Genomic DNA, 72,089 nt, shown 5'->3' on the forward strand with positions numbered 1-72,089 from the left:
TTTTTCAGGTGGTTTTGAGCAGGCGAAGGGTAAGGACAAGATAGAGTGATGTCTTGCTTACCTGATGTGTGGTTGGCTACTCCGTTGTGTATATATTTTTGAGATTATTGTATAATAATCTAGCTCCTAGTTTTTATTTTGGGCACTTTTGTGTACGTTTTGTGCCATGTTTTGTTTCTTTTGGGCATGTAAATATGTACACTGTTGCCGCTAGGCGCTTATGTATTTTAGTACATGTATTACACTGTGTATAATATGTATTCTAGACATGTATTATATATGGGTGTTACAATTGGTATTAGAGCAAGTCGTATCCTCGACCTAGCCATGAGAAATTATAAGTATTTCTTTCCACCTCATATGTGGGTTGTCATCATTTTCCTTGATGTTATATTCATAGGATTGAGATTGATCAACTTAATCCTACTTCTATGACATTCAGGATCATGGCTGACAGACGTAGAGGTCGTGGTATACCCAAAACTCAGAATTCAGACTCCGAACCGCCAAGTGGTAGTGAAGGTTTTCAATGGACTCAGTTCATGCAACGGATCTAATAGCAACAGAATCAATTCATACAACAGATGATGCAACAGTAGAATAGTGGTTTTCATCAACAAGGGGTTCCACAAGAAGCTGTAGGTGGTAGTTTCCGATATTTCTTCTGCGTGAATCCTCCTAAGTTCCATGGTGGGTTAAATCCCGTGAAGGCTCATGAGTGGATAACCAGCATGGAAAGGATTTTTCAGATAATGCATTGTAGTGAAGAGAATAAGGTCATGTTTGCTTCTCACATGCTGAAGGCTCCAGCTGTGAGATGGTGGGAGAGTTCTTCGACTCTTATGACCAATCAGGGAGTACCTAGGGATTGGGAGCATTTTAAGACTACTTTCATGGATAAGTATTTTCCTAGCTCTTTGAGGACTCAGAAAGAATTTTTGTTTCAGAAGCTTAGACAGGGTCCAATGACAGTAGTTGTGTATGCTGAGAAGTTCGAAGATATGGCTGCTTATTCTAGAAAGGGCGCATATGCACCAGATGAGAAATGAAAGATCGATCAATTCCTTTTTGGTCTAAGAGCTGAAATTTCTCACAGTGTTTCTCAAAGGGAATTCACCACTTATGTTGAATTGTTAAGGCAATGCTATGTGGCTGAGAATAGTTTGAAGAAAGTTCAAGAAGAAAGGGATCAGTTTAGGAGTGGATAGAAGGACCAAGGGAGGCCAGGTAACTAGTTTAGACCTAGACCTCAAGCTTTCAAGGGGAAACAAGTGCAGCATGCAAGACCTAACCATCCTCCGCAATATCAAATATGTAAGAGATCTAATTTTGGAAGATATGTTGGAAGTGGAATTAAGTGTTTTACTTGTCAAAGGGAGAGCCACATGGCTAGGGATTGTCCTTAGAATAAGAATCAGATGCAAGGGAGGAGCATTGGTTGAGTTTATACCATGGATGCAAGGAAGGCTAAGAGCAACAATGCCTTAATTGCTGGTACGTGTCTCATCAATAAACATCCTTGTTTGGTATTGTTTGATTGTGGGGTGACACAGTCTTTTGTATCAACTCAGTGCATTAAGCATCTTGGCTTACAAGCAATTCCCTTGTCTTCTCCTATGGCGGTTACTACCGCCATGGATGATGTGGTTGAGACACCGTTGATTTGTGAAAATTGTTCGCTCTCGGTGAATGGTAGAATTTTCCAGATTGACCTTATTTGCTTACCATGTAAGAAGGTTGACGTGGTTTTGGGGATGGATTGGCTTTCTGCCAATTCAGGTTTTATTGGATGTGAAGAGAAGTTGATTACCATCCCATCTAGTGAAGCTAATCCAAAGGATGTATTAACTACTATCTTGGAAGGTACGGTTGGAATGGTTAATTTCTTATTTGAGAAGAAAAAGTCAGTTCTCTTGGTTCTCACCAAGGAATCTAGCGATAATCTGAGTGTTACAAAAATTCCTGTTGTTTGTGAATTTCCAGAAGTTTTCCCTGAGGATGTCACTTCTCTTCCTCCTAAAAGGGAAGTGGAATTCTCTATTGATCTGATACCTGAGACTACTCCAATCTCCGTTTCTCCATATCCTATGGCACCGCTCGAGTTGAAAGAGTTGAAGGATCAATTGGAAGAATTGTTATTCAAGCATTTCATCCAACCTAGTGTCTCACCATGGGGAGCTCCAGTGTTATTAGTAAAGAAAAAGGATGGTAATAAGTGGTTGTGTATTGATTATTGCCAGTTGAATAAAGTCACCATTAAGAACAAGTATCCTCTGCCAAGGATAGACGATTTGTTAGATCAGTTGAAAGGAGCATGTGTGTTCTCGAAGATTGGTTTACGATCGTGCTATCATCAAATAAGAGTTAAGAATTCGGGTGTACCGAAGACCGCATTTAGAACCCGATATGGCCATTATGAGTTTCTTGTGATGCCGTTTGGTGTGACGAATGCCTCTTTTCATGGACTATATGAATCAGATATTCCAACCTTACTTTGACCAGTTCGTGGTGATCTTTATTGATGACATTCTTATTTATTCTCGTACTCCCCAAGAGCACGGAGAACACCTAAGGATTGTCCTATCAGTACTGCAAGAGAAGAAACTTTTTGCCAAGTTAAGTAAGTGTGAGTTTTGGATGAACGAAGTGAAGTTTCTTGGTCATGTCATATCACAAGGAGGAGTATCAGTGGATCCATCTAAAGTTGAAGCAGTTATTAATTGGGAAAGACCGAAGAATGCTTCAGAAGTGAGAACTTTCTTAGGTTTGGTAGGTTACTATCGAAGATTTATAAAGGGGTTTTCGCAGATAGCCTTACCAATGACTAGACTTACCCGAAAGGAAATTTCATTTAAATGGGATTCGAAGTGTGAGCAGAGTTTCATGAGTTTGAAGGAAAAGCTAACAACTGCTCTTGTTCTAGTCATCCCCGACCCTAGTAAGTCTTATGAAGTATTTTGTGATGCCTTTAAGAAAGGATTAGGAGGGGTGTTAATGCAGAGTGGTCAGGTTGTAGCTTATGTCTCTCGTCAATTGAAGCCTCACGAAGAGAACTATCTAACTCATGATCTTGAACTAGATGTTGTTGTTTTTACATTGAATAAGTGGCGACTTTACTTGTATGGAGTGCGCTTTGAGATGTTTAGCGATCACAAGAGTTTGAAATACTTATTTGACCAGAAAGAGTTAAACATGAGACAGAGGAGATGGATGAAGTATTTAAAGGACTTTGATTTTGAGCTTAAGTATCACCCGGGAAAGGTGAATAAGGTTGCATATGCCTTAAGTCGGAAAGAGATGCATAAGGATGAGTTGATGATGTTAGAATACGCATTGTTGGAAAAGTTCCGAGATCTTAATATTTAGTTTAGTTGGACGCAAGATAGTGTGATAATAGGAAATTTGAATGTTACTTCTAACCTAAGGGAAGAAATCCGACAAGGACAAATGATGGATGAAAAGTTGCAAGAGATGTCGACTCAACCAGGTTTTGCTCAACCACCGGATGAAGTTATTCTGTTTAATCAAAGGATTTGTATTCCAAATGATGCTGAGCTAAAAAGAAAAGCTTTAGAGGAAGGCCATAAGGGGGAGTTTACCATACATCCAGGTTCCTCTAAGATGTATCAAGACTTGAAGAAAGACTATTGGTGGCCTGGGATGAAAAGGGATATTGCAGATTATGTGCCGGAATGCATAATGTGCCAGCAAGTAAAGATCGAACATCAGAAGTTAGGTGGTTTATTTCGAACTTTAGAGATTCCAGTTTGGAAATGGGATAGTATTTCAATGGATTTTGTAGTAGGGTTACCTCGTACCCAAGGTGGTTATGATTCAATTTGGGTGATTATGGATCAGTTGACTAAGTCTGCACACTTCTTGGCCGTGAAGACTACTTACAAGGCAAGTCATCTTGCATGGTTATTCATTTCAAAAATCGTAAGACTACATGGTGTTACAACCAGTGTTGTGTCTGACCGAGATCCAAAGTTTACTTCATGGTTTTGGAAGGCATTCCAACAAGCTATGGAATCGTAGTTGTGTTTAAGTACGTCTAATCATCCTCAGACGGATGGTCAGACTGAACGGACGATATAGACCCTGGAAGATATGTTGAGAGCTTGTGTACTTGAAAGTGGAGGGAATTGGAAGGAGATCTTACCATTGATTGAATTTTCTTATAACAATAGTTACCATGCAAGTATCAGGATGGCTCCTTATGAAGCCTTGTATGGACGGAAGTGTAGGACCCCTCTATGTTGGATGGAAGTTGATGAAGAAAGAATTTTGGGACCAGAGATTATTCAAGAGACTACAGAAAATATAAGGATGGTCCGTGATAAGATGAAGAAAGCACAAGATCTCCAAAAGAGCTATGCAGATCACAGAAGAAGACCATTGGAATTTGATGAAGGTGATCACATATTCTTGAAGGTGACTCCGAGGTTGAGACTGAAAGGACCATTTAAGTCACGGAAGCTAAGTCCGAGATACGTAGGGCCATACCAGATTATAGAGAGGATTGGAGAAGTAGCTTACAAATTAGCCTTACTGTTAGACGGTGTGGCTAGTGATCGAGAGGGGGGTGAATAGATCACCTCTTTAAAATTTAACGGATTTAAAGTTTTATCAGAGTTTTCAAAGTTGGCGGAAAAATCAGTCCCGAATCGACTTCCGTCTATTCTGAACCGCTACTAGAAAGCCGGACACACAAGTTTAATTGCTGGATTTTAATGAGAATGACAGAAGCAATTCACACCAGAATTTTAACTAATTGAATGCACTTATCATTAAAGTCTATTTCCAATGAATAAAATCTAGCTAACCGTTTTATCAAACAGTTGGTGTGTATGTGATCGATGATAGACAACAATGGAGTTTGATTAAAGTGTTCTTGCCACTGCTGTCTTGGAAAAGAAGCAATCACCACACACTAACTGAAATTGCGAAAACAGTTTGGAAAACGTAAAGAGGAGTAAGGTAAGAGTAAGATACACAGAGATTTGGTAAGGAAGTTCCCCACGTCGTCCTCGCGTGTGGGTACGTCTCCCTCTCAATTTCAAATGAAATTGAGAACTTTGATTATCAATTATTGCCGAATCCGTTGATACAAGGTTTTGATACAAAGACAGAATTCTAAACTCTAAGAACTTCTTCTTGTATGAACCTTCACTTGATCTGAGCACGATCAAGATTTTCCTGCACAAAGTTGCAAACAATTCACCGGTTCCACGACCTGCTTGCGAAATGCCCCGATCTCCAAACGCAACGCTGCGGCTGAATATGTTCTGCAAATGTGACTCCCAAACCCTCAAGAACACTCCAGTTCTTGAAGGACAAACCAGTAGGTTTTTCCTAGAAACCCCCTTCAATCTTCGACTCAGCTGGATCCTCGATCGTTCCACTGCAACCCACAGCTAGATCCTTGATCGTACCACTGAACGTTATCTCAATGCTTCTTTAATCCAAAGAACAAGAATTGTTATGTGTAAGTGTTCTTGAAGAAGAGTGATTGAGAAGATGAAGAAGATGAAGTCTCTTTCAGGTTTCTAATTGCTCACAAACAATTGCTCCAACACTGCTTTTGATCTGTGTTCAATTGTTTTCCCTCAATGAATTCGTATTTTTGCACTGCTGTTGTAACCTGTCTTTTATATGCTGCAAAACAGTTGCTGTTATAACATAAAACAGTTTTATGTATTGATACATAAGAGTGTGTATCGATACATGCTGTAAGTAATGTGAATTTTGATGAAATTGATTATTCATGTATCGATGCAAAAGTCGTGTGTATCGATGCAAGTGCTTATTACACTAGTATGTATCGATGCCTGGTGCGTATGTATTGATACACAGGCTGTTTCAATTTGTCATGTATCGATGCAGGGATCGTGTGTATCGATGCATAGAGTGTTTTGTCTTCCATGTATTGATGCATGACTCGTATGCATCGATGCATACTGAACAGAAAGGTTTTGTGATTTATCACATGCTGTATGTATCGATGCAGAGGCTTTATGTATCGATGCTTACTGACATAAAATGCATTTTAATTGTTATTTAAAGGGAAGTATCAATGTAGGTTTATATGTACAGTTATGCAACAATATAGTGGGATGAAAAACATAATAAAACACACATGTATCATGTAATGCAATGCACAACCAACATTTGGATGATGATCACACAATTTGCTATCATTAAAAATTAATTCAAGGTAAAGAATTCTCTCACAAACTCCCCCTTTTTGATGATGGCAAATTCTTGTCAAGATGTGTGATACTCCCCCTGAGTTTGTGCACATCTGCATTTTCTCCCCCTTTGTCAACATCAAAAAGAGGAGGAAACAGAATTATCAAGGTAGCAGTGTAACAGGACATGGCAAAAAAATGGATAACAAGCTATCAAAGTAAAGAATCATTCACAAAGAATGACGAATAAGGGTAATAACAATAGAGATAAACATAAAGTGAAAAGCATTTAAGGATTAGAACGAGTTTAAGAATTGCAGAAGCTAAACCATATATTATGCAACAATTCAAATAAAACTTGAGCATCATGAGATGAAATGCATTTAATTCAAATAGCATCAGTATGTGTCGATGCAAATGGTCATGCATCGATGCCTATTATTCACATTTGGCCTGTGTATCGATACGTGCGATGGATGCATCGATACATCCTGAACCAGTTTGACAAAAAATTGAAATTCAGAGTATATGGATCGATGCATACATGTTTTGTGTCGATGCATACTGATGCCAAAGCAGATTCTAATGACTTTTTGATGCAGTATGGATATGCATTTTGCACTAAGTCATGATGGTTATGCCCAAGAAGGATTCATAAGTCAGATTATTGTAATGTTCAAACAATATAGGCAAACAATAAATGCAACCAAATTGGTATCAACGAGAGTAAGAACATTTGTTCTAACATATACAACCACTTAGCAGTAGGAGAATTGTAGAAAGGATTGATATTACCTCTGTTGATGTAATCTTGCGAGGCATAAATGAAATCTAAAACAAATCTCATCAACCAAGGTGAGGCATAATATAGATAAGAAGAAACATGCTTATCCTTATCCAGATTCCTGTTGGTAGGCATAGGGGTGTCAATTGATTTTGAGTCATTTATTCCAAAGCGCTTGAGTGGTTTTCTGCAGTATTTTGTTTGACACACTGCTGTACCCTCAACAAGTCGCTTTATCTGCAGTCCTAGGAAATAGTTCAGCTCCCCCATTAGACTCATCTCAAATTCACCCTGCATAACCTTAGAAAATTCCTCGACCAAGTGTATGTTAGTTGAACCAAATATTATATCGTCGACATAAACTTGAGCTAAAAGACTGTGCTTTCTTTTGTGCTTATAAACGTGTCTTGTTCCTAGTTATCACTCCGTTTTCATCAAGCTTATTTCTAAAAACCCATTTAGTACCTATGATATGATGATCTCGCGGACGAGGGACAAGTTCCCAAACGTCATTTCTTTTAAAATCGATTAAGCTCTTCTTGCATGGCCATTAGCCAAAATTCATCAATCAATGCCTCTTTGGCATTTTTAGGTTCTACTTGTGAAACAAACGCGAAGTGAGAACAAAAACTTATCTTAGAACGAATCATTACTCCCTTTGAAATGTCTCCCAAGATGTTGTCAATAGGATGGTCTTTTGAGGATTTTCAAGCTGTTGGAAGGTCCTTCACTTCAGCTGTCTTTTCTTCCTCATTTTCTTCATGACTAGTATCTTCCTCCTTCTCATGGGCAGCTGTTTTGGACTGATCGGTTTCCTCAACAGCTTCCTTGAGTATGTCTTCTGTAGATACACCTGCGTCATCAAAAGAAATACCTTTTCCGACATTTTTCGGATAAGACTCATCAAAAGAAACATAGACAGATTCTTCAATAGTAAGTAAATGCTTATTATACACTCTATATGCTTTTACTCCTTTAAACACAATGTTTTGTTCAGCATGTTCAATTATGCAGCAAGTTTTTGTGAAAGAAAAACTTTATAACCCTTGTCACGCAATTGACTTATGCTTAACACGTTGTGTTTAAGCCCCTCTACAAAATGGACATCAGAAACAGTAGTGGTAGAGGGATTACCTACACTACCTTTGCCGAGTATAGCTCCTTTGTTATTGTCTCCATGAGTAACATATCCCTTCTTCTTTGCTTTGAAGTCTATGAAAAGCGATATGTCACCGGTCATGTGCCTTGAGCAGCCGCTGTCAAGAAACCATCTTCTATCTACGGAAGCAAGGCACTCATCCTACAATATCAAAAGAGAGAATTTGGTACCCAATTTTCATTGGGTCCGAGTGGGTAAGTGCTAACATGGTTGCCTTTTGGCTTCCATTGATAAATACCTTTAGGGACAAGAAATCTCCTAAACTTGCATTTCTCAATGGTATGGCCAGCATGACAACAATAATGACATAGACCATGATGATGTGTTTGTTGCTTCTTGTTCATTGAATCCTTTAGAATAAAAGAGTATTTTGCATATGGAGGATTCAATGACTTCTTAAACAACTTGGGGTCAACGGCATAAGTAACTTTAGGTTGTAGAGCTTTCTCTAATTTGACCTTAAGAGTGTTTACCTCTTTTTGCCAAATATAACAAGCGTCACAATACCTAACTCTACTACATCCGTCAATGTGAATAGTTTTTGAATTTTCTGCAATACTAGTTTTCAATGCTTCTAAATCAATTTCAGCTTTGTTTACTTTACCTTCCAAAAAAGAGAAGATATGTTTGTCGGAAGCTATTCTTTTAAAAGCATCTACAGCTTCGTTATGCAATTTTTCAAAAGCTATTTTTAGTTCCGAAAAAGACATAGAGGAGAAATTATTGTAGTAGGCTTGTTTTACCTTTTTGTCATTGTTTTTCTTCTTGTGGTAGAGCAGATTTTTTTGTATGAGCCATAAGGCACAGGTTTGCAGCTTCATCACCATCACTTGAGCTTTGTGTGCTTGATGAATCACTATCACTTTCCCATGCAATATACGTTCTTCTTTGTTTGCTGTACGCTTTTGGCGAATCTTTTCTTTGATCCTTATATTTCATAGGGCAGTCCGTTTTATAGTGTCCGGATTTACCACAATTAAAACAGGATCCTCTTCCTCTACTCTTCTTGTTTTCTTCTTGTTTCGAATTTGTAGATTGTTTTCGAAACCTCATGAGATTTTTGTCGGAATGCTTGACTCCATTCTTTCGAATGAATCTATTGTATCTCCTTACAAACAGTCCCATTTCTTCATCATCCGAGTCTTTGTCACTACTTGAATCATTGTCGCTTTGCTCTTTTCGTGAGGACTTAGAGCTAGAGGCCACAAGAGCTATTGGCTTCTTCTCTCCCTCTTTGTCTCTTTTCTTCTCCTTTTCCTTCTTACTTTTATTCTCATATTTTTCAAGACTTTCCAAAGCTTGCTGATGTTCTTCCAGCTTTCCAAATAGAGTTGTAATCGTAAGTCTTGTAAGATCGTTGGCTTCCTTGATTGTAGTAACTTTGGGTTGCCACTCCCTGCTAAGACACCTGAGAATTTTATTAGTAGCAGTTTCATTGGAAATAGGTTTTCCAAGAGCATTCAATCGGTTAGTTAGATGGGTGAATCTCTTTTGCATGTCGGAGATGGATTCTCCTTGTTTCATGCGAAAGAGCTCAAACTCTTGATTGAGTGTGTTAATGCGGGACTGTTTTACTTCAGTAGTACCCTCATGGGCAACTTCTAAAGCGTCCCACATTTCCTTAGCTGTCGTGCAATGAGATACTCGATAATACTCATCAACACCGAGTGCTGAAATTAGTATGTTTCGAGCTTTCCAATCGCACGACCACTTTTTCTCATCTTTCTCATTCCAATCATCTTCTGGTTTAGGTACTATGGCGCCAGCCGCATTTGTCATAGTGATTTGAAACGGACCGTTTTCAATGGCAGCCCATACTAACCTATCCACAGAATTTATATGAACTCGCATGCAGTCTTTCCAGTAGCCATAATTTTCACCGTTGAAAATAGGCGCTCTATTATACGCCCCCTTTGGTTCAGAATCCATACTGTTACAGGCAGCCACAGAGCACCAGCGAACCGGCGCTCTGATACCACTTGTTAGACGGTGTGGCTAGTGATCGAGAGGGGGGTGAATAGATCACCTCTTTAAAATTTAACGGATTTAAAGTTTTATCAGAGTTTTCAAAGTTGGCAGAAAAATCAGTCCCGAATCGACTTCCGTCTATTCTGAACCGCTACTAGAAAGCCGGACACACAAGTTTAATTGCTGGATTTTAATGAGAATGACAGAAGCAATTCACACCAGAATTTTAACTAATTGAATGCACTTATCATTAAAGTCTATTTCCAATGAATAAAATCTAGCTAACCGTTTTATCAAACAGTTGGTGTGTATGTGATCGATGATAGACAGCAATGGAGTTTGATTAAAGTGTTCTTGCCACTGCTGTCTTGGAAAAGAAGCAATCACCACACACTAACTGAAATTGCGAAAACAGTTTGGAAAACGTAAAGAGGAGTAAGGTAAGAGTAAGATACACAGAGATTTGGTAAGGAAGTTCCCCACGTCGTCCTCGCGTGTGGGTACGTCTCCCTCTCAATTTCAAATGAAATTGAGAACTTTGATTATCAATTATTGCCGAATCCGTTGATACAAGGTTTTGATACAAAGACAGAATTCTAAACTCTAAGAACTTCTTCTTGTATGAACCTTCACTTGATCTGAGCACGATCAAGATTTTCCTGCACAAAGTTGCAAACAATTCACCGGTTCCACGACCTGCTTGCGAAATCCCCCGATCTCCAAACGCAACGCTGCGGCTGAATATGTTCTGCAAATGTGACTCCCAAACCCTCAAGAACACTCCAGTTCTTGAAGGACAAACCAGTAGGTTTTTCCTAGAAACCCCCTTCAATCTTCGACTCAGCTGGATCCTCGATCGTTCCACTGCAACCCACAGCTAGATCCTTGATCGTACCACTGAACGTTATCTCAATGCTTCTTTAATCCAAAGAACAAGAATTGTTATGTGTAAGTGTTCTTGAAGAAGAGTGATTGAGAAGATGAAGAAGATGAAGTCTCTTTCAGGTTTCTAATTGCTCACAAACAATTGCTCCAACACTGCTTTTGATCTGTGTTCAATTGTTTTCCCTCAATGAATTCGTATTTTTGCACTGCTGTTGTAACCTGTCTTTTATATGCTGCAAAACAGTTGCTGTTATAACATAAAACAGTTTTATGTATTGATACATAAGAGTGTGTATCGATACATGCTGTAAGTAATGTGAATTTTGATGAAATTGATTATTCATGTATCGATGCAAAAGTCGTGTGTATCGATGCAAGTGCTTATTACACTAGTATGTATCGATGCCTGGTGCGTATGTATTGATACACAGGCTGTTTCAATTTGTCATGTATCGATGCAGGGATCGTGTGTATCGATGCATAGAGTGTTTTGTCTTCCATGTATTGATGCATGACTCGTATGCATCGATGCATACTGAACAGAAAGGTTTTGTGATTTATCACATGCTGTATGTATCGATGCAGAGGCTTTATGTATCGATGCTTACTGACATAAAATGCATTTTAATTGTTATTTAAAGGGAAGTATCAATGTAGGTTTATATGTACAGTTATGCAACAATATAGTGGGATGAAAAACATAATAAAACACACATGTATCATGTAATGCAATGCACAACCAACATTTGGATGATGATCACACAATTTGCTATCATTAAAAATTAATTCAAGGTAAAGAATTCTCTCACACTTACCACCTTCTCTATCAGAAATGCATGACGTTTTTCACGTATCTCAACTTTGAAAGTTCATTCCAGATTCTATTCATCCTATTCTTCCAGATTCAGTAGAAGTAGAAGCAAACCTAACTTTCGAACCTCTACCAAGTCGCATTGCAGGACAAGAAGTTAAGGTATTGAGGAGTGAGGAGATCCCTCTTATTAAGGTTCAGTGGGATGAATCGCATTCGGGCGATGCTACTTGGGAGCTGGAGTAAAAAATGTGAGAAGCTTACCCTTATCTCTTCTAGGTAATATTTAAATTCGAGGATGGATTTTTATTTAAGAGGGGGAGGATGCAATACCCCGTATTTCCTTACTCAAACTCCTATTAATTGAGATCAATTGAGTTCCTATGTGCTCTAAAAGTTATCAATTGGGATAAATAGAATAAATAGTGAGTTCAGGTTAACTTAATTAATACTAATTGGACAGACCTTTTATTAATTGGGAGATTTTGGTAACACTAATAATGGATCAATAGCTCTGGTAGAACAAATATTACAAGTAAGTGCCACTTGAGATATTTGTTACTACCTATAATCTTTTCTAACCACATGTTTCTTGTGGCAAATAGTGGCCACATGTTTATACCTCTTACCACCTACCCGCATGTGCCATTTCTTTTGCTCTATGTATCAGACAACTAGAGAGATAGAAGAATAGGAAGCAAGCTAGTGAAGAAGAAGAAGAAGAAAGCTTGGAGAAATCAAGGGCTTGGAATCATCACCATCATCTTCATATCATCATCTCATCCTCAACAATTTCTCCTCTTCCATTTCTTGAGGTGGGCTCTAGTTAGAAACCCTAAGATTCCTAGAGATTAGAGTTATAGAATCATAGGTGAATCATAAGAATCCATGATATATGATGAATGTTTTCTCTTGATTTTGTTTATTTCCATGAACAAGTGCTTGATATGTCCTTCATGATTGTGGTGACTACATGATTTGTTATGGTTGTGGTTATGAACTTGAAACCTTTTATATATATGTGTATATGAGCATTTGGTATAATGGGTTTTGTTGGAAGAAAAAGTGTATGATTTGTTAGGAAGGTAACAAGTTATGCATGTGGAAATCAAAGTGATACAAAAAGTATTTCTGTGAAAATGGTAAAGACCAATCAATTGGTCTTGGGCATTTTCTCCAAGTCAATCGATTGGTCACACAATCAAGTTGGAAAATGTGTGATTTTACTGAGAACCAATCGATTGACACACTCCTCAAATCGATTGGCCAAACCTTCTATTTTGCAGAAAAGGAAATTTTAGCAGGACCAATCGATTGACAGGGGATTACAATCGATTGCATAAACTTTTTATTTTAGAAAATTGGAAAATTTTCATCGGCCATTTGATTGACATTGAGGATTAATCGAGTGATCCTTTGTAAACTTTGAAAAACAAAAATGTGAGAGGAACCGATCGATTGGGCTTCCCCAACCAATCGATTGTCTTATGCCAAACACTTCAAAAACCCATTTCCTTGATGTTCTAAATGCTTTTTATCAACCATTAATCAATTGTGATGCTATGCTTGTATTGAATCCATGTTAATTGTGAAAATTACATAAGGAGACTAGTGAGTTAACCTAGGACTGGTATTAGGCCATAAGTTAGGTGTATAACTTAGATAACATTAGAATACGGTATTCATTCGTACGATGCTTATGTTTAGGTCGTGGATGAATGGTTGCCATAGTTGAGAATGAAACACTTTGTATGGAACATGCCATGTTGTTGGTTGTGTATTTTGGTGAATGAGGTCACCTTTGATTGATGAATCTTATATGATTTGAGGAACCGATCATGTTTTTAGAATGTTTTTCCCTTGGTGGTGCACATCTCTATTTGATATGCTTAGCTGAGTAAGAAATAGGATGTGAGACCGATGATTCGTGCCTCAATTGGGTTTGAGCCCCAACCACGGCGGACGTGGGGGAAAGGTGGACAACTAAGTGGGTTAGAGTCACATACGGTGAAAGATACCCTAAATGGGTTAGAGTCTCATACGAGTGACGATCGTTTGAAATGAGTTTGAAACTCATAGAGGACCCGATATCCACCGTGAAAGTCGAATCATACGAGCATGCATGAACCGGGCTTGCCCTAGACGTAGGTCAGCCCGGGGATTGATGTTTTGTGAGTCTAAATAATGATCGTGTTTGACTTGCGAGAACTCAGGTGCATGTTGCCATACATTGCGAGTTAGTTCCCCATCGCTTAAGTCTTCTTTGCCTTGTTGACTTGAGTTTGATTTTGATTAGAAATCTCTCTAGAGCCGAGTGGACCCATAAGATAGGGATTCCACTGAGATTATTATCTCACTCCATGTTGTTTATTATTTTTCAGGTGGTTCTGAGCAGACGAATGGTAAGGACAAGATAGAGTGATGTCTTGCTTACCTGATGTGTGGTTGGCTACTCCGCTGTGTATATATTTTTGAGATCATTGTATAATAATCTAGCTCCTAGTTTTTATTTTGGGCACTTTTGTGTACGTTTTGTGCCATGTTTTATTTCTTTTGGGCATGTAAATATGTACACTGTTGCCGCTAGGCGCTTATGTATTTCAGTACCATTATTACACTATGTATAATATGTATTCTAGACATGTATTATATATGGGTGTTGCAAAATATATTTGGAATGATTTCATTTTACCTAATTTTATCCATTTCTTAAAGACTAAGCCAATGAATCTAGATGTGTTCATGGCTTTGTGAATAAATTGAATAAAAATAAATTTTGATAATAAAAAATAACGTGTTAAATATAATAATAAAAAAGATTTTAATTTTTTTATACTAAGTATTTTATTTTTTTAGATTAAAATATAAAAAATGAATATTATAATAATTATTAAAAATAAAATAATAAAATAATAAAAAAAATCAAAAATATACAAATAAAAAAAATAAAGTGCAATTTTAATTATAAAATAAAACTTTAAAATGAGAAAAACTCTACAAGTGAAAGAAAAAAAAAGAGAAAAACCTCTAAAAATTGGGGAGTGAGATTCAAATTGAAGACCTCTCCCTTGAAGCTCCTTTCACATGCTCTTTTATCAATTGTGTCATTTCATTTATTCGAAATAAAGTGACACTAAAAAAAATATGAAGGGTGGCAAAATTTGGGGTACGACAGTTTTCGTTGGACCTTTGTCGGCTCTTAGTACTATTCCAGATTTTGCTGTGATATTTTACACCGGGCGGTTCAGAATACTTTGCTAAGTCTTATAATTTTTTTTAAGTGAATTACTATGCTATGTTTTGGATTTAAGTTCCATTATTGGAATAAAAGTTGAATGTTTTGTCAATGTGAAACTTTTATTTCATCTTAATGTTTTCCGCAATATTTTATAAATTATTATTGAGGATTAGGGTGTTACAACCACCACTCTTCCAACGTTCACACTTTTAAAACACTAAGCTCGTGTAACCGTTTACGAAAAATAGAATAATTACGACGGTTATAAAATTGTTATTATAATAGCTTCAGTTGTCAAAATTTATAAAAAACTGAATACCAGATAATCGGTTACCATATTCATGTAACCAAAAGTGAAAAATGTAATTTTTTTAAAGGTTTTACATTCATGGTTTTTAAGCATAATCATTTAAGAAACTTGTAGAAGAAATATGAGGTGAACTTATAAGCATATAAAGTACTATATCATGAATTTTAATGAGCCTTAATCATAATCCATTTGCTTGATTTGTATCTTGATTAGCTTCATAATTCCATGCATTTATCATTTGCATCTAAACTATTGGGTCATTCTTTAATACCGAACCTATATAAATCTTCGACGTTATCTCTCTTCCCTAAACTCTTTTATTTTCTGCCTGATTTCTATTGCATTTTCAAATGTTTTTATTAAAATGTTTTCGAACTCTTTTTTAGAAGATGAATTTTTTTAAACAATCGCTTTTGAAACCTCCAAAAATCTCTCTGCTCCATCTTGTGTATGGAGTTACATGTTAACAAGTCACATAATAGCTTAACTCCTATGTAAAGAAAAATCGTCTCATAAGGAAGATGACCTCCAAAACTATTTACATAACAGAACTTTCCTAAACATGCCTCAACCTTTGATGAAAATCAATTCTTTTATGTTCATAATTATTAATCCTCCAAGGATAAACGGGACACTCTAGAAATGATATATGCTTCAAAATATACGAGGCAAAGAAACGAATTCCTCATTCGTAAATTCCTCTCAAAATTTAGAAATGTTGAAAATATTGTTAGAACCTTTATCACTAACAAATATCTCAGAATTAAGAATCAGATTAGAAACTTGATTCTATCCTTAAACTGAGAGATGAAAAGATTTATGATTTTAATGAAAAATCCAAAAAGGAAGAAATCGCCAAGAAGTTGAATTAATTAATTCAAATGTTAAAGGATGAATTCATGAGCTCAATTCTAGAAGAATCTCTAGCAAGTACATCAAAGAACACTAGGGAAGATGGATAAACCCCTGTAATCTCCTTCGAAATAACAATTTTGTTGGTTGAACAATCATCGTAATATTTAGCATCAAATGAAGAAACTTCAACAAGAAGATAATGTGAAGAAGTCCCATATAGTTAAATATTCGAGAGAAGAAAGGAGAACAAAGTCTCAAACACACAATACATTTGTAGAGTCAACCTCAAGAAGAAACCTCAAAGATCAATCTCTGGTAGAACCTTGAAAGAATATTCTTAGAATAAGGAAGATGAAGTTTATTTGAAATCATATCATGAAGATGAATATGAGGTAACAAGGTTATCATACAAGCAGCTGTTTAAGTTAAGCGCAAAATTAAGAGAAGAAAATGATAAGATTAAGAAGAAGAATTTATATCTAAATGATTATCTTGAATTCCTTAAAAATGATAAGTTACATGGGAATTTCTATTGTTAATCATATCAATCAATTTGTTTCTTTACTAGCGGTTGCAAGAGAAACCATTTCTAATTTTATAGAGGATAAAGCAAGAATCATTTGTTTCTTACACATCCAAGAAATGTCTCCTTAACTATGCTAAATATGTAAGTTATAGAATATTTGGAGTCACATGACTAGGTGTTCAAATTAACATCACAGAAACAATTAAGAATAATTAAGAATATAATATGAGGTTCATGTTACATTTTAATTATCTCATGGCTCATTCAATGACATGTTAATGCTTTATACTATGTTTATTAGTAAACTTGCACAACAATTATATGATATAGACAATGTAATTTTAGTACTACCATTGCCATACTTGAGGGGGGCAATAATGCTAACATATTCAAATTGTCTTACGTTCTTCAAGAGTTTAACACTTGATTCAGCATGCTCACACATCTCAAAGATATTTTCGACGTATGATTCTTCAAAAAAGGATTGTCAAGATCTTTCATATTTAAGTTATTTCACTATTATATATGACATGAATGTATGAACTAAATATCTTAAACTACCACCACAGTCTGGCTCGGATCGGGAACAAGGCCATCCAAAACAACTATATGCTTCTACCTTCTTCATGGGAAACATCAACAACACTACAATGGTGATGGCAAACTTAATTTTAAAATATAATTAATATATACACATGGCAATGCATTACTTTAATTATAAACGTTAAAAACATTCTTTGTTCTCTTATTTATTTACTTGAGACTTATAGTAAAGATTGAAGACATACATAATGTGGCAAGCAAGAAGAGAGGCAAAAGAGAGAGCTTAGCATAAACCATAATGCTTGAATGAATTGAAAGAACTATGTTATGTTATGTTGTGTTGCATTAGTTCATTCTTACATGTTGTAATTTATAGGTAAATCTTGTGTTTCCTGCCACATTTTTTGGGATTGGATAGATATTTCTAACATTTGTAAAGTTCAACCTCACCTGCTAATGCGTTTTCATTGTTTTTACAGGGAATCTTTTAATAAGTAATTTGATAGTAATATAACATTCACTTGCCAGCAATTAGTCCATTATTTTCTTCCTTAGATGTACGGATGATAATGTTGGTCCCTTTTTTGAACGGGTAGATAATGTTTGCGTATAGTTATAGTTATTGAAGCAAGAAACACGAGCTTATTAAAATATGATATTAGTCGACGAAAAGTTTGGATGACACTCACATGAGGTGTAAATTGTTAGTGATGTATCTTGTCGCGCTGTAAAAAACAAAGAGTCGCCATCAGATTTTATTTATTTCAAAAGAAAGAGAAAATAATGATAAAACCCTAAGAGAATGGTCTTCCCAACCAAGAGCGGATTCGGAAATCGGTTATGCAAGGAGGATGTATTAGCACCTCTCACATTTGTTGTACTCAACCGATATGCTTGTTCTTCATGCGTATGGATGTTGTTAGCTGAGTGTTACATGCTATCGGTTAATGGAGAGAATAAGTGTGAAAACAAAAATAATTATGAATGTGTTCGCCAAGGTTTCGAACTTTTGTGCCTACGTATCCTCATCGTGCAATAAGGAAGTCAGAGCTCCCTAGTTCCGGTCACAAAACGAAATATTTGTTGTTTGTTTTTAGTGGACAATGTTAACGTCCGCGTTCTAGCGGTTAACTTTGCTTGTATGCTCACGTCATGGGAGGCTTAAATGTTAGTTTGTTTGCGGTAGAATTGATGCGCTTGGATCACATTCTAGCAGTTAAACATTACTTGTATGGTCACACATTTGAGGCTTAAGCTTCGTTCACGGTAGAACGGGAGTAACACGCCCTTTGAGAAAAGGTTTTGAAAGCCCTATGGCAGAAATTGGATCTGATGAGTTGTGGTTGATTTTAGTACGGAGACAAGTATCAGACCACAGGCTAGATACGGCCGACAATCTAAATACTTGGAAGTTGAGAGGATAATTGCATCCTAACCCCTCTTTTTCATCCAAAAGAGTTTTGATTATGAAATTTGTTTGGCGAGTTTAATCATTGGTACTTAGATGGAGACAAGTATCTAACTCTTGTCTAAGTACGACCAACAATCAGAATACTCGGAAGTTAAGAGGACAGTGGCATCCTAACCACTCTTTTTCTCTCTCGGAGCACCGGATTGAACTTGTTTTATTGTTAAGTGTTTTGAATAGGAAGTCAAGCAATCAGAACATAAGCTAAGTACGGCTGACAACCCAAGTACTTGAGTGTTGTGCACAAGTACGTACACTCCGCTTTTGCATTCCAACTTATTGAGAAAAGGTTTTGAAAAAGGTACTTGACGTTGGATCAAGCATTTGAGATTTATTGTGAAAATGTGTGTGAAGAAAGAGATAGAGATAAAGATAGGTATAGAATTGGGAATGAGATAATGGAATGGATAATGATGATGAGATACTTGGTGTTGGATCAAGTACTTGCGTTGCTTTGAATTGAATTTGATTTGGAAAACAATTGACGTTGGATCAAGTGTGCTTTTTGTCTTTTGAAAAAGATCTTTTTATCATTTGATTTTATCTCTTTAGTTAGCATTCAATGGAAATCATTAAAGGAAATTAAACCTAAGCTATTACATGATGGAAATGGGAGACATATGACCCAAAATGGGGGGATGATGCCAAACAACACAAGGAATTAAAATGGAATCATATAAGTTGCAAACTAAATACCATGCCTAAAACAAACAAGTGGTCATGACATCTTTGAATGTAAACACAATACAAGACAAATTAAAAAATGCAACACATGATAATAATGAAAACACATTACGGATTAACTTGAAGTCAAATGATCAAAGTAAACGCACAAGAAAAATGGAATTAACATGGTTCAAAGTTGATAAAAAACATGCATCAAAAGTAAACACATGGAATGACATTATTCAATCAAAAGGAAATGGATTCAAAATGGATGAAAATTAACCACATATATAAGATGATAAATGACATACACAAGGCATACATCAAGATAAATTAAAATGACATTTTCAACTTAACAAGAATCACAATCTAATGCACATTAATGAAAGTTAAACAAATGATCAAATGGGAAACTATCTTGCATAGTATACAAATACGAATCAAATTAACAGGTGAATTAACATGAATCATCAAACAATACTACATTTTAAACTTAATCTATGCCTAGGCTAAACATTATCATAGTAATTAAAAGGCAATTCAAGGTCAACATGGTAATGGAGATGGCAATTAAGAGTGAAAAAAAAATCAACAATTAAAAGTAATTAAAACAATTAAAACCTAATGAAAGTAAAACTAAACAAGGCCAAATTTAATCAATTTTTATATCACAAAATATGTCAAAATGTGATAGAAAATACTGAAAAATATTGAAAAGCAATATCATAAAAAAAGATATAAGAAACAAGCAAGAAAGAGGGGGTTCAATGTGAAAATAGGGTGCAAAAGCGATGGTCACGGAAAAAATGATCCGAACAGAGTCGCTACCGAACTTTATTTTATTCCAAAAAAGGAAAGGAAAAATATTGATAAAACCCTTACAGAAAAACAAAAAATGGTCGTCGCAACCAATTTCAGGTTCGGGAGTCGATTACGTAAGGGGAAGGTATAAGCACTCTTCACGTCCATATTGTACTCAACCGGAACCTTTAAGTTAAAACTAGCGATTGAATGTTGGCTTGTGATAATTGTTTTCTTCGAATTATTGATAAATGTAAAAGAAACTAAAGGGGTCGCAAAAAGGTTTTCATTAGGGTGCTTGACAAGATTGCGAGTCTTGCTCCTACGTATCCTCAAGTACAATGAGGAATTCAAAGCTGCGTAGTTCTGGGCAAGACAAAATATAGTTTTGGTGTTTTTGTTATAGTGCTTGACAAAATGATGAATGTCTCTCCTACATATCTTCAGGTCCGATGGATAACTCAAAGCTACGTAGTTCTTGGTAGCCAAGAGTTTTGGTTGATTGACTTTAATGGAAGAATGTTTAGGTCGTATTCTAAAGGTTAAACATTGGCTTAATTCCTCGCGGATTGGAGACTTAGCATTTGTTTGTTTTGCGGTAGAAGGGATCCTAGTTGATCGCATAGTAGCAGTTTAAATATTTAGATGTATGCTCACACACATGTTTAGATCGCATTCTAACGGTAAAACAAGACTTGCTTACTCGCGGCATAGACTTAAGCATTTGTTTGTACGCGTTAGAAGGGATTAGACAAATATTATCTTGTGAAAGGTTTTCAATCCCACAGGGGAAAGAGGATAAGGTTTTGATGTGATGTGTGTTTTTTAAGGTGAATGACGAATGTTTGATGAGAACGAGACGTGAGCCTCGGGACCAATTATTCGGGGAATTACCGAAATGTTGGACTCCAATAATACCTTTTTCATTCAATGTATTTATGAAATTGTTTGATGGACAATGAACATTCAAAAGATTATTCAAAGGCTCCACCTGAATGCTCTACTACAATGACTCATCCTTTCGTCAAAGTTTAGATGTTAAGTATTTTAGAAACGAAAAAAGTGAATGAAAATCTAACATAAGACATATGCCTCGGGAGCAATCATTCAAGGATTCAAGTAACGCGAGACTCCAAGGACCCACTTTTTCTTATTTGATTAAGAAAAGAATTTTAATGTTATGCTTGAACGGGAAAAATTAATTCGCATCAATACAAAATTAATCGAGGGAAAAGAGTTTGAAAAATTCACTTGCCGTTGGATCAAAGATTTTTAAATTAGAAAATATATTTATCATCATTATAAACATTCATTCAATTTAATTATTTAATTAAACAAATTAACAAATAATAATAATAAAAGTATAATTCTAAGTGAGGCAAAAAAAGATATGTGAAAGTGCATAAGGGATAAGAGATATGATGAAGCAAATGATATATTAAATAAGTAATTAAATTAATTAACTAAACTTGATTTGAAGTAATTACTTAGGTTAATTATAATTAAATATTTTAATTAATCAATTGAAAAAGATCTAATTATTAATTATAATGATTAAGGCTAATTAACCTATTTAATTAGTTAAAATAAATTTTAATTAATTAATTATTCATAATAATAATAATAAAAAGAAAATAAATATTATAAAAATGAAGAAAAAACAATGAACAAAATAAACAAAGTGCAAGAGAAATAAATGAGAGATAAGACAAATGTAAACAAAAAGGTAGTGGCCCAAGACTCAATTAAACTAAACACAAAGAAATAAAAAAGATGATAAAAGGAAGAAAAAAAAGGGTTGGGAAAACCTCTATTTTGTCCATACTTTCAGCGCCACATGACCGTGTAGGATGAAAGGGAAAAAACAGGATGTGTTGTCTAGATTAAATCTGGATTTATTCAAGAACAACAACAACATTCATCCCTCTTTTGGCCATAACTTACTCAATGTTTCATGAAATTAAGCAAATTAATAATGAAAGTCCATATACTAAAGTGAAAAAATGCTCAGAATTAAAAAATATGTCATGAAAAAAAACTAAAACGAAATCTCATTTAATCACTTTTGTTCTTGGAGGTTCAAGAACACTTTAAACTCTTGATTTTGAATCAATAAAGTTTCTATGTAAAATGGTATTGATTAGATACTAATTAAGTGTAACAAGAATAATAATGCAAGAAAAATTAAATAAACAAAAATTAATTCGCATTTAATCGTTTTTGTTCATGGAGGTTCAGGAATACTTTAAACTCTTGATTTTGAATCAATGGAGTTTCCATGCAAAATTGTGATGATTAATGTACTAAATAAATGAAGAAAGAATAAAAATGCAATAGAATAAAAAAATTGACAAGCATAAGAGCCTACTTAAAAAATCAATAAAGAAATAAAGAAATAACTTGAAGAAAAATGAAGAGAGTTTTGGCTTAGTTATTGTGAATGATTGGTGGTGTCATTTGGGAATGAAATGAGGTTTATTTATAGGTTTTAGAAATGATAGTTTATGAATTATGCAAAGGGTGTGAGTGCCTTCTAGAAACATTGATTTTTGTTTTATGATGCATGAAAATGATTAATAAAATTGAAATGGATATTTTGATAATAATTCAAATGATCATGAATTTATTTTTTAAAATGCATAATAAAAAAATACAATTTTAGTCAATTTCTTCAACATGTAAAATATTAACTTTATGCTGACTTTTTTACTATAATGCATATATGTATGATTATGGTGACTTTATTTGATGATAAAAATGCATATGGATAAAAATAAAAAACTTGATAAATGGACATGTATCAGATGAATTTAAAATACTCAGACAAAATTAGGGTATGATAAGGGTGTTTCGCTACTGACATGTCTCGCCCCTAGCTCGCCGGGCGAGCATGACAGCACAAAGTTTTTGTTTGCGACTCAAATCTCCGTAACTTGAGTTCTGGGACTCGAATTGACACGCGGTTCGAAGCGTTGGAAAGCTAACGAAATTTACCATTAAATGGAAAAGATTTTGTGGCTAATTGTGTTGTGATAACATGAATAATGGATGATATTTGTGCATAGTTATTGATGTTATCTTGTGATGATGTTATGATGCTGAGAATATTAATTACAATTGGTTAACAATGTAAGTGTTTAATATTGATGATGTTGTTACAGTGGTGTTGTTATAATAGCATTGTATGGAACATGCTTATATGTGTCTATAAGGAATTGTTGAGCATGAATAATTGTGGTGATTACTAAAGATGTTGTATATTTAATTATAAATATGTTATGTTTATGTTGATTATGTTGTTGGTGGCATACATGGTCAGAAGAGGGGCCAATGTGTATGTGTTATTGTTGCATGCTAAGAGTCCATGCATTCATGTTGTCGGAACTTTGGTTCTTTTTGGTGAGCCTCGATCTTATGGTGATAGATCGGGTGCGAGTAGCTAATTCCTATTATGGAGGATTAGTGAAGTGTTACCTAAGTTGATGGTAGATATTTGGTGTGCTCTGGTTATAAGAGGGAATCTGATTCTATGGTGGGGATCGGGGAGCAAAATGAACCCGAATGTTCATATTTGGTACCACATGCATGACAAGTCAGTTTGAGTACATTACATAAGTATTGCATTTGTATTGATTGTTGATGTGTTGTTGGATGAGAATACTTAAATTGTTGGTGTTGATTGAGTAATGTGTACGTTGTTGTTATGTGATAATCTACTCCTGCTTGTTTTCACCATTAATTATTAAAGTGTATTTTCACTCCTTTTGTTTGAATGTTGTCTTTACATGGACACGGTGTAGATATTCAAGAGTAGCATTGTTGAAAAGGTAAGTGCAAGATAACTCTTGGAGTGGCTTCTATTAGTTTGTCATTTTATTCGTAGGTTTTGGCTCTGATCATGTAACACTGGGCTGTAAATATTTGCTTTCACTTGTTTTATCTTGTTAAAGTTATTATTTATATTTTGTTGAGATCTCAAAGTTGTTGTGAGTTGAATAATATAACTTTTTTGGTTGGTTATGAAGGCTGAGGTTTATGAGACTAAATGTCATGAGTTGCAATATTGTGTTTATTTGATTTAATAATGATTCCGCTGCAATGATACCCTAAGTGAAGGTGAGCTAGCGATGACAGGTTCTAAATTGTTATGTTATAACCCATGTTACGAAGCAACCTATGTTTGATTGTGTGTGACACTATGAATGGTTGCATTTTGTTTAATTAAATTCCATATTAAATTGTATGCGGAGTTTAGGGTGTTACAAACACTATCTTCACCAGGTTGATCTCTTTACCTCTCAAGTATTTCACTTTTCAATCATCAATTCTCAACGGTGATGCCTCTACAATCAAGTTATCTCTCACTTGCATATCATCCATTTGAATCGTATGAGACAGACCAGGAACATTCTTCCAAAGTTGAGACACGTGAAACACATTATGAAGATTCGAAAGAGACGGAAGCAAGGTAACTCTATAGACCACTTCTCATACCTTCTTTAAAATATGATAAGTACTAATGAAACGAGGCGAGATCTTTCAAGAATTCAACACACGACCAACTCAAGTCACCAGAGTCACTCACAAGAACACATGATCTCCCTCTCGGATTTCAAGTGTTTTCCTACGCTTATCATGATAAATCTTATGTCTTATTTGCGGTACTTTCATCTTCTCAATTGTCTCTCGAACGATTCCTAACCCAAACACATCACTATCATAGGAATCATACAATTACAGAGGTTTCCAATACTAGAATGGAAATTATTGTTATAAGTAATCTTGATCAATGGCAAGTAATTGTCTCAGTTACATCCCTATTCCAAACACAAGCTCTCAACAATTCCTCTAAAGATTGGATAGTCCTTTATATCTGACCGTCTGTTTGCGGATGATAAGTAGAACTCAACCTCAATATGATTTCCAAGACTTCGTGTATATATATATATATATATATATATATATATATATATATATATATATATATATATATATATATATATATATATATATATATATATATATATATATATATATATATATGAAATAGTATGAACAAAATAAAGCCATTTTTAATACACCAAGAAGAAGGAAACCTTTTCAAACTAGCAAGGACTCCGATTCCAGTGCAAAACGCGACACTAACGACGAGAACGAGTTGGTTTAAAGATGGTTGGTTCCGGTTCCGGTGGCAAACGCGGCAGTAATGGCGAGAACAAGCATTTTACGTAGGGATGAAATTGATGGTTTCAATTCCGGTGGCAAACGCGACATCAACGGGGAGAACAAGCTTTTACATTCTTTGTATTTCAGAAGATGGATGGTTTCTCTTTTCGAAGACACTACACTGAAGTTAAAACATATATAGATTCCATAACTTGCAAAGTAAAAACATATATAACAAAGTACATAGTCCACACACATGCATACATTATTTATGAATCGAAGTGTCTAAGAAATCCAAACTTAGTTGGAAATAAAGACATGCATAGCAATTTTATTTAACTAGAGAGATCATGCATGCATGGTTTTTCTTGTACATATTAAGCAGAAACTTCTAAAGGCATTTTCAAGTTAGAGATTCAGAGTAAAAGCATCCTTGAATGAGACTTCTGCATCAGAGTTAGAGTCAAAACACCAGCCATATTTAAGCTCCGAATTCGGATAACGAGCGCAGAAGCTCCCACTTCCCTTTCTTGTGCAGTCTGCATGAGACTCACATAGGTCAGGATGTTCTTCCACCTTCTTTACAACATGTTTGTTTCCTACGCAAACACCACCCTCCGCACCCTTAGAAAGTATACAATGACAACCATCATTACACACTGGGTCAGATCTGGAACAAGCAAATTTCTCACAAAGATCTGCTTCTACCTTCTTCATGGGAAAGCATTAGTTCATTCTTACATGTTGTAATTTATAGACAAATCGTGTGTGTCCTGCCACATTTTCCACCACACATTTTTTGGGATTGGATAGATATTTTTAACAGTGTAAAGTTCAATCTCACCTGCTAATGTGTTTTCATTGTTTTATGGGGAATCTTTTAATAAGTAATTAGTACATTATTTTCTTGTACGAAAAGTTCGGCATTCACATGAGGTGTAAATTGTTAGTGATGGGTTCCACATTTCAATGTAGTACTAATAGCTGTTGAAAATAGTATTCATTCCATGATAAAAATAATACTCCCTCCGTTTCTTTTTAAGTGTCGTTTTAGAAGATTTTTTTTGTTCCTATTTAAGTGTCGTTTTGATGTTTTAATGTTACAATTTGTCAATTATACCCTTACTATTTAAATAACTCAACTTTATATTTTCCATAAATTTTTCTTTCTTAATATATGTAATAACTCACTCCACATTTTCCATAAAATTCTCTTTCTTAATACGTACTCTCATTCCCATACAATTCTCTTTCTTAATATACGTACTCTCTTTCTAAATCCATATTTTATGAGTTGTAAATATTTTGAACTTATAATATGAAACCATACTATATGTACTACTGGTTTTAATTTTTCGGTGGGAAACTTAAGTTTTTATTAAAATAATTGGAGGGAATATTTTTTCCTTTAGCCATTCATTGAAACAATAAGCAATAAGTTTTCCTTTAGCCATTAATGAAAATGCAAGCAGTACGTATTCCTATAGCAAGCAATATTAATTCCAAAAATTTAGGAGTAGTTGAAAAATGCAACGGAAGAGAGAGAGAGAGTTATGTGGAGAAAATTATGGAATTAGTTATTTGAAGTAAATAATTTAATGAGTACTTATATTATGTGGAGAAAATTATGGAATTAGTTATTTGAAGTAAATAATTTAATGAGTACTTATATTAATGAATTTTATTTAGAAAGAGAAAGTATATGGTGGATTAAAATGAGGGTACAATGGGAAAAAAATTATAACAATTCATTTATCTTGGTTGGAGAGCTTTATGCTAAAACGACACTTAAAAAGAAACGGAGGGAGTATTAATTAAAGGGTATAATTAAAAAAATATATTGAAAATTAAAATGAGTTATTTATTTTAAACACATTTTTATTCTAAATGAATTACTCATTGTGAAATAGAGCGAATAAAATAAAACATTCTTTTTGGATTTTCAAACAAAATTTTCTTTGGGCATTACTCATTAAACTTCATAGTTTAATTATAGGGGAGTGTTCATTAGATCCTTATATAATATTCTTGAAAATTTAAATTTGATTTGTATAGGTCTGAAGATGTATCTTCAGACGCATTCAAATCACAATCAAAATGCATTATTTAGAGATCCTCCTCATTTTGAATAAAAATATGATCCGGAGGTGCATCTTGTCACGCCGCAAAAAATAAAGAGTCGCCATCAGATTTTATTTATTTTAAAGGAAATGAAAAATAACGATAAAACCCCAAGATAATGGTTTTCGCAACCAATAGCGAATTCGAAAGTCGGTTATGTAAAGGGGATGTATTAGCACCTCTTACATTCGTTGTACTCAACGGAAACCGTTATGCTTGTTCTTCATGCGTATGGATGTTGTTATTTGAGGGTTACTTGCTATCGGTTAATGAAGAGAATAAGTGTGAAAAAGAAAATAATTATTAATGTGCTCGCCAAGGTTTTGAACTATTGTGCCTATCTATCCTCATCATGCAATAAGGAAGTCAGAGCTCCCTAGTTCCGATCACAAAACAGAATATTTGTTGTTTGTTTTTAGTGGACAATGTTAACGTCCGCGTTCTAGCGGTTAACTTTGCTTGTATGCTCATGTCATGGGAGACTTAAATGTTAGTTTGTTTGCGGTAGAATGGATGCGCTTGGATCACATTCTAGCAGTTAAACATTACTTGTGTGGTCACACATGGGAGGCTTAAGCTTCGGTCACGGTAGAACGGAAGTAACACGCCCTTTGAGAAAAGGTTTTGAAAGCCTATGGCAGAAATTGGATCTGATGAGATGTGGTTGATTTTAGTACGGAGACAAGTATCATACCACAAGCTAGATACGACCGACAATCTGAATACTTGGGAGTTGAGAGGACAATTGCATCATAACCCCTCTTTTTCATCCAAAACAGTTTTGATTATGAAATTTGTTTGGCGAGTTTAATCATTGGTACTTAAAGGGAGACAAGTATTAAACCCTTGGCTAAGTACGACCAACAATCAGAATACTCGGGAGTTGAGAGGACAGTGGCATACTTACCACTATTTCTCTCTCTCAGAGCACATGATTAAACTTGTTTTATTGTTAAGTATTTTGAATAGCAAGTCAAGCAATCAGGCCACAAGGTATGTACGGTCGACAACCTAAGTACTTGAGTGTTGTGCTCAAGTACGTACGCTCCGCTTTTGCATTCCAGCTTATTGATAAAAGGTTTTGAAAAAGGCACTTGATGTTGGATCAAGCGTTTGGGATTTATTGTGAAAATGTATGTGAAGAAAGAGATAGAGATAGAGATAGGTATATAAGTTGGAATGAGATTATGGAATGGATAATTATGATGAGATACTTGACGTTGGATCAAGTACTCACGTTGCTTTGAAGTGAATTTGATTTGGAAAACACTTGACATTGGATCAAGTGTGCTTTTTATCTTTTGAAAAATATATTTCTATCGTTTGATTTTATCTCTTTAGTTAGCATGCAATGGAAAACATTAAAGGAAATTAAACCTAAGATATTACATGTTCATGGGAATGACGGACATATGACCCACAATGGGGGGATGATACCAAATAACACAAGGAATGGAAATGGAATCATACATGTTGCAAACTAAATACCATGCCTAAAACAAACAAGTGGTCATGGCATCTTCGAGTGTAGACACACAATACAAGACAAATAAAAAAATGAAACACATGATAGTAATGAAAACACATTAGGGATTAACCTGAAGTCAAATGATCAAAGTAAACACACAAGGAAAATGGAATTAACATGGTTCAAAGTTGACAGAAACATGCATCAGAAGTAAATACATGGAATGACATTATTCAATCAAAAGGAAATGGATGCAAAATGGATGAATATTAACCACAGAACAAAATGAGAAATGACATATACAAGGCATACATCAAGGTAAATTGAAATGGGATTTTGAATTTAACAAAAATCACAATCTAATGAACATTAATGAAAGTTAAACAAATCGTCAAATGGGAAACTATCTTGCATAGTATACAAATATGAATCAAATTGACAAGGTGAATTAACATGAATCATCGAGAAATACTACATTTTAAACCTAATCTATACCTAGGGTAAACATTATCATGGTAATTACAAGGAAATTCAAGATCAACATGGTAATGGAGATGACAATTAATAGTGAAGAAAAATCAATAACTAAAAGTAATTAAAACAATTCAAACCTAATGAAATTAACACTAAACATGGCCAAATTTAATCAATTTTTTTATCACAAAATATGTCAAAATATGATAGAAAATACTATGGAAAATATTGGAAAAAAATCATAAAAAAAAGATATAAAAAACAAGCAAGAAACAGGGGGTTTAGAATGTAAAAATAGGGTGCAAAAGCGATGGTCACGGAAAAAATGATTCAAACAAAGTCGCTACCGAACTTTATTTTATTCTAAAGAAGGAAAGAGAAAATATTTATAAAACCCTTAAAGAAAATAAAGGGTTCGGGAGTCGATTACGCAAGGGGAAGGTATAAGTACTCCTCATGTCCGTTGTACTCAACGAGAACCTTTTAGTTATAACTAGCGGTTGAATGTTGGCTTTTGTTAATTTTTTTCCTTAGAATTATTGATAAATGTAAAATAAAATAAAGGGGTCGCAAAAAGATTTTTACTAGGGTGCTTGACAAGATTGCGAGTATTGCTCTTACGTATCCTCAAGTACAATGAGGAATTCAAAGCTACCTAGTTCTGGACAAGACAAAATATATTTTTAGTGTTTTTGTTATAGTGCTTGACAAGATGATGAATCTCTCTCCTACGTATCTCCAAGTCCTATGGAGAACTCAAAGCTAAGTAGTTCTTGGTAGCCAAGAGTGTTGGTTGGTTGATTTTAATGGGAAAATGTTTAGGTCGCATTCTAACGGTTAAACATTGACTTATTTGCTCGCGGATGGGAGACATAACATTTTTTTATTTTGCGGTAGAAGGGGTCTTGTTTGATCGCATACTAGTATTTTAAACTTTGAGTTGTATGCTCATGCACGTGTTTAGATCGTATTCTAATGGTAAAACATGGCTTGCTTACTCGCGGAGGAGGCTTAAGCGTTTGTTTATACGCGTTAGAAGGGATAAGACACATATTATCTTGTGAAATATTTTCAATCGCACGGGGACAAGAGGATATGGTTTTGATGTGATGCATGTTTTTTAAGGTGAATGACAAATATTTGATGAGAACGAGACGTGAGCCTCAGGACCAATTATTCGGGGTATTATCGGAATGCTAGACTCCAACAATACATTTTTCATTCAATGTATTTATGAAAATGTTTGATGGACAATGACCATTCAAAAGATTATTCAAAGGCTCCATCTGAACAATGACTCATCCTTTCGTCCAAGTTTAAATGTTAAGTATTTTAGAAACAAAAAGAGTGAATGAAAATCTAACACAAGACGTGTGCCTCGAGAGAAATCATTCAAGGATTCAAGGAATGTGAGACTCTAACGACCCACTTTTTCGTATTTGATTAAGAAAAGAATTTTAATGTTATGCTTGAATGGGAAAGATTTAATTTGAATCAATACAAAATTAATTGAGGGAAAAGAGTTTGAAAAATTCATTTGGCATTGGACCAAAGATTTTTAAATTAGAAAATATATTTATCATCATTATAAACATTCATTCAATTTAATTATTTAATTAAACGAATTAACAAATAATAATAATAAAAGTATAATTCTAAGTGAGGTAAAAATGATATGTGAAAGTGCATAAGACATGAGAGATATGATGGAGCAAATGATATATTAAACAAGTAATTAAATTAATTAACTAAACTTGATTTGAACTAATTATTTAGGTTAATTATAATTAAATATTTAAATTAATCAAATGAAAAAGATCTAATTATTAATTATAATGATTAAGGCTAATTAACCTATTCAATTAATTAAAATAAATTGTAATTAATTAATTAATTAATTATAATAATAATAAAAAGAAAATAAATAATTAATAAATGAAGGAAAAAACATTGAACAAAATAAATAAAGTGCAATAGAAATAAAGGAGAGATGAGAGAAAGTAAATAAAAAGGTATTGGCCCAAGACTCAATTTAACTAAACACGTAAAAATAAAAAAAAGATGATAAAAGGCACACAAAAAAGGGTTGAGAAAACCTCTATTTTATCCATATTTTCAGAGCCACACGACCGCGCAGGATGAAAGGGAAAAAACAGGATTTGTTGTCTAGATTAAATATGAGCTTATTTAAGAACAACAACATTCATCCCTATTTTGGCCATAACTTACTCAAATTTTCAAGAAATTAAGAGAATTAATAATGAAAGTTCATCTACTCGATCATACGAATACAAAGGAATGCTCAAAATTAAAAAAAAATATATATGCCACGAAAAAAAACTAAAACGAAATCTCATTTAATCATTTTTGCTCTTGAAAGTTCAAGAACACTTTAAACTCTTGATTTTGAATCAATGGAGTTTCCATGCAAAATGGTATTGATTAGATAATAATTAAGTGTAACAAGAATAATAATGCAAATAAAATTAAATAAACGAAAATTAATTCACATTTTATCGCTTTTGCTCATGGAGGTTCAAAAACACTTTAAACTCTTGATTTTGAATCAATGAAGTTTCCGTGCAAAATTGTGATGATTAAGGTAGTAAATAAATGAAGAAAGAATAAAAATACAATAAAATTAAATAAATGAAAAGTATAAGAACCTACTTAAAAAATTTCAATAAAGAAAGAAAGAAATTACTTGAAGAAAAATGAAGAGAATTTGTCTTAGCTTTTGTGAATGATGATGTGGTGTCATTTATGAATGAAATGAGGTTTATTTATAGATTTTAGAAATGATAGTTTATGAATTATGTAAAGGGTGTGAGTGTCTTCTAGAAACATTTATTTTTATTTTATGATGCATGCAAATGATTAATAAAATTCAAATTAATATTTTGATAATAAATCAAGTGATCATGAATTTATTTTTCAAAATGCATAATAAAAAAAATACAATTTTAATCAATTTCTTCAACATGTAAAATGTTCACTTTATGCTGACTTTTTTACTATAATGCATATATGTATGATTATGGTGACTTTATTTGATGATAAAAATGCATATGGTTAAAAATACAAAACTTGACAAATGGACATGTATCATATGAATTTAAAATACTCAGACAAAATTGAGATATGATAAGGGTGTTTCGCTACTGCCTTGCATCGCCCCTAGCTCGTCGGGCGAGCATGACAACACGAAGTTGTTGTTTGCGACTCAAATCTCCATAACTTGAGTTCCGGGACTCGAATTGAGACGCGATTCAAAGTGTTGAAAAGCTAACGCAATCTACCATTAAATGGAATTAGGTTCAATGGCTAATTGTATTGTGATAACATGAATAATGGATGATATTTGTGCATAATTATTGATGTTATCTTGTGATGATGTTATGATGCTGAGAATGTTAATTACAATTGGTTAACAATGTAATTGTTGAATATTGATGATGTTGTTATAGTGGTGTTGTTATAATAGAACTGTATGGAACATGCTTATATGTGTCTATAAGGAATTGTTGAGCATGCATAATTATAATGATTGTTAAAGATATTGCATATTTAATTATAAATATGTTATGCTTATGTTAATTATGTTGTTGGTGGCATACGTGGTCATAAGAGGGACCAATGTGTATATGTTGTTGTTGCATGTTGAGAGTCCATGTATTCATGTTGTCGGAACTTTAGTTCTTTTTGGTGAGCCTCGATCTTATGGTGACGAATCAGGTGAGAGTAGCTAATTCCTATTATGGGGGATTAGTGAAGCGTTACCTATGGTGATGGTAGAGATTTGGTGTGCTCTGATTACAAGAGGGAATTTGATCCTATGGTAGGGATCGGGGAGGAAAATGAACTTGGGTATTCATATTTGGTACCACATGCATGACAACTCAGTGTTGAGTACATTGCATAAGTGTTGCATTTGTATTGATTGTTGATGTGTTGTTGGATGAGAATACTTAATATGTTGGTGTTGATCGAGTAATGTGTACGTTGTTGTTATGTGATAATCTACTTCCGCTTATTTTCACCGTTAATTATTGAAGTGTATTATAACCCCTTCTGTTTGAATGTTGCATTTACATGGGCATCGTGCAGATACTCAAGAATAATATTGTTGAAAAATTAAATGCAAGATAACTCTTGGAGTGGCTTCTAGTAGTTTGTCATTTTATTAGTATGGTTTTGCTCTGATCAGGTAACATCGGGCTGAGAACATTTTCTTTCACTTGTTTTATCTTGTTGAAGTTACTATTTATGTTTGGTTGAGATCTCAAAGTTGTTGTAAGTTGAATAATATAACTCCTTTTGTTGCGTTACGAAGGTTGAGGTTTATGAGACTAAATGTCATGAGTTACAATATTGTGTTTGTTTGATTTAATAATGATTCCGCTGGAATGATACCCTAAGTGAAGGTGAACATGGGATGATAGGTTCTAAATTGTTATGTTATAACCCATGTTACGAAGCAGGTTATGTTTGATTGTGCGTGACACCCTGAATGGTTGCATTTTGTTTAATTAAATTCAATATTAAATTGTATACGGAGTTTAGGGTGTTACACACATTATCTTCACCAGGTCGATCGCATTACCTCTCAAGTATTTCCCTTTTCGATCATCAATTCTCAACGGTGATGCCTCCATAATCAAGTTATCCCTCACTTGCACATCATCCATTTGAATCGTATGAGACAGACCAGGAACATTCTTCCAAAGTTGAGACACGTGAAACACACTATAAAGATTACAAAGAGACGGAAGTAAGGCAACTATATAAACCATTTCTCCTAGCTTCTTGAAACACGAGAGCTTTCAAGAATTCAACGCACGACCAACTCCAATCACCAGAGTCACTCGCAAGAATACATGATCTGCCTCTCGGATTTCAAGTGCTTTCCTCCGCTTATCATGATAACTTTTGTGTCTTCTCTGCGGTACTTTCATCTTCTCTTGAATCATCTTGATCTTGTTAGCCGTCTGCCAAAAGATTTCTGGCCCAAACACATCACTCTCAGAGGAATCATACAAACACAGAGGTTTCCAATACTAGAATGGAAACTGTTGTTATAAATAAACTTGATCAATGGCAAGTAATTGTCCCAGTTACCTCCCTATTCCAAAACACAAGCTCTCAACTATTCATTTAAAGATTGGATATTCCTCTATATCTGACTGTCTGTCTGTAGATGATAAGCAGAACTCAACCTCAATATAATTCTCAAGGCTTCGTGTGTGTGTGTGTATATATATATATATATATATATATATATATATATATTATATATATATATAATATATATATATATATATATATATATATATATATATATATATATATATATATATATATATATTATGAACAAAATAAAGCCATTTTTAATACACCAAGAAGAAGGAAACCTTTTCAAACTAGCAAGGACTCCGATTGCAGTGCAAAACGCGACAGTAACGGCGAGAACAAGTTGATATGAAGATGGTTGGTTCCGGTTCCGGTGGCAAATGCGACAGTAACGGCAAGAACAAGCTTTTACATTCTTTGTATTTTAGAAGGACATGAAGATAGATGGTTTCTCTTTTGGAAGACACTACGCTGAAGTAAAATCATATATAGAGTCAACAGACTCCATAACTTGCAAAGTAAAAACATATGTAACAAGGACATTGGAAAACATACATAGAGTCATTAGATTCCATAACTTCCAAAGTAAAATCATATATTACAACAGTACATAGTCCACACACATGCATACATTATTTATGAAATCTAAGTGTCTAACAAATCCAAACTTAGTTGGAAATAAAGACATCCATAGCAATTTTATTTAACTAGAGAGATCATGCATGCATGGTTTTTCTTGTACATACTAAGCGGAAACTTCTAAAGGCATTTCAAGTTAGAGAATTCAGAGTAAAAGCATTCTTGAATGAGACTTCTGCATCAGAGTTAGTGTCAAAACACCAGCCATATTTAAGCTCCGAATTTGGATAACGAGCGCAGAAGCTCCCACTTCCCTTTCTTGTGCAGTCTGCATGAGACTCACATAGGTCAGGATGTTCTTCCACCTTCTTTGCAACATGTTTGTTTCTTACGCAAACACCACCCTCCGCACCCTTAGAAAGTATACAATGACAACCATCATTACACACTGGGTCAGATCTGGAACAAGCAAATTTCTCACAAAGATTTGCTTCTACCTTCTTCATGGGAAACATCATCACTACAAATGATGATGACAATTGACAAAGTTAACTTCAAAATATAATCAATATATACATAATAGAGACACATGGAAATGCATTATTTTAATTATAAACCTTAAAAACATTCTTTTTAACATTAGTTCTCTTGTATGGATCTTAAACTTTAAAAGTAACCTTCATTAAGTAGTAAAGATAGAAGACATACATAACGTGGCAACCAAGAAAAAAGGCAAAAGAGAGAGCTTAGCATAAGCCATGCTTGAATGGATTGAAAGAAGTATCTATTGGTTTGGTGTTAGGTTGTGTTGTGTGTTGCATTAATTCATTCGTATATGTTGTAATTTATAGACAAATCTTGTGTGTCCTGCCACATTTTCCACACATGTTTTTTCTAACAGTGTAAAGTTAAGCCTGCCGACATAGTTTATTAATTTGATAATTCGGTCAGTAGCTTCCACGTCACCTGCTAATGTGTTTTGATTATCTTCTTCTGCCATAGATATACAATGATAATAAAGTACTAATAGGTATTGAAGCAAGAAACACGAGCTTATTAAAATATGATATTAAAATGTGATATTAAAGTACTAATAGCCGTTGATAATACTAAAATAAAACACTCCTTGGGTGTATTTTCAAACAAATTCTCTTTGGCATTATTCATTACACCTCGTAGCTTAATTATATACTCCCACAAAATTTTAAAAATATCTTTAGATTCTAGATTTTAAAATCTATACGCTGCCATGAGACCTCAAATTCTCTTTGAAACACGACAATTTAAATATAAATAACGTGTCTAAATTTTGAAATCTAAATTAAAATTAGGGATGTGCAAAAATATGGTTAACCAAACTATATTATTTAAAGTGAATTGCATTGCACCATAAAATAATTGAACCACTTGAATATTAATGAACTAAATCCTTTAAATTAAACAATTATAATTCAGTTTAAAATCGATTCATAATCAGTTTTCTTTTATAAATTGTTTTAATTATAAAATATATTTTTTGTATAAAAAAAGAAGAAGAATTATTGAGAGTGAAAAAAATTGAAATTAAAAATATTTATAATTATGAAAAATAAAAAATATTTTATTGAAAATTAAAAATAAAATTATAAAAAATATATATAGTTTTTTAGAAAAAAAATAAATTTGTATTCGACAAAATAAAAAATAATTTTTTTCTAAAAAGAAATATTTTTATTCATTAAAAAAATATAATTTAATTTGAAATAAAAAAAAATACTTTTTTAGAAAAATAAAAAATTATTGTTTTTTTAAATGAAAATATTCTGAAAAAATATTATTTTTTTTGAAAAATAAAAATTTCAGAATAAAAAATATTTTGTAGTGAAATTTTTTCACAAATATTTAAAACTTATTATTCTGAAACTTTTTATATAGAAAAAAAATATAAATTTTTATTTTTCCGAAAAAAAAATCCGAAAAAAATTTATTATGAATTTTTTTTCTCAAAAAGTTAAACTTAAAATGAATTTTTTTTTAAATTATTTTTTGCATGAAATTTTAAAAAAAAATTATTCCAATTTTTTTTTTTCTTTCTGAAAAATAAAAAATTTAATTTAATTTTTATAAATAAAAGATTTTTTTTAACAATAAATATTTTCAAATATTATATATATTTTTTATGAAATTAAAAAACTTGATTTTAAAAGAGTTCAAATTATAAAATTGGTTTATAATTACAAACTGATTATAAACTAGTTTATAAATACAAACTGGTTATAAACTAATTTTAAACCATTTTAACAATTAATTGCATTTTTTAAATGGTTATTATAAACAGAACTGAACTATATAAATGTGGTTTGATTCAGTGCAGTTTATGAACCATAAATATCCCTGATTGAAATCTTATCGAAATTAAAATTCACACTTAATCCGACAGGCCACACCAAACCTAATCTAGGATACTTGTAAAATCTAAGTTAAAATCTATTTGAGTTTTAAAATCCTTATGTTCTTTTCTCATTTTAGAAGGGTTTTTAACCTTCTCAAATTTTAAAATATATAAAATAAAAAATTAAAATTTGTGGATGTTAAAAACTCCCACTTATTAGAAAAAAATAACCCACGTGAATCTAGCTATGAGCATACCCTCTAGTGTCAGTTAGGTGAATCACCATATGTTAGTTAACTGAGTAAAAAAATCAATTAGCTGGAGAAAATCAAATGCCAGTCAACCGAAGGAAATCAAACGTAAGTTAGTCTATAGCTAAGGGTATACCCCCAAATGTTAATTAGGTGAATCATCATATATCAATCAGCTGAGGAAAATAAAAAATCAATCAATGGAAGGAAATCAAATATCAATTAAAAAAAATGTGTATTGCGTTAAATGTGTTCAATGATGATTTTTTTCGAAAAACCTATTTTGACCTTCTTCCGTGTGTCATTTACGCTTGAAAATTTTCAATTTCCTTGTAATTGTTGAGATTCCTCTCTAAAGAAGTGATTTTGTTAAAAAAATATGTGCGTCCGGATTTCAATCACTTAATTGCTCAATGGGTATTTTCAGATTTATTTGTATCATCACCATAACATAATATTATGTATTGATAGAGGCACTTTAAGGGCCCTGCAAGTCCTTTGATAAATTTGCTTGGCACTTGCATTTTATTACTTTGAATTTCTCATTCTTGTTATATTCTCTGTTGTTTTAGAGATGTATGTTTTGTTTAATAGATGATATATTCTTTCCAAACTTAGTTATTTCTTGAAATAATGAGGGATTCCTGCTATATATTGAAACTTAGTCTATTTCATATCTTACATAAGTATTTTAAATTAAGGTTAGTGGTACTGTAAATCACATAATCATCGCTCCTAAATAAACATGGTTTGATATCTAGAAAATTAAAGAATTAACATAGTTCTTTCATAGCTGTCAATTTCTCATTGAGAAATTTTCTTGACATTTGCCTTATAATAGGATGATGTCATTTTTAGTCCTTTAGTTTTTCATATATACTTTGGACCTTGACTTTTAAGTCCTCTTATATTGAATTTTGCATAAAAATGTGAGTGATTTTTTATCTTCAATTCTAAGGGTTTTATCTTCAATTTTCAAGGAAGTGAGGAGTTGTTTCAACAAGTCTCAGATAGCTTTAAACTTTGTTTTTTTATGTACTCTTTGTTTTGGAAATGAAATTGCATGACTGTCGTACCCCAAAAATTACCCATCATTTTTCCTAAAAAAAAAAAAAAAAAAAAAAAAAAAAAAAAAAAAACACGAAAAAAAAAAATGAAAAAAAAAAAAATTTAATTAATTAATTAAATAATTAAAATAAATATATAAATAAAATATAACAAATTATTTTGGACTTGGGTCTCCCTCATTTCAAGCCCATTACCCACGAAATTAGTCTATAAATACTGAAGTTTCAGTAGGGGAGTTAGACTTGGAGTTTACACAGGGAGTGAGACTTGGAGTTTACACTGGGAGATTCACTGGAGAAAGAAGGAAGAGAAGCAAAACACTCTGAGGTTTCCCTGGAACAAAACCTTGAGGAAAAAGAAAGAGAGAGAACAGAGAAGGACGGATAGAAACTTTGGCATAGGAACCCTGCCTACCCGGAGAATTCAGAGTAAAGAAACCCTGAAGGCAGCCCATCTGCACCGAAGCCATCGCCGTCCAATTCCCGCTGCCTAACTTATTCCGATACTACAAGTGGTCAATCCCTTCAACCTTGAATTGGCAAACAGGTTTGCGTATCTCTATTGTTTATACTTTCAATTGGCCATATCTACATATATAATGCATCATGATTAAATGTTGATATATAATTTGCTTTCGTATGGGAATTTAAATATGCCTGAATACCCTGAATGTTTGACCATGTTATTCCTGTGATAAAATGCCATAAAATTCAAAGTTCCTAACATGGGGCTGTTTTCAAATTCAAAATCCGTGGCCTTCGCTAGGCGAGGCAGAGGCGAACGAGACAGTACCTGATTCTTCTAGTCTGTTTTTTTTTATGTTTTTATCATAGCCATGCATTATTCATCCTATCCTATTTATTGTTGTGATATTTCTCCGGTGTAATCTTCGATTGCACCCTGATTTGGTGTTCTGACATGTTTCTTTTTTTGAGTTTCGTAAAGGTTCACATATCCCAGGAAAAGGTTATTGGCTAGGTATTCCACTTTATTTGTGGGATACCCTTGTGGAGTTTCACCCTAAATAATTTTTAATGTATTAATTTCTAATGTATTAATTTTTTTAATATATTATTTTTAATAATTTTAATGTGGAGTTTCATCCTAATTATATAATTAATTGTAAAACTTTGCCTTTGAATAAGTGATCTTGGACCTCTCTTTGTTGCCTTACGATTACGATATTACGGTCATGTCCCGCGAACGTGGGGATACCCTTAGCAAAGACCCTTCGGTTAAATCATCATAAAATAAATTATAGTCCCTCGGATGTTGCCTTCGAATATACAACTTTGTCCCTCGATGACCCTCCGATGTTGCCTACGGTTAAATGATGATAGTCCCTTCGAATGCTAAGGTATCCTCATAACTGTTGCCTTCAATGACCAATCGATGACCCTACGATGACCCTTTTACATCCAAAGGATAAAACTACTTATTTCTCAATAATAAGGACAGTTTTACCCTCATAAGGATAGGAAATGCCCGTAAAGACCTTGGGTCGGTATAACTCTTAATTGCTGGCTCACAACTTAAAACATTTTTTTTGCACCTCACACCTTTCAAAATGCCTTTAGAAAAGCACCACTTGGTATACATTCATACTAGAATCATTACTGAGTTATATTTTTCTAAACAATTTTCAAAACTAAAACGGGATAACCACTTTGTATACATTCATACAAGAATCATTACAAAGTTAAATTCTCTTTCCAAAAACAATTTTCCAAACAATTCACAAACACTTTTTTTCAGACAAAATAATATAAGTGATCGAGCAATTAAGAGCCCATGGATAACCATGGATACAAAGGGTGCTAACACCTTCCCTTTGTATAATGTACCTCCCGAACCCAAAATCTAAATTAAGGTCTTTCCTGTTCTTTTCCACCTTTCCTTATTGGATAAAAGAAAAGTCGGTGGCGACTCTTGCTAACCGCGACATTGCGATAAAAAACACAAAAAGTCCAGTTCACCGTATGACAGAACTGGCGACTCTGCTGGGGAAAATATTAAAAAGAGAGGTTACCTTAAAAACAAGATCACTTATTCAATTTGTCTGATTTATTTTTAAGGGATTGCTTGGGTATGTTATGCTTGAGTGAAAGATCCTACACCCGGATCTAGTGTACCTTAGGTAAGTAGCAAGAGATCATCGCGACTGTCCGGCGTATACTGGAATGGTCAAAATGATGGCTACGGTTAATGTGGCACTTTGGATGTCCTGATGTTCCTCATGTTAGTTGAGGAAATATTTGGCATTCGCGTGGTGTCATAAAAGCATTAACCAGACCTTTAGAACCCTAATTGACTCATCCTGGCCATTAGAAAGTAGTGAGATAACTGGCTTCGGTTCCGACTGGAGTTGGTTGAGACTCGATACTACACTCTTTGAGATTGGACTTTAGGGAAGCTTCGGTCAACCACTTGGTGTTGCACTGAAGTGGACTTAAGGAAAGGTCAATGATTTGAGATCCTTCTAGAACCCGGTTACTATTCTAAGACAGGTTGAACCAACCAAACTTCAGTGGGGAAGGTATTTACCTATGGAACTCACGCAAGCCTTAAAACCTAGGAATGATTGTTGTGTGACTTGCTTGTACTTGTTATTTATCTAACAACATGACATCATAACAACATAACATCATAACATCATGGCATTGTACTAACCATTTCAAGGATTTAGGGATTTAACTCTGCTAAAAAAAAAAAACAGAAAAAACAAAAAACAAAAGCAAAAACAAAAGAGAAAAGAAAAAGAAAAAGCTCTTTTTGTTAGTTTATGCAAAGTTAAATCCCGAAAGTCCTTGAAAACATTTCATACATTGCATTGCATCGCATAACAGGTATTCTAAAGGATCAGTGTTCTCACGATTTTCATATCAAACAGATTCCAGCAGATTCAAACAGATTGAACAATGGCTCTCGAACAAACTGTCAAAGATCTCCAGGCCCAGAATGCTCAATTCCAGGAAATGATGCTGAGCTTATCTAAGGGGCAGGAAGAACTGAAAGCTCTTTTGATGGAGAAGAAGAAGGACCAGAAACCTGTGGGTTACATCAACCCGGGGAGAAGGCTTAAGGGACAGGTTACAGGAGTCAAGATTAGAATTCCGAAGGATTCAGAAGAAGAAACCGAGAATGATTCGGAAGATGAGAATCCTAATCTCGTCAATTCTGAGGACGACGATGAAGATTATGAACATGAACAGTACTCTCCGAAGGATGATAAGTACAAGTTGCTGGAAGAACGTATGCTAGCTATGGAGGGGCAGAAAGTGCCCGGTCTGGATTTCGAAAACTTGGGTCTGGTCTCTGATGTGGTCATTCCCCGCAAATTCAAGGTTCCCATTTTCACTAAGTATGATGGTGCCTCTTGTCCTCAGATGCATCTAAGGGCTTATGTGAGAAAGATTCAGCCGCACACTACTGATAAGAAACTGTGGATCCATTTCTTCCAAGAGAGTCTGTCTGGCACACAGTTAGAGTGGTATTATCAGCTTGAGAGCTCTAACATCCGCACATGGACTGATTTAGCAACAGCTTTCTACAAGCACTACCAGTATAATTCTGAGTTAGCGCCTACTCGGCTACAGCTACAAAATATGACTATGGGCTCTAAAGAAAGTTTCAAAGAATATGCTCAAAAGTGGAGAGATTTGGCTGGCAGAGTCAAACCCACTATGACTGATCGAGAGTTAGTGGACATGTTCATGGGTACACTGACTGGCCCATTCTACAGCCATCTACTGGGAAGTTCCTCGTCAGGTTTCACTGAACTTATCTTGACAGGTGAACGGGTTGAAAGCGGCATTCGAAGTGGAAAGATACAGGCAGCTACTTCTGCAAGCACCAAAAAGTCCTATCAGGGAAAGAATGAATCAAATGCTGTGTACAGTGAGAGGAAGCATAACAAGAAGAATCGTGACCATACTGTTGGGGCAGTTACAATTGCCGCACCGTCATCTCAGAACTTCCAACACAGACAAGACAGGTCGAGAAGACAGTTTACCAAGATCAATATGACTTTAACCCAAGCACTGCAGAGTATGTTAAAGGCCAATTTGATTACCCTCAGAGGCCCTCCTGCAAATCCCAACACTACTTCTCCTCGTTATAATCCCAACGCCAGGTGTGCCTATCACTCCGATAACCCCGGGCATGATACGAATGATTGCTGGTTGTTGAAGAACAAGATTCAGGATATGATCGACGCTGGAGAAATTGAATTTGATCCTCCGGCGACCCCCAATGTCATCACAGCACCTATGCCTAATCATGACCAGAATGTTAATGTTGTGGACGACAATTCTCACGTTACTGACGTTGCTGATTTAGCATCTCCTCTCCTGATCGTTAAGAAGAATTTATTGCAAGCTGGTTTATTTCCAGGTTGTGCTGAAGATTGCAATCTCTGTGTACTCCGACCCAATGATTGTTTGAAGTTGAAGAACGGCATTCAACGGCTGATGGATGATCGTACAATTCTATTTGAAAGGGTTCCTAAGGTGGATAACTCTATTGAAGAGGTATCTGTGATTGCTAGGTCCAAAGCTCCAGTGAAGATTACCGCTACTAGAGTGCCTGTGAAGATTACCGCTGAGCCCAAAGTGGCTCCCCTGATTATTACCGCACCTGGCCCCGTGCCATATTCCTCCAGCAAAGCTATTCCGTGGAACTATGGAGGCGACGTTTACATCCATGGCATAAAGCAAGTTGGTAGTTCTGCTAATCCTAATGATATTGTGGGGACTAGTAAAGTTACTCGAAGTGGAAGGATCTACTCCCCAGAAATCTCACCTCCCGCTCCCGAAATTCGAGGAAAAAGACCAGTCAATCCTCCTCAGTCAGAGACATCGGTCGAAGTTACTTCTGAAGATGTTGCCAAACAGGAAATGGAAGAGATGCTGAAAATCATCCGTAAGAGCGATTTTGATGTAGTGGAACAATTGGGGCATACTCCGTCCAAAATCTCAATGTTGTCCTTGTTGTTATCCTCTGAATCCCATGCCAATGCATTGATGAAATTCTTGAAGACCGCTCATGTGCCTCAAGAAACATCCGTCGATCAATTCGAACATTATGTTGCTAATTTGACTGTTGACAATGGCCTAGGCTTTTCCGATGCTGACCTGACGCCAGCAGGAAAGAATCACAATAAAGCTCTGCATATCTCCATCGAGTGTGAGGGGATCACCCTGGCTCACGTGTTGATCGACAACGGCTCTTCCTTGAATGTGCTCCCGAAAGCTGTACTCGATAAATTTGACTACAAAGGCATTGAACTGAAACCTAGTGATGTTGTAGTGCGTGCTTACGATGGTGCGAAGAGTGTTGTCTATGGTGAAGTGGTTCTCCCTATCAAGATAGGACCTCAAGTCTTCAACACTACCTTTCACGTGATGGACATTCGTCCCGCCTACTCCTGCTTGTTGGGGCGCCCTTGGATCCATGGGGCAGGTGCGGTAGCTTCGTCGCTTCATCAAAAGCTGAAGTATCCAATAGCAGGCATGGTTGTCACTGTATGTGGAGAAGAAGAGTATATTGTCAGTAGTGTGCAAGCCTTCAAATACGTCGAGATGGATGGTGAATTCTTTGAGACTCCTTCTCAGTCATTTGAAGTGGTTCCTCCACCCAGTCCTGTCCTTAAGCCAACTCCCCTTGTGCCCAAGGTTGTTCGTGCTCCCCCTGTCATGATCTCTCTGAAAGATGCTCAAGCCACGATTGAAAATGGTGATCGTGCTGGTTGGGGTCAACTGATCAATGTACCGTACAAGTCTGATAAAGCTGGCCTGGGGTTTAACTCTGGAAAGATAGTCAAAAATCAGATTAATGTTGTAGAAGATGCTGATAGCGATTGCGACTTGGATAGCTGGATTTTCCCAACAATTGGTGACGGACTCAACAATTGGAAGGCTGAAGACATTATCCCGATTTCCTTTAGTCAGGAGTAATTGTTATTGTTTATTCTAGAATTGCAAATTTTAATTTTCTTTTACAATCAAACTTCTTAAAGCATTGTGTCTATGCCCGAGGCACAATGGCTAATTTGTTAGGGGTTTTGTCATTTTCATAAGCATATTTATATTCAATAAATCAATGGACGTTTTGCATTCAAATATTGCGCTCTTTGTCTTTCCTATCATCTTTCAAACGAGCTATGTTTTCTTACACACACGCACGTAACGAATTGCAGATCCCTATCCACTCTGGATCCTGTTGATAATAGTTCTACTACTGTTCATTATGACTTTGAAAATCCGATCTACCGAGCCGAAGATGGAAGTGAGGAAGATTGTGAAGTACCTGAAGAACTTGCCAGACTGTTACTGCAAGAAGAAAGGACTATACAGCCGCATGAGGAGTCAGTTGAGACTGTAAATCTGGGTACCGAGATGGACAAGAAAGAAGTCAAAATAGGAGCAGGCTTGGAAATCAGTGTCAAAAGAAGATTGATTCAAATGCTACATGACTATGTGGAGATTTTTGCTTGGTCTTACGAAGACATGCCAGGGCTGGATACCGATATAGTAGTGCATCGTTTGCCGACGAAGGAAGATTGTCGTCCTGTTAAGCAAAAGGTTCGTCGCATGCGTCCTGAAATGTCCGAGAAAATCAAGGCCGAAGTCATGAAACAATTCGATGCTGGTTTTCTGGCGGTTACTTCTTATCCTCAATGGGTTGCTAATGTGGTACCAGTGCCAAAGAAGGATGGTAAGGTGCGAATGTGTGTGGATTACAGAGATTTGAATAGAGCGAGTCCCAAGGATGATTTCCCACTGCCACACATTGATGTTCTGGTAGACAACACCGCTCAACACAAGGTATTCTCCTTCATGGATGGATTCTCGGGTTATAACCAGATCAAAATGGCACCTGAGGACATGGAGAAGACTACGTTTGTGACGCAATGGGGCACCTTCTGTTATAAAGTAATGCCGTTTGGTTTAAAGAACGCAGGAGCAACGTACCAGCGTGCTATGGTGGTTTTGTTCCATGACATGATCCATCATGAAATAGAAGTATATGTGGACGATATGATAGCCAGGTCTCATACTGAAGAAGAACATCTCGATCATTTATACAAACTGTTTGAGAGGCTGAAGAAATACAAGTTGAGATTGAACCCGAACAAATGCACCTTTGGAGTAAGATCTGGTAAACTCTTGGGCTTTATTGTCAGTGGTAAAGGTATTGAGGTCGACCCAGCCAAGGTGAGAGCTATTCAAGAGATGCCAGTTCCCCGTACGGATAAAGAAGTCAGAGGTTTCTTGGGACGTTTGAATTACATTGCCCGATTTATTTCCCATTTGACCGCTACTTGCAAACCCATCTTCAAGTTACTGAGAAAAAATCAAGAGATGATATGGAATGATGAATGTCAAGAAGCTTTCGACAAAATCAAGAAGTACCTCCAAGAACCTCCAATTCTGGTGCCACCAGTTGAGGGAAGACCTCTAATCATGTATTTAACCGTTTTAGAAAACTCAATGGGGTGCGTGCTGGGGCAACATGACGAGTCTGGTCGAAAAGAGCATACCATACACTGCCCTAGCAAAAGGTACCGACTGTGAAACAAGATACTCACAGCTCGAGAAAGCTTACTGTGCTTTGGCTTAGGCTGCTCGCCGACTAAGACAGTATATGTTGAATCATACCACTTTATTGATTTCTAAGATGGATTCTATCAAATATCTACTTGAGAAACCTGCTGTCTCCTGAGAGAGTTATCACTGATAATGGTACTAAACTGAACTCTACACGCAGTTCAAAATAAAGCACCATAACTCTTCTCTGTACCGGCCAAAGACGAACGGCGCCGTGGAGGCTGCTAACAATATCAAGAATATAACAGTAACATACAAAGACTAGTATGAGATGTTACCTTTTGCTCTTCATGGTTACCGCACTTCGACAGGGGCAACCCCTTTCTCTTTAGTCCACGGAATGGAAGCCGTTTTACCAGTGGAAGTTCAGATTCCCTCTCTAAGGATCATGAAAGAGGCGGGCTTAGACGAGGACGAATGGATTCAGACTCGACTCGATCAGATAAATTTGATGGATGAGAAGAGACTTGCGGCTGTATGTCACGGGCAGATATATCAGAAGCGCATGACCAGAGCATTCAACAAAAAGGTCAAGAGACAAGTGTATCAAATTGGCGACTTGGTAATCAAACGCATCATCCTACCACAAACTGACCCCAGAGGCAAATGGACTCCCACATACGAAGGGCCATTTGTAGTTAAGAAGGTATTCTCAGGTGGAGCCATGATACTCGCTACAATGGATGGTGAAGACTTCCCACATCCCGTGAACGCGGACATAGTTAAAAAATACTACGCATAAAAGAGACCCGCTAGATCGACGTATCTAGGCAAAAGTAAGGGCATCCCGGCGAACCAAAAGGGTTCGGGCAAAAATTAGGGATATATAAAATAAATGTACACCCGGCAAGTCGAAAACCTGAAAAGGCGGCTTGGGCAAAAAAGGGTATCCTGGTGGACTGAAAACCTGAAAAGGTGGTCCAGGCAAAAATTAGGGATTAAAGCGTATGACTATGTCCCGTTCTCAGTCAACTTTCATCCAAGTTCGAGGGACTGACCAAGCCAATCACTTCTATCCGACAACAAGGGATGAGATGCTCGAAGACATAATGACAGTAGTAGGCTTAAAATCAATAGGACTTCTTCCACATAGCTTTCTCTTTGTTTTCGACAATTTCCTCTTACTAGGATTTCTGTCTCCTTGTACACAAATTGCCTGTTTATAGGCCTCCTTTCAAAATCAATACAACCCTCTTTCAAAAAAAAGATGCTTTTGTTTTTACTTTTCTGTTTTGGTTGCGTAAATGTCCATTGATTTAATTTGAATTAATATGTGCATTTGAATATGACTAATGTTTACCAAAAATACATGCATAGAATAGCAATAGCAATTACTACCCGACTTCAGGATCAAGGAAAAGGTCTAATCATGCTTCCAATGAATCCGCTACCAATTCTCTTCCCCAGCAAGCCTGTTTTTTTTTCCTCAGAAAATGGCAGTATCCCCAGGCACAGCCAGTTACTCCCCAACAGAGGTCGGCGTCACCAGACAGATTGATCATCTCATCCATCCCCAGCCAGGCTCTGTTGAATATTTCCACCATCAGACAGAAATCAAGCATCCCCAGCCGAGAAAGGGTCATCGACACAAATGTCTCAAATCAGTAGATGGGGATTTATTTTCCCCAGTAGAGTCCCCAAGCAGAACTTCTCATACGCATAACTCATTCATTACATCCTTTCACAGCATACGCATGCATACAACATTCACATTTATTTTAGCATAACACGAAACATCTCATGCATCATGACATAGCATGAAGCTAACTTTTTCTTTGCAGGTTAATTATCCTCCTGATACAGTCAAAGTAGAAGGTTCATTCAGACAGACACCTTTATCAATCACATTCAAGATTCAGATACATATTTCAAATACAGTTCATGGGAACATTCATTCTGACAACACTTCGATATCCTCCTAACGATGGCATCTCTAAGCCCATCCCAGACATTTATTGCAAGTACAACATATACAGGTTATCAGATACAGCCTAACGTACGGTTCATTCTGATTCAGCCCAACATATGACTTCTTCAGCAACTCCAATGCGGTCTAACGTACGACCCATTTGGACCTTCAAATCCTCAGATGCTGCCTAGCGTACGGTACATTCAGGGGTGTAGTCTAGCGTACGACTACTTTCTTTTTCAGATGCAGCCTAACGGACGACTCATTCTACAACTCGGATACGATCTAACGTACGATCCATTCTGAACTTCAACAACCCCAACGCGGTCTAACGTACGACCCGTTTGGATCTTACAACCCTCAGATGCTACCTAACGTACGGTACATTTCTGAAGTGTAGTCTGGCGTACGACTACCGCTTTCATCATCAGATGCGGCCTAACAGACGACTCGTTCTGCGACGGTCTAACGTACGACCCGTTCGGATGTCCATCCCCTCAGATGCTACCTAACATACGGTACATTTCTGAAGTGTAGTCTAACGTACGACTACCCCTTTCATCATCAGATCCTACCTAACATACGGTACATTTCTGAAGTGTAGTCTAACGTACGACTACCCCTTTCGTCATCAGATTCAGCCTAACGTACGGCTCATTCTGCAACTCAGATACGATCTAGCGTATGGTCCATTCTGATCCTTTATCCCCAACAGCATATGACACACTCCGACTCCCTAGCGAAGTCGGCAGCCTAATGGATGACTCATTATTCGGTCTAATGTACGACCCAGTGTGGCACCCATGTCTTCAAATTGGCCTAATGTACGGCTCGATCTGAAGCTTTCGTCATCAAACCTCCCGGATGACATCTTTAAGCCCATCTCCATCAAGACCAACTGTCGATTCTCAAGTGCAAATTTTTGGGGCATTCTAGTGTTCAATAATCTTCCACCTCCAGACCACGAATGGCATACACGCCATCCTAACTCTCTCGGTTCAAGAATATTGAACAGGGGCAGCTGTCATACCCCAAAAATTATCCATCATTTTTCCTAAAAAAAAAACACGAAAAAAAAACGAAAAAAAAAAAAAAAGAAAAAAAAATTTAATTAATTAATTAATTAATTAATTAATTAATTAATTAATTAAATAAATAATTAAAATAAATATATAAATAAAATATAACAAATTATTTTGGACTTGGGTCTCCCTCATTCCAAGCCCATTACCTACGAAATTAGTCTATAAATACTGAAGTTTCAGTAGGGGAGTTAGACTTGGAGTTTACACAGGGAGTGAGACTTGGAGTTTACACTGGGAGATTCACTGGAGAAAGAAGGAAGAGAAGCAAAACACTCTGAGGTTTCCCTGGAACAAAACCTTGAGGAAAAAGAAAGAGAGAGAACAGAGAAGGACGGATAGAAACTTTGGCATAGGAACCCTGCCTACCCGGAGAATTCAGAGTAAAGAAACCCTGAAGGCAGCCCATCTGCACCGAAGCCATCGCCGTCCAATTCCCGCTGCCTAACTTATTCCGATACTACAAGTGGTCAATCCCTTCAACCTTGAATTGGCAAACAGGTTTGCGTATCTCTATTGTTTATACTTTCAATTGGCCATATCTACATATATAATGCATCATGATTAAATGTTGATATATAATTTGCTTTCGTATGGGAATTTAAATATGCCTGAATACCCTGAATGTTTGACCATGTGATTCCTGTGATAAAATGCCATAAAATTCAAAGTTCCTAACATGGGGCTGTTTTCAAATTCAAAATCCGTGGCCTTCGCTAGGCGAGGCAGAGGCGAACGAGACAGTACCTGATTCTTCTAGTCTGTTTTTTTTATGTTTTTATCATAGCCATGCATTATTCATCCTATCCTATTTATTATTGTGATATTTCTCCGGTGTAATCTTCGATTGCACCCTGATTTGGTGTTCTGACATGTTTCTTTTTTTGAGTTTCGTAAAGGTTCACATATCCCAGGAAAAGGTTATTGGCTAGGTATTCCACTTTATTTGTGGGATACCCTTGTGGAGTTTCACCCTAAATTAATTTTTTAATGTATTAATTTCTAATGTATTAATTTTTTAATATATTATTTTTAATAATTTTAATGTGGAGTTTCATCCTAATTATATAATTAATTGTAAAACTTTGCCTTTGAATAAGTGATCTTGGACCTCTCTTTGTTGCCTTACGATTACGATATTACGGTCATGTCCCGCGAACGTGGGGATACCCTTAGCAAAGACCCTTCGGTTAAATCATCATAAAATAAATTATAGTCCCTCGGATGTTGCCTTCGAATATACAACTTTGTCCCTCGATGACCCTCCGATGTTGCCTACGGTTAAATGATGATAGTCCCTTCGAATGCTAAGGTATCCTCATAACTGTTGCCTTCAATGACCAATCGATGACCCTACGATGACCCTTTTACATCCAAAGGATAAAACTACTTATTTCTCAATAATAAGGACAGTTTTACCCTCATAAGGATAGGAAATGCCCGTAAAGACCTTGGGTCGGTATAACTCTTAATTGCTGGCTCACAACTTAAAACATTTTTTTTGCACCTCACACCTTTCAAAATGCCTTTAGAAAAGCACCACTTGGTATACATTCATACTAGAATCATTACTGAGTTATATTTTTGAATATTGTGTCTCGAGTCCATTTGTCATTGATTATTTTAATCAAAACGCAAATCTCTTTTCACTAAAAATACTTAATCGTTTCAACTTTCACACACTTCTCACATTTCACAACCCACACCTTCGTTCTAAAGCTTTTCTCTAAACAAACAACCTAGTTTTCATAAAACCCTTTAAAACCCTAAAAACTCCACTGCATTGGAATCTACATCTACTTCCCAACAAGCTCCATTGATTGTCGAAACATGAAAGGGATTCCATTCCAATCCTATAAAGTTGATTATGGAACAGATAATTGATTTCAAATCTTTTGAGGTAAATGGGTATCCCTTTAAAGAACACTTTGAAGTTCAATGATGGATGCACTTCTTCGATATAATTGATGGTCCAACCTATCCTTAATTGGTTAAAGATTTATCGGTTAGGGCTGAGATGTATGATGAAGTCGATGTGCTTTTGAAGAAATAGGGAAGATTGCTGAAGATGAAGCTAATAGAGGAAAGTCAAGAACTGAGATGGATCTGAAAGAGTTTAAAGAAGTAGATATCAGTTCATTTGTAATTGCCACACCCCAATTTTGACCCTGAATCGCCGAATCAATAAGTTTGTCATAGCTTTTTCATCTTTGTACATCAAAGCATGCATTTCATGACGTGTAATGCCTAAAATGTTAGTCGAAATAAATTTTTGAATCTACAGACAGATCGGTCGAACCAATTTACAAATGTGTATCAAATTAGCGGGCGAAAAATTTCAAAACCGAACTTGCAAACATCAGTGTTATTAAAGATGGAAGCGGAACATGGTGGATACCACAAGCTCTTGAGACTAAGATTCGAGATGTATATCTTTCCAATCCTAGTTCTCGCCATTCAAAACTTTAAACGCGACTTCTTCAAACCTTTTGTCAATCAAATATCAAACCCTTTTGCAAACAAGATAGAAACATAACATGGTGGATACCAAGAGCTCCTGAGGCTAGGATTTGAGATGAATATCTCACCCATCCAAGTTCTCGCCATTATTCAAAACACATTCAAACCAATCAAACTCTTTTCTCATTGTCGCGTAATTGATCATCAAACCCTTTTTGTAATCAAAAGGTACTTTGTCTTGAGATGACGTAAAAACAATGTTTCGTCCACTTGAACATGTGAGTAAGCTTGCGACGTTTCTCACAAATGTTGATTTGTAAATCCATTCGGCCGTGATGCAAACTTTTCCTTCTCCATTGGTTTTGGGTAGCCAGCAATGTGTCCGTTGATTGACACAAAGTAGATCTCGATAAAATAGACCAACAAATAAACATTCTCTATCCAGAACTACGTAAGCCTTGAGTTTTCTATTGCACCCAGAGATACGTTGGAGCATATTTGTAAATCTTGTCAGGCACATTAATAAAAAATCCAAAAACTTTTTCCCTTTTCTTTTGTTTGTATTCTTCTTCCCCTTTTAATAACCTGAGAAGCTTAACATTTCTAAGCTAACACTAACACGCACAACTAACCCGATGGTTCATGTTGAGTATAACGGACATGAGGGGTGCTAATATCTTCCCCTTGCATAATCGACTCCTAGATCCTAAATTGGTTGCGACGATCAATATCATTGTCAACCAATACAAGAACTAATGAAAACCAACTACCAAAAATATAGCCCAAAACTAGCTAACAAGGAAACAGGAAATATCATAAATAAAGTCCATTTTATGGCACCCTGATAAACATAAAATCGAATTAAAACTAAAAGTGTTAGTCCTACCATCAACAGACCAAAGGATCCCAAGCAACACCAGGACCACATTGTTCAACTAGATTAAATCACTACTCTTAATCTACTAAAGGTTTATACATACAGTAGGATTCTGAAGGAAGACAGAGAGGGGGGATGAGTTCATGTGTGATAAACTAATAAACAAGTCAAAATAAAACTCTTATCTTCAACATCTTTCAAGTTTATTGACGAATCGGAAAAAACTTATCATTACAAACAGACCAAATGATCCACACTATTAAATGTCAATCATAGAAAAACCTCCCTTTAACTGAGCCATATAATATAAAGAAATAAAAAACTCAAAAATACACTTAGGTTTCCTACGGATAACTTATTAGACCTCTAACCACTTAAAAATCTTATATATGATACTAGAATCTAGATTAGAAGTAACAAAAAGATGAGAGGCTGACTCAAGTCACCTATCGCTCTCCTCATTGTTCCATGTGGACGAAAAAAAGGTCTCCTCCATATAATATCCCAAGAAATCTTTATTGGGTTTGGGCTCCCTTCCTATATGGAGAAAGACCCAAATATGATTATCTCATTTGTCTCACTTATTTAAGTGGAGAGATCTATTTAGGGTTAAGAGAGATAGAGAGAAAAAATGGATTCAAAAGAGAGAAAATAGGAGAGAACCCTATTCCCATTTTTCAGCAACCAGTCTCCCTAAATCGATGATCCCAGATTCTTTAACCGTCAAATAAAGCTTAGAGTTGAATGGCTGGTTCGCAACACTTGTATCTAACTTTTGACTGTTCAGAATTTCAAAACAAGGTTTGAGCTGAGAGATATTTGTTTCGCACTGAAGCTACAAATTTTGGTAATCTTTTCAACTTTTTTTATTCTTATTTGTAAGCTAGTTTGCCCAGTGATTTGCGGTTGTTATCACTAGTTTGTAAATTACTTTAAGACTCTCTTATATCCTTAATTACTTACAATGAAGCTATTTCTTTGGTATGGACGACCCGTGATTTTTACTCTCGTATTAAGGGGTTTTCCAAGTTAAAATATGGGTGTTCTTTTGTGCCTTTAGTTTAAAGAGATCTTTGTCACAAGTGGTTCCTACTAAGAAGAATAAGTTAATCTCTTATATCAAGCTCCAATGTTTATTAAATACTCACTAAATGATTCAAGAAAACATACATATAATAATTAGATTGCATTACTTGCAAACTAAAACCGTAGATAACAATGTTCATACCCATACACATGCATATATTATTTTTGAAATCAAAGTGTCCAAGAAATCCAAACTTAGTTGGAAATAAAGACATATGAAGCAATTTTATTGAAGTAAAGAGATCATGCATGAATGGCTTTTCCTGTACATATTAAGTAGAAACTGCTGACGGCATCTTCAACAAGTTTGAGAACTCTGAGCTAAGAGCATTCTTGAACGAGGCTTGTGCATGAGGGTTAGAATCAAAACACCAACCATATTCAATCTCCGGATTTCGAAAACGAGCGCAAAAACTCCCACTTCCCTTTTTTGTGCAGTCGGCATGAGACTCACATAACTTAGGATGTTTCTCTACCATCCTAGTAACATCTTCAAATGATGCTTTTTTGCAGACACCAGCCGTTAATGAAACGGGGATACACTTACAACCTTCACCACATCCTTTTGGCTTATGTATAACACAAGCAAGTGGACAAACTGCTTCTACCTCCTTCATGGACATTAAAACTGCATATGGCGATGCCAAAGTTAAACTTAAATTTAAGATATAAGAGTATATATATATATATATATATATATATATATATATTATATATATATATATATATATATATATATATATATGCATAGTAAGAAGTAAAGATAGAAGACATACAAAATGTGGCAAGCAAGAGGAGAGGCAAAAGAGATAGCTTAACGTAAGCCATAATGCTTGAATGAATAGAAAAACCAGCTACAATTTAGTTGGTGTTGTATTGCATTAGTTTATTGTTGCATGTAGTAATTTATAGACTCAAAAAGGAAAGGATTTTTTATATCTAATGTGTCGTGCAACATTTTCCACCACACATTCACTTGCCAATAATTATTAAATTATCTTCTTTAGTCATCTCTTATAATGCACAGTACAATAATATTCCTCCCTTTTTTCCATAAGTAGTGTAATTATTGAAGCACGAAACACGAGCTCATTAAAATATGATAGTACATGGATGGCCTAGTGGCTTCGTAGCTCTGCCAATGAGTTGGCCTTATGGGCCGTCATGCATAAATGGTTTGATTTGGACGGTTTGTTATACCAGTAGTTAAAACTGAATCCACACTAAATAATGAAGAGGTTGAAAAGAGAAAAATGTGAGAAAGAGTGTAAAGAGGGAGAGAGAAAGAAGAAAAATTAAAATATATTTAATGTATTTTAATTGGAGCTTTGTAAAAAGACAATGTATAAATGAGAATAGAGTTTAGCACTGCATTGATCATAGCAACTCTTACTAGTTAACTTTTGTTTCAGCATATCCACAACTTTCCTCCATGAGTTAGATCTTCTGGGACTAGATCCAATCTGCATCCCCAAGAATTTTAATGGTAACTTGTTAATACAGTAGAAAAGAAAGGAGGAAGTAGTCTAAATACTCACTATTTTCATCAAATAAACTAACCCAAATTAATCCTTCAAGCACCAGTTTGTTCAGGTTCAGCTCTTTGAACTTGATCTCATAGTGACTTCTGACAACTTATTTGACCTCTCCAACCTTGTCCTTTATACCTTCCTCCGTAACAACACAAGAAATAGCATGCCTCCTATATTTTTCTTTCATCACATTATGAAAGAACCGAGTATTGAACTCTCTCTCTTTAAGCTAATTGAATCTTTATTTTTGTCTTAAGAGACTTTCTTTAAGATTTGAGTTCTTCCACATATCCTTTGACATTATAATCTTTTTCATAATGATTTCCACATTAAGATTATCATTATCACTGTAACAACCCGTATACTATATATCTAGAATAATATCATACAAGCGTTATTAATCGGTACTGACACAACATAAGTGCTTAATGACATAATTAGATACACGTGTCCAACTAAAACATCAATGAGACATGCTATACAATAAATTCTAAAAATAAAAATCTAAGAACGATGTACAATATCTTCGTTGTACACAACTCCGCAGCGGAAGATCACGATAATCAGCATCCTTTGCAACATAAGTAGACAACCCCTTTCTTGAATTCAACCTACAAGGAATACCTGAAAAATAACAACAATAATGAGATGAGATGATAATCTTAGTGAGTTCTCCTATCCTATGGGTCCACTCGGCTCTACATGGTTTTCTAATAAAATCCTAACTCAAGTCTTCATCTCTCGTTACGTATGCATCATGCACACAAGATAACTAAGACTCAAGTATCTAAGGGATATTCGCAATGTATGGAAACATGTCACTTGAGTGCATCCACTCAACAAATCACTATTCGGATTCACGAAACATCACTCCCCAAACGGACTTACGTCTAAGCCAGACCCGGTTCATGCATGCTCGTATGATTCGACCTTTGCGGTGGATATCGGGTCCTCTATGAGTTCCAAACCCATTTCAAGCGACTGTCACCCGTATGGGACTCTAACCCACTTAGGGTATCTTTCACCGTATGGGACTCTAACTCACTTAGGTGTCCACCTTTCCCCCATGTCCGCCATGGTTGGGGCTCAAACCCAATTGAGGCACGAATCATTGGTGCCACATCTCCACTTACCGCTTTACCTAAGCCTTTGAAGTGGTATGTGCACCATCAAAACTAATTCCGAATACGTGATTAATTCACAATAACAAATACGACATTTGGAGCAATGCTCTTCACCAAAATAGGGCTTTGGGAACAAAAGCTCCTCACCAAAAATATCAAACAAATTCTCATGGCATCATAACATGATCCATTTTCATACATAAACCACACATGTTCCATACAAAGCATATTGATTCGTTTACCAAGTGAATACTTGTCCACGATACACACCTAGGTACCGTTGCGTCCAAGCATCACCGCATACGATTTCCATAACCTAGATTATCTTTCTAAGTTATTCTCCTAGTTATGCTCCTAGGTTTCCTCACTCATATTTATAGAGTTTTAATCCTATTATTTCACATCCAGAAACATCCAATCAATTTATAGCATCCACATTAGCATATCAAAATATCATACAAGAAACACACATAGTAGCATAACATGTCACAATAAACCCTAGGCATATCTGACTCACAACATGCTCATCATTATCTTAGGTTATTCAAGTTGTTACATACAAACAAGTCAAACATAACTCAAACGTACAATTATCACTATCCTCTACCATGAATTATTTGGTTAGCTCATGGTCTCTCATCACCATGCAATATCTCATTGTATGAGCTTTTCAAAGCTTTAAGTATCATATCAATCAGATTCACAGTTATTGAATTATGGCGAAAACAAGAACCGTATATTCAATCAACAAAACAACAACTTATATATATATATATATATATATATATATATATATATATATATATATATATATATATATATATATAGAGAGAGAGAGAGAGAGAGAGAGAGAGAGCATTGAAAGAGCTTTCCAACGCCTCCGACCGCGTCCAAAACGGATTTACGAAACTCGTTTTATAGTGAAAACATTGAACCAATCGATTGCTGACGATGAACAATCGATTGTACGAAGTTTCTATCCAAATTTTTAGTATTTGCAATGGACCATCGATTGATCCCTGTAGCCAATCGATTGACATCATCAAAAATTCAACTTTTCTTCACCGTAACATGAACCAATCGATTGGTTCTGCTGTGCAATCGATTGTTCACTGCTATTACATCAAAATTTCATCTTCTAACCACGTCAAACTCCATACTTAACCATTCTAATCCATGACAATCCATATACTAACATGAATCCACACCAAAACAAGAAAAATATGAGGTATAATTTCATAGAACATCACACATGTGCCAACATATAATCCAAGACAACAACAACATACATAGAAACAAGAACATCATATTATGGTTATCAACAACAACACAATTCATAAAACTATGTCTAAATCCTTGGAACCCTAAGAGCTTCTAAATCCCCCAAAGTTCTAACTAAGAACTCACCTTAGATTGATGAGGATTGTGAAGATTGGTGAAGAAGGTGAAATTGAGATGTAGTTGTTGATGATTATATGGTGGAGATGGTGAAGATCCATGGCTTTCTTCTTCTTTCTCCAAGCTTCTCTTCCTTTCTCTTTTCTTCTTTCTTTTCCTTCCTTTCCTTCTCCTTTCCTTTTTCCTGATAACTCTCATTCTCTCTTATTTTATTCTTATCCTCTTTTCTTACCAACTTCTGCTCTTTCTTATCAACCACACATACATGTACTATATAATATATATAATATATAATATCAAGTAGTGACACAAAATATCTCAATTGATATTTTACCTTCCAGTATCAATTGACCAATTATTAATGTTACCAAAAATGTCCCCTCTTGTACTTATTAATATTGACCTGTCTCTTCCATTAATAATTAATTTCTTCAGATTTTACTGGTTACTCTATTGGTCCCAACTGATAACACTTAGAACACATATGAGCTCAAATTGTTATAACTAATAATAGTTATAGTACATAGGAACTCAATTGGTCTCAACTGACAACTAATTGAGCATTTAAGAGAATATGGGATATTACAATCACTAATCAATACTTTATCAAGATCATTTATCTCGTTAACTGAATCATCAATTTTCAAGTCTAACCAACCAAAAACTTCACGATTCCACCAACGTAACCTGCCCTTCAAAAGATGGAGCTTCTCCTTAAACACAAAATCGCTCCTTAAAGTTGTGTTCTAGCAGTTAAACGTTGCTTGTTTGCTCGAGAATGGGAGGCTTAAACATTCATTTGTATTGCGATTGAACAGATATAACATGTTCGTTTTTGAAAAGTTTTTTATTGACGTTTGCTTTAAGAAAAAAAATAGAGTTTGATGTGTTAAGATTGTTTTTAGTGTGAAGACGAGTATTCATACAGGGAGCTCTACAACAATGTGTAAGCACTCGGAGAAGGAAAAAGTCTACACCCAATCAATCATTTTCTTCTAAATTATTGTGAAAAATGTGTGGGGAATTAAGTCAAGGTTCGTTAACAGAAGATGATTATTCTGACAGGGAGCTCTACAGCAGTGCCCAAATAATTGAAGAAGGAAAAGGTCTACACCAAATCAATCATTTTTATTTTATAGGAGAACCAACTTAATTCAATTGGATATTTTGTTTTAATACGAAAGATGGGGGTTTGAACATGAAGCTCTACAACAGTGTCCAAACACTCGCGGAGAGAGAATTTCTATACCTAGTCGATCCTTTTTTACCCAAGTTCTTGTAAAAATATTTTGTAATAATGAACAACATGACATTGGACCAAGCTTTCGTACCTCGAAAAAGGAGAACATGGCCTCGCGAAGCGCAATGGCACGCTCGCGGGATGGACTTAACAGAGTTGCCACAAAAATTTATTTATGCCCAAAGAGGGAAAGAGAAAATATCGATAAACCCTCTGAATGAATGACTGTGATTATAGTCGTCACAACCTAATCAGGTTTCACAAGTCAATCACGTAAGGGGAAGGTATTAGTACCCATCACGTTCGTTGTACTCAATGGGAACCATTTAGTTAATTATGCATATTAGTGTTAGATTTAAAATGTTAGGGTTAGTTTTAATAACTCGAGAACCCTAATTATGCATTTAGTTAAGAGCGAAGATACGTTCGTTGTACTCAATGGCAAAAATTTATTTATGCCCAAAGAGGGAAAGGGAAAATATCGATAAACCCTCTGAATGAATGACTGTGATTATAGTCGTCACAACCTAATCAGGTTTCACAAGTCAATCACGTAAGGGGAAGGTATTAGTACCCATCACGTTCGTTGTACTCAATGGGAACCATTTAGTTAATTATGCATATTAATGTTAGCTTTAATTATGCATTTAGTTAAGAGCGAAGATACGTTCGTTGTACTCAATGGCAAAAATTTATTTATGCCCAAAGAGGGAAAGGGAAAATATCGATAAACCCTCTGAATGAATGACTGTGATTATAGTCGTCACAACCTAATCAGGTTTCACAAGTCAATCACGTAAGGGGAAGGTATTAGTACCCATCACGTTCGTTGTACTCAATGGGAACCATTTAGTTAATTATGCATATTAGTGTTAGCTTTAAAAGTTTATTTTTTATTAGGTTTCCTAACGAGACTTTGAATCTCGCTCTAACGTATCTTCGGGTGCGATGGAGAACTCAAAGTTAAGTAGTTTTGGGCATAAAATGTTTGTTTGTTGATCGATTTTAGCAAAAGCTATTTTGTCTCAATCAACGAAAAACATTACTTACCCAAAAAAGGTGAGGAGCGGGCTTCTGAATCACATTCAATGGATTTATAAATCAACATTCACGGGAAAATACAACTTATCTCAACTCACACGATTGTGGATGAAGCATTGTCTAGCATCGTCTCGAGACAAAATACATTTCGTTTGTGAAAACGGTTTTGAATAATTATGCTAAGGACAAAAAGGTTTGAGTGTGTTTGATGTAAAAGATACACCAACCAAACAAGTAAATACAAAAAAACAAAAAGAAAATTGATCATTGTAAGAAAGCCCAAGAGTAAGCCACGAGACCGAAATAAATCGAACTCATTGTAAGAAGGCCCAAGAGTAAGCCACAGGACCGGAAGCCAATCGAAATCGAAAGAAAATTAAATTTATCTCTAAGCTAACTTAGAATGGATTCATGTATGAATCACTATATGAGAAGTCGAGCATAAATCTATGCGTTCAAATGATTTTCGAAAGCTAAATTAAATTTAAGCTTCGAAATCATAACGTGATAAAATCGACGCATGAAATTAATTAAATAATATATCTACCAAATAAAGTAAATGGTAAAATAAACTAATTAATTAATCAATTAAATAATCAATTCATCGATCATTAAGTTAAAATAAAATAAAATGAAAAAGAGTGTATAAATGAATAGGTAGGGTGTATGAGCAAAATAGACTTGAACCCAATCCATCAAAAACTCTAGATAACAAACAGAAAAGAAAATAACAAAATTAAAATAAAATAAATAAAATAATTAAAAAAACAACAATCAGAAAATGAGGCAGCGCCCCATGTTAGCAACACCTCACTTTTTTTTAAATCTTAGAAAATGGCTAATGGTCTTATGACACGTGGCCTAAAAAAAAGAAACAAAGCATCACGATAACATATATCTCTTTCACTACCGTCGAGAAAAACTCGACCAGGGGCCGACCGGCCGGGCACCCAGCGGCGGAGGCGCCCTCTCTCTCTCTCTCTCTCTCTCTCTCTCTCTCTCTCTCTCTCTCAAATGTTTTTCATACTTTTCCAAACTCCCTTTCTCACAACATACATTCTATTTCTATAAAAACCAAACTAACATTTAACAAAAAAAATGAACCTTTCTTCAAAACAAAAACAGATCAACAACTTTCATGTTAAGAAAACGGATCGAAAGATAAAAACAAAGCAAGTAACAAGAGGTTTACTGTCACGATGGTGGTGCTTGCTTGCACATCTCTCCCGGTGGTGAAGCAGAAGGTTGTAGGTAAATAAGTGGATGTGTTTTTGTTGCATATGTGTTTTATGGAGGGAGTAGTAAGGAAGGTGGTACTATAGTGGCTGTGTTTTTTGTTGAATAAACTTTAATGTTATATAAAGTGGTTTCTATTAATAAGTTAGTGAAATGACAAAGAGTCTGTTGTAGTTGGAAGGGCAAGAGATAGTGGCTTATTAATAGTATCTATTTATTTTAATTTTCTAGAATAGTAGAAATCTTTGGATCTATATAAAGACCAAAGTTGTATTTTCATATTAACAGAATATATAAAAGTAGTGCTTATGTTATCAAATTGGTATCAGAGCTAATGGAAAACATGATGAGTCAAATGCCACTGCCACGACTAACGAAGTCAAATTACAAAAACTGGAGTATCCAAATGAAAGCTCTTCTTGGATCTCTAGATACGTAGGAGGTAACCAAAGATGGGTTTGAAGAACCAACAGACACTACGGGATATACGGCAGCTCAAAACAAGGCGTTGAAAGAGACGTGATCAAAGGATAAGATGACATTGTACATGCTGTTTCGAGCAGCTGACGAATCAGGCTTTGAAAAAATTGTTGGTTCGACTACGTTGAAAGAAGCATAGGACACGTTAGAAAAAGTGTTCAAAGGAGAAGACCGAGTTAAGCAAGTTCGACTCCAAACTCTTCGTGGAGAATTAGAGAGGATGTAGATGAAGGAGTCAGAAACTGTATCTGACCACATCACGCGTGTACAAACATTGGTGAACCAACTCACTAGAAATGGCGAAATGGTGACTGATGCACGAGTTGTCGAAATGATTCTAAGATCTTTAACAAATAAATTTGAGAATATTGTGTGTGCAATAGAAGAGTCGAAGGACCTTTCGACGCTCTCAGTCGAAGAGCTCGTTGGTTTTCTCCAAACACACGAACAACGTAAGATAGAAAAGAAGGAGGAAGAAGTCGAAGAAGCACATCAAACCAAGGAGTCAATCAAAGACGAAAAGGTACTCTACTCTCAAAATTTTAGAGGTAGAGGATGTGGTCGTGAGGGTTGTGAAAGTGGTTAAAGTGGTCAAAGCAGCAATCTTGAAGGATATAATAAAGAGAAGAGACAGTGGAATCAACCAAATTGGCGTGGAAGAGGACGTGGTCGAGGAAGAGGTGGTAGGTCGAATTACTCCAACTTTGAATGCTACAAGTGTGGGAAGTATGGTCATTACGCGGAGGATTGCAACTCCTACAAATGCTATAACTATGGTAAAGTGGGACATCTTGGAAAAGATTATCGAGGAAACAACCAATCTAGCTTTGGAAGCCGAAACGAATGAAGGTTTTCTGTTGATTACTCAAAAAGAAGTAGACACGAAAAATGACACTATGTGGTATCTCGACTCAGGGGAAAGTAATCATATGTATGGTCACAAACACCTGTTTAAAGAAATGCAAAAGATTGAAGATGGTCATGTGTCTTTCAGAGATGCATCGAAAGTGAAGGTCGAAGGCAAATGTACGATTTGTTACTTGCAGAAGGATGATTTGACTGGGTCAATCCAAGATGTTTATTATGTACCAGGTCTCAAGACCAATATTTTGTGTTTGGGGCAACTCACAGAAAAATGTTATTCGACATTCATGAAAGATCGGATATTACACTTGAAGGACAAGCTAGGGCATCTGATTTCTCAAGTTGGGATGGGGAGAAATCGAATGTACAAACTGAACTTGAGAAGCGTTTGAGGAAAATGTTTACAAGTCAATGTCGAAGACAAAGCATCGTTGTGGCATCTACGTTTTGGTCATCTACATCATGCTGGTCTGAGAAGGTTGGCAAAGAGGAACATGGTGCACGGGCTACCAGGCATGGACTATGAAGGAAAGTTTTGTGAAGAACGTGTGCTTAGCAAAACAAATAAGAACCTCATTTTAAAAGAAGGCAGGATATCAAGCTAAACATATTCTCAAACTGATTTATACCGATATATGTGGGCCAATCACTCCGGAATCTTTCAGTGGAAAAAGGTACTTCATTTACTTTATCGATGATTTATCACAAAAGACATGGGTTTATTTCTTGAAAGAAAAATCTGAAGCATTCGAGGTGTTCAAAAAGTTCAAAGTAATGGTGGAGAAGGAAAATGACTGACACATCAAAGCCATTCGATCTGACAGAGGTGGTGAGTATACTTCGACAACCTTTATGAAGTATTGTGAAGAATAAGGCATAAGGAGATTTCTATCTACACCATATTCACCTCAATAAAACGGTGTGGCTGAAAGGAAGAATTGAACAGTTCTCGACATGATTCGATCAATGCTTAAGAGAAAGAACATGCCAAAGGAATTCTGGGTAGAAGTTGTACAATGTGCCATTTATGTTCAGAATCGATGTCCATATTCGAAGTTAGAAGATCAAACACCACAAGAAGCATGAAGCGGATATAAGCCAACAATTTCTCATCTCAAAGTATTTGGTAGTGTGGCTTATGCACACGTACCAGATCAACAAAAAACGAAGCTTGAAGACAAAAGTCCGAAGTACATATTCATTGGGTATGATGAGAAGACAAAAGGGTACAAGTTATTCGATCCCAAAACTAAGAAGGTGATAGTGAGTAGAGAAATTCGAATAAACGAAGCGAGCAAGTGGGACTGGAACAATTCGACAGAAGTTATCGTCGAAATTGGAGAATCATCGGTCGCTGTACCTACAAGCATTTTAGCAGAACTTGAAGATTCTGACAATGAAGATGAACCTATACAACCCAAAATGCGAAGTCTGCAAGATTTGCATGATACGACAAAAGAGGTACACCTTGTATGTCGTTTGGAAGATACTTAAAACATTAACCTCAAAGAGGTGCTGCGAGACGAAAAATGGAAAACTGTCATGAACTAAAAGATTAAGGCCATTGAACGTAACAACACATGGGAACTAGCAAAATTACCAAAAGGAAGTCAACCCATTGGTGTGAAATGGGTATTCAAAAAAAAGATGAACGCTCAAGGCGAAATAGAATGGTATAAGGCGCGACTTGTTGTGAAGGGATACAAGCAGAAAGTAGGAATTGACTATGACGAAGTATTTGCACATGTTGCAAGAATGGAGACAATTTGATTACTCATTTCTCAAGATGTTCAATTCAAATGGCTGATATTTCAAATGGATGTCAAGTCAGTATTTCTAAATGGTGTGCTTGGAGAAGAAGTTTACATCGAACAACCACCCGAATACATGAAAGTCAGAAAAGAAGAAAAAATGCTAAAATTGAAGGCGCTTTATGGGTTGAAGCAAGCACCGTGAGCATGGAATAAACGCATCGACACATATTTCAATGAGAATGGTTTCAAGCAATGTCTCTACGAGTATCCTTTGTACATAAAGAAGAATGAAGGTAATATGTTACTTGTAGCTCTCTATGTCAATGATATAATCTTCTTGGGTAACAATGGTCAGATGATAGAAGAATTCAAGGACACAATGACACGTGAATTCGAGATGACAGACTTAGGTCTGATGAGATTCTTTCTTGGTCTGGAGGTTCGACAAGAAGAAACAAGAATCCTTATTTCACACGAGAAATATGCAAAAGAAATATTGAAAAAATATAAGATCGAAAGTTGTAATCCGATTTCGACGCCAATGAAACCAGGTGCAAAGTTGTCGAAATTTGATGGAGGAGAACGTGTCGAAGCAAGCAAATATCGAAGCTTGGTAGGTAGTCTTCGTTATCTCACGTGTATAAGGTCAGATATTTCTTTAAGTGTCGGAATTGTAATTTGATTCATAGAGGAGCCAACATATTCACATTGGAAGGCAATAAAGTGAATCCTCAGGTACATCCAAGGAACATTGACATTTGGAATGTTTTACTCAAGAATAGAAGATTACAAGTTGGTTGGTTACTCCGACAATGATTGGTGCGGAGATATAAATGATCGAAAAAGCACTTCAGGATATGTGTTCTACATGGGAAATACCGCATTTACTTGGCTTTCTAAGAAGCAACCGATAGTAACACTTTCGACGTGTGAAGCTGAATATGTGGCAACATCTTGGTGTGTTTGTCATGCAATATGGCTTAGAAGATTGTTGAGCAAAATGAAGGTAAAATAGGTGGGTGCAACAGTAATACAAGTGGACAATAAATCAGCAATTGAGTTAGCAAAGAATCCAGTGAACCATGAAAGAAGCAAACACATCGACGTTCGCTTCCACTTCATTCGATAACATGTGAAGGAAGGAGGTGTCGAATTGAGGCATGTAGCAAGCAAGGATCAAGCATCAGATATTTTCACAAAACCATTATCGAAAGAAATTTTCGACAGAGGCAAGAAATTGATAGGCATGATGGATAGAAGAAATATTTAAGTTTACAGGGGAGTTTTCTTGAATAAACTTTAATGTTATATTAAGTGGTTTCTATTAATAAGTTAGTGGAAAGACAAAGAGTCTGTTGTAGTTGGAAGGCCAAGAGATAGTGGCTTATTAATAGTATCTATCTGTTTTAATTTCCTATAAAAGTATAAAACTTTGGATCTATATAAAGACCAAGGTTGTATTTTCATATTAACAGAATATATAAAAGTAGTGCTTCTGTTATCATTTTTATGTTCAGAGCAGGTGGTTGGTCGTGTGGTTTGAAAGATGGACCGCTAGAGATTGTTGGTTGGTTGAAGAGAAATAAAGGTATGGAGGTTTGGTTTGATTCATGAACAATGGGGTTTGTTAAAGGAGTTGATGGGTGAAAGCAATTGAAGGTTATGTTACTGTAAGTTCGTATGGTGTTGAGTGGAATCACAGTGGCGGGTTTTATGTTGTTTTCTGATGGTGTTTGGAGTAGATTTTGTGATGTTTTTGGTGGCTTTGCTTGTGTTCATGGTGAATGGGAGCGGTTGCCAGCGAAAACAGAGGGTGGAAAGGGTGTTATGGTGCAGTTGGGTTAAGGAGAGAAGAGAGTCTCAACATTCTTCAATGTCATGCATAATTTTTATACTTCTGCAAATGACCCGTAACATGTGATGTTTTTAAACCAGAAACATGCATAATTTTGAGAATCTTTTTAGGTTTTGCCTCATCCAAGCCATGTTGGTTAACAACATTTACAAACTATTGATGCAATTATGCAACATCGTTTTTATGCTATTATCTGCAAAGTCGGCAAACAAGCACAGTAATCACAACCAGCTTGAAAAGGACTGGTAAAAACATTTTAGTATATGCTTCAAAATGACTAAAAGCACAATAAATTGAAAGCCTGTTTTACAATGTTGTATCTTCTGTCTGACAATTGTGTACTTAAAGGTCCATTATGTTGCTTCAGGAGTCCATGAAAACAAGGATAATGAGTAGTAGCGTCTCCTAGATCCAGACCTTCAATTCTTTGCATAGCAGTAACACAAATAAACCAGTCTTTTTTAGGCACAAGAATAGATGCAATCTTCCAGTTTCTATCTGATGACGGTGCTTTATATTGATGCTTCTATGCAGAGCTTCCCTCAAGTGTCGTGTCCTTTTCAATGGTGAGGCTTCTCTGATGGCCTAAAACTCTCTTTTTTATAGAAATAGTTACACTGTCTTTCTGAGATAGTAACATGTTATCATCATTTGATAGCACTGCAATTGTTATATTTGGACTCACATTTGTTATAAAATCAAAAGCTGGATCAATGAAACTTTGGTTACACTCATCAAATGCTTGAGACTTGTTTTGTGGCTATTGTTGTAGGTGAGATAACATGTGCATTTGATTTTTGGTGTATTGCTCTTAGAATTGGTACGTGGGAGAAGAACACTTGATTATTTACAACAAAGCTTTGTTTTGTGGGAAAAACCTTTGTTGAAAAATAATGATATTATGGAGCTTATAGATCATTTAATAACAGGTGAATTCTACTATAGGAAGATGAATTTTATGCTCTTGACAACTTCTCTATGCATACAATAGTCATCCATTCTTCGTCCCTATATGAGACAAGTTGTTAAACTTTTGAATGAAACCTTAGTTGTTTCAAAACCATGAAAAAAACTAGATTACCATTCTTCTGAAGAGTCTTTTGGGAAGAGCTTTTTGATTCATATTAATAAATGTAACATAAATCACATGATGATTAGAAACTGTGCTAAGGAGGTTATGATTAATGAATAAGTTTCTGCATCGAGAAATTGCTTCACCAAACACAAAATCTTGCATTTCGGAGTGCAAGGATGCAAGGTTGAAGCATGAAGATTTAGATGGAATCTGTTGGTCAACTGTCAAAAAGTCTGGCCAACAGGGTCAAACATGTGGACCAATAAGTCAATTGTCTATCTTCTTTTATTATTCATGTACTTGTAATGTCTTGTAGTGATGATAATTTAATGTTGAAATGTAATTTAAAAAAATAAATTATTTGAATTAATTAATAAAATGAAATTTTTGTTTTTTTTTCTTATATTTAAAATTAATTAAAAACATGAAAGTTCAATATTTGAAATACAAATTCAAATATCAAAGATGCAAGTTCAATAGACTTTTGACAATAAATGCAAAAATGCAATCAATGCAAATGAACTTTGAAATAATTACAAAGGTCAGCAGAGCCTACATGGCCCTCCTAAAGGAGGCGCCAAGGGCAATGGCGCCTTAGTGTGTGTGTTTGGTGGGTGTATGCGCCACCACATCTGGCGCATACACCCCCTCCTATTATTTTTTTTTATTTTTTTCTATTTTAATATTTTTTAATTATATTTTTTTATAATATTTTTTGTTTTTAATATTTAAAATTTATTATTTAATACATAATAAATAAAAATAAAAATAAAATAACTTCATTAAATATATAATAATTGATTACATTAGAAAGACCAAAAACCTAATGACCCGCCCGATTATAACGTCCCCCGGTTCCACATCCCAGTGCGTTAGGTTGTCTCCGATGTCTCCTACGATTTTCTTGAGGTGTTTGTGGTCTTTGGGTGCTGACCTGATCAAGCGATGACTGGTTGGAAGGTCCGGCAGAAGTTCCAGCGGTATTTGATAGATGTGTCATCATTTGCTCCCAATATCCGGAGGGGCTCTGGCCAACGGCGCTTCCGTAATGGAGTTCGGTGCCCATGTCATCGTAGTTAGGGCGTTGGGGTTGGGTGAGTTGGGGACGGTATAGTTGCCCAAACTGAGCCATTGAGTCGTTTTGAAAACGAAGCAATGGTTCTTAGGGCATACTATAGTTAAACAGTGGTTGGGTGTTAATTGGTGGGGGGCTACGATGACGTGACCCATATGAATCATCTGGGCTATAAACGGTTGTGGTTGCGGGGTTTGGTTCTTGGTGTTGTGTTTGGGTGGGTGGTATGAATGGATTGCGACGTTGGATGGTTCGTTGTTGGGTGGTTGGCATGAACGGGTTGCGATGTTGGGTGTGCTTTTGTTGTATGTATGCGGCCGGTTGATGTTGTGTGGTTGGTTGTTGAGTTTGGGTGGGTTCACATTGGTGATGGGTGGTGAATTGAGGCGGGGCATATGATGACGAAGCAAGTTGACGCGGATCCATCAAATACCGCGGCTCAGATAGAAATTGCTGAGTAGTTACAAACCTAAACCATGCCATATATTGTTGCGTCGGTCTTGCACCTTGGATGACTGGTTCGTTCAAGATGTGTTGTCGTCGATTCCTCCATTGACGACACATGTCTTTTGCAAAGTCTCTCCAGTCAGAATAATCCCACTGTGCATCGACCCTCTTTTGATGCCAATTCCCCAAACACGTGGGAGATTCTGGAATATATTGTAGCATTCCAAACTGCAATTTGACCCGGTCACTTTGGTGCATTTCAACTGTAGTGAATCGGATAATCGGTGTCTTCGCTGTCCAAACTGCAGCATCGTCATGGTTCACATCATGATTCAGACCCAGATATGGCCTCCAAACAAACTGTTAAACAAAACCAAATGGTTAGATGGAAAATAATTTGAGAAGTAATTTTAAATTAAAATATAGTTTGGTAGGAGTATTACATCATCATGTCCAATGTGGTCCAATATATTTCGATAGACTACAATAGCGTGTTTCGGACACCTATTGTAGTTCATTCCCCTTACTGACTGTCATACGGTGAACTGACTTGGTGTGTTTTGCTTTTTATCGCAATGTCGCGGATAGCAAGAGTCGCCACCGACTTTTCTTTTATCCAATAAGGAAAGGTGGAAAAGAACAGGAAAGACCTCAATAGATTTTGGGTTCGGGAGGTACATTATACAAAGGGAAGGTATTAGCACCCTTTGTATCCATGGTTATCCATGGGCTCTTAATTGCTGGATCACTTATCTTTTTGTCTGAAAAAAGTGTTGGTGAATTGCTTAAAAAATGTTTGAAAGAGAGTTTAACTTTGTAATGATTCTCGTATGAATGTATACAAAGTATTTATCTCGTTTGATTTTGAAAGCGGTTTAGAAAAGGTTTTGAAAAGAGAATTTAACTTTGTAGTGATTCTTGTATGAATGTATACAAAGTGGTTATCTCGTTTAGTTTGAAAGTTGTTTAGACAAATATAACTCGGTAATGATTCTTGTATGAATGTATACCAAGTGGTGATTTTCTAAAGGATGTTTTGAAAGGTGTGGGGTGTGAAAAATATTTTAGGTTATGATCCAGTAATTGAGAGTTATACCTTCCTGAGGTCGTTATGAACGTTTCCTATCCTTATGAGGGTAAAACTGTCCTTACTATTGAGAAGTAAGTAATTTTACCCTTTGGATGTTTAAGGGTCATCGTAGGGTCATCGATAGGTCATTGAAGGCAACAGTTGTAAGGATACCTTAGCATTCGAAGGGACGATCATCATTTAACCGTAGGCTACACCGAAGGGTCATCGAGGGACAAAATCGTATTTTCGAAGGCGACATCCGAGGGACCATGATTTATTTTATGATGATTTAACCGAAGGGTCTTTGCTAAGTGTATCCCCACATTCGCGGGACATGACCGTAATACCGTAATATCATAAGGCAAAAGAGAGGTCCGAGATCACATATTTAAAGGCCACATTTTAAAGTTAATTAGGTGATTATGATGAATCTCCACATTAAAATCAATACATTAAAAATAATACATTAAAATTAATACATTAAAATTAATTATTAAAATTAATTATTAAAATTAACACATTAAAATTAATTAAGCAATTTAGGGTGAGCCTCCACAAGGGTATCCCACAAATAAAGTGGAAGACCTAACGGCAATCTTTTCCTGGGCCATATGAACCTTTGCAAAATTCAACAAACGGGTTAGCATACCAAATCGGGGTGTAATCGAAGATTACACCGCAAAAGAAAATACAGCAGCAGGAATGTCAGGCAAAACAGTGCATAATTAACATAGAATAGATCAGGTTACGCGTAGAACATAACAAATATCAATGGCTGTTCCGTTCGCCTCTGCCTCGCCTAGCGAAGGCCTAGCGAACACTCGCTACATGCTCGCTTAGCGATGTGCTAGCGAGCGGCTGCGGGTTTTGAATTTCAGAATAGTATGACTTCAACCTGCGGCATGGCTTATGGCATCCAACACATAATTACATGGTTCAGCATTCACAATACTCAGGCACACTTAAATTCACATGCAAAACCTCAAATATGTTTATGAATTCAATTATAATATCGCATGCAAGTTACGAACATAAAGCGGTATCACATGCAAATCAAGAAAATAAAGCGATAATAGTAGTGCAAACCTGTTTGGAATGGAGTGGTAATGCTGAATTGGCGAGCCGGATTGAGTTGGACGGAGGTAGCTTTGCGGCCGCCGGCTTTTCCTTCAGGGTTTCCCGTCTGTGAGCGCTAGGGTTTGCTTGCTAGAGTTCTCCTCTCTCCTTTTTTTTTCGTTTTTCATTACTGAAGTGCTGGTATTTATAATGCCATTTTTCATGACCTAATGGGCTCAGAACGAAGCCCGAAATTTTTTGTTGTCTGTCAGCTTCGCTAGGCGAGCTGGTAGCGAACGTTTGCTTCGCTAGGCGAGCTAGTAGCGAACGTTCGCTAGGCGAGCTGGTAGCGAACGCGTAGCGAACAGGCCAGTTTTTGGCCATTTTCCGGATCGGGCCGTTCGCGAGCTGGGCTTTTGTCCATTCGAGATCAGTGTCATAAAAATGATTCGGAATGCCTTGAAAAATGTCTTGAAATACTAATGGGCAAATTTTGGGGTATGACAGCTGCCCCTGTTCAATATTCTTGAACCGAGAGAGTAGAATGGTATGTGTCGTTCGTGGTCTGGAGGTGAAAGATTATTGAACACTAGAATGCCCCAAAAATTTGCGCTTGTCAATCAGGAGCTAGTCTTGATGGAGATGGGCTTAAAGATGCCCTCTAGGAAGTTTGATGACGAATTTCTGATGGCGTCGCACATTAGACGATGTCTGAAGACATGGATGTCATACCGGGTCATACGCTAGACCGTATAATGAATCATCCATCCTGCTGTTGCCTTCGCTGGGGAGTCAGCGTGTGCTATATACTGCTGGGGATGAGGGATCAGAAATGTACCTGTCCGAAGGTAGCATCTGAAGAGATGAAAGTTTAACTTGGTCGTACATTAAACCATATCTGAGCAGAATGAGCCGTCCGTTAGGCTGAATCTGCTGAAAAGGGAGTAGTCGTATACTACACTACCATTCAGGAATGTACCGTACAC

At 35.7% G+C, this 72,089-nt stretch overlaps 4 protein-coding genes across 5 annotated transcripts; 2 read left to right on the forward strand and 2 right to left on the reverse strand.

Annotated features, from left to right (window-relative positions):
- The first annotated feature begins 4,209 nt into the window (after positions 1-4,209).
- LOC127104681 (uncharacterized) lies at positions 4,210-12,044 on the forward strand. Its single transcript, XM_051041851.1, has 2 exons — positions 4,210-4,561; positions 11,890-12,044. Exons 1-2 carry the CDS (start codon positions 4,210-4,212, stop codon positions 12,042-12,044), a joined length of 507 nt encoding a protein of 168 aa, XP_050897808.1.
- A 13,509-nt stretch (positions 12,045-25,553) lies between these two features.
- Positions 25,554-35,962, reverse strand: LOC127103942 (albumin-1). 2 transcript variants are annotated; one of them, XM_051041170.1, is made up of 3 exons: positions 35,852-35,953; positions 35,641-35,663; positions 25,554-26,079 (listed from the first exon to the last, which is right to left on the reverse strand). In XM_051041170.1, the coding sequence occupies exons 1-3, from the start codon at positions 35,901-35,903 to the stop codon at positions 25,780-25,782; spliced, it is 375 nt and encodes a 124-aa protein (XP_050897127.1). In that variant the 5' UTR covers positions 35,904-35,953; the 3' UTR covers positions 25,554-25,779. The 2 variants fall into 2 exon arrangements, with proteins under 2 accessions (XP_050897127.1, XP_050897126.1); XM_051041169.1 differs by lacking the exon at positions 25,554-26,079 and having other exon boundaries at positions 35,215-35,663; positions 35,852-35,962.
- A 17,920-nt stretch (positions 35,963-53,882) lies between these two features.
- On the reverse strand, positions 53,883-54,744 carry LOC127107239 (albumin-1). Its single transcript, XM_051044541.1, has 2 exons — positions 54,631-54,744; positions 53,883-54,482 (listed from the first exon to the last, which is right to left on the reverse strand). The coding sequence occupies exons 1-2, from the start codon at positions 54,680-54,682 to the stop codon at positions 54,127-54,129; spliced, it is 408 nt and encodes a 135-aa protein (XP_050900498.1). The 5' UTR covers positions 54,683-54,744; the 3' UTR covers positions 53,883-54,126.
- A 10,077-nt stretch (positions 54,745-64,821) lies between these two features.
- LOC127104682 (uncharacterized mitochondrial protein AtMg00810-like) lies at positions 64,822-66,368 on the forward strand. Its single transcript, XM_051041852.1, has 5 exons — positions 64,822-65,168; positions 65,301-65,529; positions 65,860-65,926; positions 66,046-66,111; positions 66,226-66,368. Exons 1-5 carry the CDS (start codon positions 64,822-64,824, stop codon positions 66,366-66,368), a joined length of 852 nt encoding a protein of 283 aa, XP_050897809.1.
- Positions 66,369-72,089: the final 5,721 nt, after the last annotated feature.

The sequence above is a fragment of the Lathyrus oleraceus genome, chromosome 7 (genome assembly GCF_024323335.1).
Source record: "Lathyrus oleraceus cultivar Zhongwan6 chromosome 7, CAAS_Psat_ZW6_1.0, whole genome shotgun sequence".
Classification (NCBI taxonomy): domain Eukaryota; kingdom Viridiplantae; phylum Streptophyta; class Magnoliopsida; order Fabales; family Fabaceae; genus Lathyrus; species Lathyrus oleraceus.

Coding starts and splice junctions, on each gene's coding strand:
- LOC127107239 (XM_051044541.1), bottom strand. CDS start 54,682: ATGGCTTACGTTAAGCTATCTCTTTTGCCTCTCCTCTTGCTTGCCACA. Junction 54,483..54,630: donor CCTCTTGCTTGCCACATTTT/GTATGTCTTCTA, acceptor CGCCATATGCAG/TTTTAATGTCCATGAAGGAG.
- LOC127104681 (XM_051041851.1), top strand. CDS start 4,210: ATGGCTCCTTATGAAGCCTTGTATGGACGGAAGTGTAGGACCCCTCTA. Junction 4,562..11,889: donor ATTAGCCTTACTGTTAGACG/GTGTGGCTAGTG, acceptor CTATTCTTCCAG/ATTCAGTAGAAGTAGAAGCA.
- LOC127104682 (XM_051041852.1), top strand. CDS start 64,822: ATGTTACTTGTAGCTCTCTATGTCAATGATATAATCTTCTTGGGTAAC. Junction 65,169..65,300: donor CGTTATCTCACGTGTATAAG/GTCAGATATTTC, acceptor GTTTTACTCAAG/AATAGAAGATTACAAGTTGG. Junction 66,112..66,225: donor TTGGTTGAAGAGAAATAAAG/GTATGGAGGTTT, acceptor GTGGAATCACAG/TGGCGGGTTTTATGTTGTTT.
- LOC127103942 (XM_051041169.1), bottom strand. CDS start 35,903: ATGGCTTATGCTAAGCTCTCTCTTTTGCCTTTTTTCTTGGTTGCCACG. Junction 35,664..35,851: donor TTTCTTGGTTGCCACGTTAT/GTATGTCTTCTA, acceptor CATCATTTGTAG/TGATGATGTTTCCCATGAAG.